We start from the raw sequence: 72,089 nt of genomic DNA, 5'->3' as shown, positions 1-72,089 counted from the left end.
GATTCAAACGGCAACAAAGTAACATCGAAGCAAAAAAACCTGGTGGATGAACAGAGTTTGTGATGATCATGTAAGCAACGGAGGCCGCAATACTAGCACTCCTGGCCAGCCATCCGGGTCCAAATATTGTCAATGCCAGAACACCAATTGCAGCACAGCCTATTTGGGCCATAAACACATTGTACTTCTGCACAATCACATGAGGCTGATTTAGTTCTCAATTAAGAATTAAAATAATGAGAGAGAATTGTAATGCATGAAGATTTGCATAGCAATAGCTAAGATTGTTTTTTGGGTGATTTTATTTTTTTGTCTACCAGTGTTCTCTATATAAAAAAAAGTATTTTTTTATGACCTCAAGCAAACAATCTAAACTTCCATATTATTAGGCCTACCATAGTGGATAAACAAGAAGAGTAAAATAAATTGTTTTTTGAATTGTAATTAACGTTTGTAAGCCTTTATAATACCTGAAAATGTTAGTAGAAAACAAAAATTAGATACTGCATTGAATTGATTATGTTATACCCGGGCAGTAGGAGCTGTGGGTGTGGCAAAGAGGATAGTAGAAACAGCCCCAAATGGCGCAAATGCGATTGAGAGTCCTTTTGGTGCCAATAACTGATCCATCTTTCCCAATATTGCCATTGCCGCAAATGCCCCTGTTCATTTATATAAATACATGTATAGTTAGGATGTACCTAATCTCATTAGGGAGATCCTAACTTATTCGAATTCTAATTTCTAATTCAAAGGGTTGCTCTGCCCCAGGAAAAGAAAAGAAAAAGAGGAGGAAACTAACCAGCAGAGGGCCAAAGAATGTCACTGAGGGAAGGAGTGGAAGGGGCTTTGACAGGTTTCCAATCATCCCATATGGAAGGTGAAGCAACGTTGCTAGATGCCACAATCCCATGTCCTCTTCTCCTTCCTTTATGATTACTATCCAACACCAATCCCTTGTGTTTGATAAAGGTGTTAAAACACAAGGAAGAAAATGGTGGTGGTAGTAATAATGGGACCATATAGTTGGTGCCAATATAACCAACACCAACAATTCCAGATGACATTTGACTCATTTCTCAACTCTTCCTTCAATCGTTGATAATTGATCGCTTAAATTCTCAAAGTCCCTCTATCATATGACGGACAGGGTCAGGAGCCTTTGAAGAGGCCCAAAGGACGCCCATTAAGAACACCCAAGCTACTGCTAATAAACGAGGTTTTCTTTCTCTTTCCTTAATACTTTACTCTAACGACCTATAACTTTTGCATTAAATTTTTTAAACACCCTACTATGTACAAGACAAAATCTTATCTCATCCACCACCACTAGTGTCAACTGATTCTCAAATAATGACTATAAGCCCAAGTTTCAGATTAACTTTTATTCTTGGAAATAAATAGTTTTTATTTTAATTTCTCTCATAAAATAATGTTAATTAGTATTTTTTTTATTCCAAAATAAAAGTGCATTACTAGTAAAAAGTAATTAAATACAAAAAATAAGAATTTAATTTAAATATACTAACAGTATATTTTTTTTGCACTATCGTATAAGCATAACCATAAAATACAATGCATATAATTAAAATATTAACTTTTACAATGATTACTTTTAAAAGTGGTTATGATGATTCAAATTTGATTAACAGTGTAAGTTATTACACTAGCACTATGTGAAAATTAAACTCAATGTTTATTACAATTTTAAAAACAGATACCACGAGATGCTAAGGTACAGCCTTTCAACCAATTTGCCCAAAAATTTAAAGACTCCAATCAAACTTTCCGAGGAAAGTTTTATGAAAGAGAATTTTGTTTCTTTCAGCACAAACTCGGTAGCGGTGTGAAGTGAATTTAATGCAAACAAGACATTTATGAACTCAAGTTCATCTTGATATTCAGAATGGTAGGGATTCAAGTTTGTAGTACTAGGGGTCAATTTTATTAGGCATTTCTTAACCGATAGAAACGATAATAAACTCGCTTTGTGAAGCACCATAAAGTAGTACATGAAAATGAAACTATTCTGGCTCGTTGTTGATTAATGGTATTTCATGAAATTGTTGTCCAATTGAACAAAATCAACAAATAGTTGGAAAAGAAAATGATGAGATTTCATAGCAAGAATGGAGGTCATTCCAATTATCAAAACCCACTGCAAAGTCAAGTTGTCCCTTTACTTCTTGAAGGGGGGGGACAAGTAGTTCAGACAATTGACAAATCTATTCACAAGAGGTTGTAGCACATTTGCTGCAAAAATAATCTACAAAGCCACTCAGAAAGGGTAAGAAACACCAACAAAACAGTTAGGCAGAGTACAAGAGACACATCGTAAATCCCTTGGTTGCAGTGGAACTTGCAATGACATCCAGGATAGGATCATTTTTGTCATTAATGATCTGAATGAGACTCGTAAAACTCGCTGGGGCAAGGAGACATAACCTCCTGTTCCAGCAACTGCAACACCTGGTTCATCGATGGACGATCGTCTGCATTTCCATCGGTGCATCTTGCAGCCAGCTCAAGAATTACTTCAAGAGTTCCTGCATCTGCATCGGTGCATCTTTTGTCAACCACATCCTCTAATCGGTTTTCTCTCAGTAATGTGTTCATCTGCAAATGATTGCCAAAAGTTTAGTACATTATGTTTGAAAAACTTTCATGTGTTACAAAGAGAGATTTGCATTGAATGAGTTAAAAAAGCTTACCCAACCAACCACATTTAACCCTCTTTTTACAAAGGAAGGATCTGTTGGCCTCTTTCCAGTTACAAGTTCCAGCAATAGAACTCCAAAGCTATATACATCCGACTTCTCAGTTGCTCTCCCACTTTGTAGATACTCTGGTTGACATATAAACAATAAAGTAAAACATCAATCATTCAGTTGTTTCCCTTGATATATTATCGAATAATATATTTAGAAAAGCACTTGATATGTACTTTTTCACATAACTAATTAGCATATCATTCTGGCTCTCTTTTAAGCGCATTTGACATAGGTCAGTTGTAACTACCAAGATACCAAGAATGAATGGGATACGGTCACTTTGCACCCAAAATCCCAAAAGTACTAAATAGTAAATACATACCTGGTGCCAAATAACCAAATGTGCCAGCAACCACAGTGGTAACATGGGCCTCTTCATCAACCAAAAGCTTTGCAAGACCAAAATCAGATATATGAGGCTCCATGTTTTCATCAAGGAGGATGTTGCTGGATTTTATGTTACAATGAACAACTTTTGGGCTGCATTCATGGTGCAGGTATGCCAAACCCTGGGCAGAACCAAGAGCTATCTTTAGGCGATCACTCCAATTCAGTAGTTGCCTTTGTCGAGTATTTTCTGAAGAAAGGAATTCCGAACAATTAGAAAAGTGCACAGCTAAAGGACGAATCATCATAAATATATAAAATAGACATAAACCTCCCACCCTTCAAGAATTTTCCCAATAAAGTTGAATTTGTGTGAGCTTTTGGCCGAATAGTTGATCATTTTCTTACACATTTGGGAACACTGATTAATGTTACACTACAAGTGCAAGTTTGAAAGTGAATATTTTTTAAATAAAGAATCACTTATTTTTAAAACCTCTCTTAGGAAGCTAGCAAAATTAAGTAATAAACTGAACCAAACACGCACTAAAGCCTTAATGTAATTGTTGCTCTTAGTACACTTGCTAAGTGTTGCTAATCATTAAATTAATTCTTGCAGGGGTTATGAGGTTGGCTAGGTTATAAAGGGAGAAGGGAGGGGGAAGGGGAACAAATGAGAGTACCCATGAAAGAGAGCCTACCGCCTAAATTTCATTGTACAATGTTCCAAGAAAACAGTTATTCCTAATTCAGTGCATATTAAAATGAATCATACCATGCAAGAGATCATCTAAGCTGCCTATGGCCAAATAGTCATAGATAAGGAGCCTCGAAGAAGGGAGCCTGCAGTAACCACGCAGATTTACTAGATTTATGTGATTGATGCTCCCCAAGATTTCTAGTTCCCTTTCAAACACTTGATCAGACCCTTCACAACTTCGATCAATCTGTTTAACAGCAAATGTACCACAATCATTCATCACCATCCGGTAAACTGTACCAAATCCTCCTGATCCTACTATATCCTCTTCATCAAGAGACTCTAGCTTCTCTATGATCTCAGATGATGTGTATGGCAGATCACCATGGAAGGTAATAAGTTTTGTGCCTGCTAAAGATTATATTAGCAATTTATGAAAAAGAGGAGATTGTCTTTTCTTTTTTCCTTCTAATAGGAGATTGTCAAATTTGAAACACTACTGTTCTTACTTGCTTTTGGATCAGCTTGTTTCTTGACTTCAGTGTATCTCTTTGCTGCTCGTTCCTTCTTTGATAACAAACGAGTCCAGAGGAATGAAAGGATTATGACAAGTGCGAGACCCAAAATTGCCATTGCTCCAATTAGCACCCCCTTCATGTAATGTGAAGGCCTTTTGGTAGGGACTGCATATATTGAAATGTTATTATCTTACATATGTCAACCATGATTCTTAATATGTATATCGGTAATAAATCCAGTAAATCAGATAGCATTAAGAAATCAAATCCAAGTATATGACTTGCCTGCAGCTTCATCACTTTCAGCATGTGGTAGCACCACAGGGAAACCAAGTGATGTTCGACATGGCTTTTGGACTTGTCGCCCACAAAGATCTACATTGCCAACAAACCTATTTACAAGCAATGAATTTGTTAATACAAGTACAAATATAATAAAAAAAAACTTGCAGGTCATGGTGCAAATACATTAACAAAATACCAGAGATGATATAGAAAGTTTGAGAAAATCCAAGATTCTCATTATCCAAGTTGAATCACAACAACTGTTGCTGTCTGTAAAAACTTAACAGTCGCAACATGTAAGAAGTATAGAAAGTAGAAGTCCAGAAAAAAAATAAGATATTGAGTTCAATCTTTGCTCCACATTCTTCACCATTCAATTCGAATAATATACAATTAATCATGCACTATTGTTTGATTCCTATGATTTAAACATAACAGTAATCATTTAAGCTTGCAAATATATTAAATTAGCACCCTATTGCAATGCATAAGAAGTGAAAATTATCAGTCTAAAAGGCTACAATGTATCAGCTAAACTACGAGGCTTTATCTGGAAAGAGTACATACGAGTTCTTGTCAAAGGTGCTTAATACTCCAATGTCGGGAATTTCACCAGAGAAGAAATTGGTAGACAAGTTCCTAAGACAAGGAAGGAGGATCAGCATAAACTGAAAGTTGAAGTTATCAATATCATTATGCCACAGCGGTTTAGGCCAAATTGACTTACATAATTTGCAAATGTGAGAGACGGCCAATAGAGGAAGGTATAGCACCTTTCAATGAGTTGCTTGATAAATCCCTGTATTAATTTCCCAAAGAATAATTAAAATGCAGTTGAGAAACAAAAGCTAGAAACATGTTCAAAACATCAGAAAGGAAAAGTGACAAAAAACAAGGGATTAGGAATTACAGTATATTTAAATATGAAAGGTTTCCAATATTTGATGGTATGCCTCCTTGGAAGTAATTACCCCTCAAGTACCTTTAAATACACAATCAGATGAGACGAGTCAGCCTTCAGCATGACATAAAAGCAGTGAACTAATTAGGAAATTGCTAAGTAGTTCATTAGTAGTGAACCAATTCACTTACAGTGCTCTTAGCTCAGTACAATTGGTAAGTTCATTAGGAATGGTTCCATGCAAGCTGTTCTGATGAAGTGCCCTGATTCATTGAATGGAATGAAAATGACAAAAATCATAGATGCTACTTTACCAATGTTAGGAGGAACATGTTTTCTACTTACAATCTCTGTAGTCTGCTGAGCTTACCAATGCTTGGAGAAATAATCCCTCCAAGTTGCATGTATGGAAGATTTCTGAAGAACAAAATACAAACACAAAGTGCCACACTTAGCTGAGAAAGTGAAAAAAAAAAAAAAACATGTAACAGAATGAAGAGCATGTGTTGTTTGCATACATTGAGCGAACTCTTTGTTCATCACCAGGATGACAAGAGATACCAGTCCATGCACAATGAGACTCATCAAACTGTTGCCAGTTGCTCAGAACATTCTTAGTATCATTCAAAGTGCTTTTGATTTCCAACAAGGTCATACCTAACAGATGAATGAAAATCGCTTAAAGTGTGAAAGTTTACAACTTTAAACTCCATTTCTCATATGAAAAGGCACTTCACACAGAGAGAGAGAGAAAGCAAATTAGGTGAAAGGTGAAAATTTGAAAACTAACCCAGAATGCAAAATGCCCCTCCTCCCCCCCACCCCCCCAAATAAACAAAAAAGTAGGAAAAAAAATTCAACACATCATAGAAGAGGAGTTGAAGCAGAAAAACAAAAAGGGGTTCACAGTTCTAACCATCCAGAGTGAGAGCAAGAGAGGAAGGGCAGAAAACTGTCACGATAATCACCAAGGAAATCCATGCAACAGTCCCCATTTCCATTTTCAAAACTCCTCAATCAGATTTGAACTTTGAAGTTCAATGGGTGGAAATGAAACTAGTCACTGAGAGTGTGTCACTTTAAAAGTGATGATTCAGTAGGAAAAGTGTGGTTACCATGATTTTAAGTTTTAACTTTCAAGTTTGAACTCAAAATAACAGTAATAATGAATGGATTTCAAGCAAGAAGATAACAGAGTGCTTTCATCTTACTCCAATATTTTATATTTTATATTGTTTTTGATAAGAATTGCTTCTTTTTTTAATGAAGATGGTGAAAAAGGACAAGTTTTTTGAAAAAATGGTATCAAAAGTGGTGCAGGTTGGAATAGCCGTTGTTCAGAACGAAATTAAAAAATCAAGCTTTTCAACCAGTCGCGTGTATGGGTTTAATGGATACTCGCCAATAAGTCAATTTTTTTGTGATACGTAAGAACCATGTGGATTACACGTGTAGGATGGACAAAAGGGAGTTTTGTAGAATTAGTCAAACTAGCGCGTAGTTTATATTGTCTGAGATGCGCCAGACATGAAGAAGTCGGGGAGATATTGAATGCTATTTCATTTTTTATTTTTTAACAATAATAAAAGGAGCACACATTTATAAATTCATTGATATATGGCGGGATAACGATGGTTTCTATTTTTCGTGGTTCTGCCCGCTTTCTTTTGAATTGTGCACCCAAGACTGAGTTTCATTTCCTAGAAGGAGAGAGAAAAAAAAATTTGAATTATCACTTTCTTTAAGATCAAACAATTCCATCCCATTAAGTATAATGGTATGTATGATAGTATTTATAATATCAAGAATATTATCAAGAATATCAATGAATCCTATTATTATAATAAAAATAAAAATTTAATGATGGAGTCAATTTTATGATTATAAGTTAATTTCATATCGGACCCAATTAAAATGAGATTGTAAAATAATGATGATAAAAATCTTATATTAATTCTTGAAAACTTTCTTTCATTTCTTCTATTTTCTCCTCTAATTAAACAAAGAGTTCCCTAAACAAATAAACTAAACAGAGAGTTTACAACTCATGCTAAAATTGCGTTTGTGAATAATAATAATAATTTTACTTTTTTCTTCGTGTTTGGTTGTCCTAAAGTTGATTCACAAAGTTGTATGTAATAAACTTTACCAAAATAAAGGTAAAAACATTTTTTAAAGGTCTATTTTTATATTTTGAGATTTTTTTTTCATTTTTGTGGAGGTTTTATATTTTTAAAGTCGGAAAAAAATATTTATAAAGATGATGCCGGTGGTACCCGACAAATACATAAGACATAGATCAAGTTATCGGATTGAAAGCAACCTGGTTAAGAGCACGTTTAGAAATTAGATGGAAAATTATTTTTAAGGTAAAAATAATTTTATAAAACAATCAAAATTCTTACTTTTACTTTCTTTTTATTTTTATCAATTAAATTTACATTAAAATATGTGTCCCAATAATTTTAACTATAAATCAAGTATTTATATAAAAAACACTATAAATTAAACATGCACTAAGCTGAATTAATATCTATAAAGATAAATACTAATTAACCCCTGAGATAACAAAAGTACAAAATAGGACAACAGGAGGCAGCAACCACTAAGGCAAACATCCAAATTATAATTAATAAAATTTTGATTGTTCATAAAAAAATTTATATGTTTTAAAATACATATTTTGTTTTGTATATTTATTACTTTGTACTTATATTTAAAATATTATATATTTTTAATAAAGTTATAAATATAATAATGTTTATTTAATTTTTTTAATAAGCATTATCTTATGCTTTTTTTCATCTTTAGTTTTTCTTCTTTTTTTTATAAATAACTAATGTTAGTCATTTCTTTTCTTCACGATGAAAAGGTAAATTAATAATTATGAAATATTATATAAAATATTTTTAATCATTTATATAGCTAATTAAAATTATGTACATATTTAAATAATATATAATTTTTTTTCTAAAGATAATAGTTTTCTAAACAAAGATTTATATAAATTAGAATGATATAAGACATGTGAATATAAATTTGTATGAAAGTATACATAAATATTCATAATTATTATATACATACATATTTATTTTATGCATTTATATACTTTTATTTATATATATATTAAAAATAATAATAATTGTAATATTATAAGAAGTTATATATTGTAAACCTAACATTCGTGTAGAACACAAGTTGCCTCAGTATTTTTAATACATTAAAGTTAATAATAAAGAATATAGTTTGATTAATTATAATGTTGACACCTCAATTCATACATCACAGAAAACCTCCCTTCAATAATATTGATGAACTAAAACAATTAGGAGGGTCAAACCACACCCAAAAGGCTGAAAACTAAGAGAATCTAAAAAAAAAAAAACTCTTATCTGTACCTGGGGAGTTTTTGTTGAAAAAGATAGTGAATAATCCCACCAAGAATAACCAAAAAAATTTGTACAGAAGTTAGTTTGGTCGCATAAGCGTTTTCTTCCCGATAAATACCAGAGATTTTAAAATTAATCTAGCTAGTGTGTTTTATACAATTCATCCGGGGTGTGTAAAGTGACAAATGAACAGGTTTGGGATGACTAAAAACATGAAGAAGCAATCCATAATCAGTCTCCAACCAAAGATGTTCCCAATTGTAGAAAATGGCCTTTCCAATCTCCAAAACAATTGCCATAGTCTCGGCAAAAAAAGTAGTTGAGACATTGTTTCAGAGATTATGACAATTGTTTTGAAATGAAGGTCACTGTTTATAAAAAAAGAAAAAAAAAACAGTTGCCAGCCATACAGGGGCAGCCATGCGTTGCCCCATCTAATCCAAATAACTCTCGGCTGTCTCCACATGACCTGCTTGATGGACTCTTTTTTCCTTAGATGAGAAAGAATAGCAAAATTCTTAATAATTCCAAAGTCTGACATAGAGTTCGTCATGGTACCAGACGATATGTGCCCTGCTAGGTGAATGCTAGCAGAAATATTAGAGATGATTGACCTGAAATTTGCCTAATAGAGTTTTCGAACCTGATTTTGTTCCTTGTAGACCAAATGTTGACAAAGGAAAAATTCATGGCAGCAAGAACCACATCTGAAGAAGCTTGGGAAATGTGACCACAATTGGAGCAATCAGAGACTATAATTGTAGCACTCAGACCAATCAAACTGAAAAGAAGAGAGATCAAAAGGTTTTATAAGTGTAAGATACTCTATAGTTAAAGATGACTTCAAAAAATTAATTGGTATTATCTATATCAATAAGATGTATATATTTTTTTGTAACTTATTACTTATGATAAATAGTCATTTTTGTCTCTCAATTTGTAGAGTACTAACAAATTCAAACTTAAAAATGAAAATTCTAATTTTAGTCCCCAAAAGTGAAAAAAATGCGACAAACTTATTCATCTCTTAACTTTCGTTTATTACCGTCAACAAAAGAACTTACCTGACACACACACATTCTGGGACAAATTTGTCGGTGTTCTACATATTTAAAGATGAAAATAACTATTTATAAAAAAATATAATGTAATATTCATCATCCTTTTTTTTTAATCGTTGCAAACAAAATATTACAATAAACACTTAAAAAGATAGGAAAACAAAAATAAGTTAAAACAAACGTAATAATAAGTATAATATTGATTAATAAGCACAATCTATCTATTATTCTGAAATTTCTAATATGACAGTACCTTACCCAAAACATGAGACTCAAACAAAATTACACAGTCATTAAATTAATCCTTGTTGATGGATTAACAAATGCACAAATGCGTCTCAAGTAGTAAAGTTAAAATCGAAGTCCGAGTATCGTATCTACAAGAACTTTGTTTGTACTTAGGTAGATGAATATTTTATTAAGAAATTTTTTTGGAAAGGTTGTAGAAAATAATAAATTAAATTGCTGAAAATTAAATCAAACAAGAAAAAAAATAAACATTAATTAAGTAAGTACATAAAAGATAAGAAAATTCAATATTATTGTATAAGAAAATTCAAAAGATGAAAATGTTGGGAACTTAAACTACCAGAGCTAATATTTGATGTAATGTTAATGATTTGTTTCTATTTATAATTATTTCAATTTACACTTATATCTACTAGTATACTCTAACTTTGATCCCCTGCATGAAAGAGCCTGATTTATTTATTTTCTCTCTCAAATCCCTTTCCAGAGCTAAAATAGTAAATTGCATTAAGAATAAAGATATATATAAGGCTAAACAAATATCATCTATCCCTAGTGGTAGATTGATATTCTTTAGAAAATAATGTTTTTTAATGTTATCCTTAAAACTTATCATACAAATGGGTGATCAAGCCACAAACAATAATATTAAGCACAGGAAAAAAAAAGATAATGCAAATGTAATATTCATCATAAATAGATAGGAAGAGAAATTACATCAAGAAGTAGTTGGCTTTCAAGTTCCCAACAAAGTGGGTTTAACCTCTCATTGTCATGGAGGTTTTTTAATTACAAGAGGTGAATATTCAATAAAAGGGGAAAAGACAAGAAAGGAAATGGAGGGAAGGAATGACTCCGGACGCTTATTTCTTCTTCTTTTAGCATTTGTCTTCTATAAAAAATTGTATTCTTTTGGAATTTCTATGTGTCTTTTTCTTTTCTTTTTTTCTTCTTCTTTTATAGGTGCAAAATAGTGAACTTCTTGTACTAAGTCCGCATTTACTTTCCTCAATTAATTATGTTTTCCTTAATTATTCTACTTTTCTTAATTAGCTTTGATTTCTTGTGTTTCATTTTACTCACTAAGCTTCATAAATTCATCACTTTTAATATTCTCTGCACAAAAACTTAAATGATATTAATTTAAGAATTATTTGTTCAAAAAGGAAAAATTAAAAAGAAAAAAATTACAAATTCCTATAATTTAATCCCCAAAATATACTCATAATTAGCAGTTATCAATCCTTACAAAAAAAATAGACCCAAGTTGATTTTGTCACTACCTAATATTGCCACAATAAAAATTCCAGAGCAATAAATAAATTATGCTTATTAATCAACATTATGTTTATTATTATGTTTGTTCTGATTTATGTTTGCTTTCTTATTTTTTTAAGTGTTTATTGTAATGTTATACTTGTAAAGATTAAAAAAATAGAAAAGATGAAAATTAAATTATATGTTAGGTAAACAGTTGTTTTCATCCTTGAATATGCAGAACGTTGACAGATTCATCCATGAATGTGTTACGTGGGCTCTTTTAGTAACAGTAATGGACAAAAGTTAATAGATGAAAAGATTTGTCGCACTTTTTTTACTTTCGAGAATTAAAATTTATTTTTTCATCTTTCAAGAACGAATTTGTCAATAATCTACATATTCAAGGACAAAATTGACTATTTATCCTATTACTTAAAACTTTATATAGTTCAACGTGTTTGACTTGGAGTGATTTCAGGATGATTATCTTTTGGACAGTTTTCTAGAAAACATATGAGTGAGGATAAAAAGACGTTCAAAATTTTTAGATTAATTTGTGAGGACAGTCATTGTTCCTAAAAACAACCGCAACAAATTGTTTAGTCTCAGAAAAGACTACCTATAAAGGATTTTAACCGATAAAGAATCCTAATCAATAAGAATATTAAATAAAATATCATATTGTGAGTTGTGAAAAAGTTGACAATCAAAGATGATGTTACAACAATCTTTTTTACGTGCAAATTCTCGTTAGTTGCGGAGAGCTCTCCCTAGCAAAGCAGTTTTAGACGGAGGAATAGAAGCCTTTCCAAATTTTCTTGACCCAACCAACCTCATTTTGCTTAGGATAAAGAAAAAGATAATTGTCCTTGAGGGACAACTCTCCGGTTTAAGACGTCCTCCAAACTAGGCGATCTTCCTCGCAATAAGAAATAGGATAAAAAAAACATGATGAAAGTTGCAGTAATGAAAAATGGTAAATTCCATTTGCCATCTAGCCAAAAGTCACTAACAGTGGCCTTAAGGTTGGACTAGCGTTCTATCAAAGGAATATTCAAAGAGTCTGCAATAGCATAACCTATCCCACTGTCGCGCCAAAAATTCATGGACCCGTTTCCTAGCAACCAGGTGGTATTGTCCATGACAGAACCCATGGAAGATTTAATTCCAATCCACAAGAAAGTTTAAAAAGTGTGTTAATTCGCTAATATATATACTTTGAAGTTTGAAAGGATTAACATAAAAGCGGCCCTCGTTTAGGAAAGATTTAATCCAAATTTGACCTTTATACTTTTTTAAACTTGGGGTTAATTACTTTATAAAATCTACTTGCATGCATATCATTCTTTTGACCGTATAAAAGAAGAAGAAAATTCACGCTTCTAAAACTCTTGTGCTGGCTCATGACAAAATTGGTACAAGACTGAGAAGATATTTCACAAAAAAAAAATAGGAAAACGGTTAGTAAATTAAAATATCCTAGCTGAATCTACGGGGTTTAGCGACTAATGAAATATCATGCCTTTGTCACTCACCTAACTTAATACTATATGAAAAGCACGTGAACCCATCTCCAAAACTATAGCTTGCATGCAGACACAATCACCTCCATCCATCACAAATCATACGTACGCGCAACAAATCCTAGGTTGTTTGGAGAAGGCACCTAAAAATCTCAATTTTTTGACCGCGTTGAAAGAATCAGCGAGCAATAGTACATAATTCGGAGACGAAAAAGAAATACAAAATTAAAATCTTCTCCGCTTTGCTTGGCCTTATCAAAATGGAATACACATAAAACTAAGTTCCATTTTATATTTTATAGATAACATAATATATGAAGGAGTTGAATGGAGTTATAAACCCAGAACTTAGAAATGGAGAATGTGATGAACACTGATTCACATGGTGCACTAGAGTTAGAACATGAGCGAACACCCGCACCACCCTCTTCTTCTTCTGCTGCTGTTTGTGCTTCCAAGAAAAGCAGGAGGGTGAAGATCCATCAAATATATCATTGGCACGTAATTCCCTCCACATTAATTTTGCAATTTATGTAACAATATTAATAATATATAATTCATTGTTCTAATGAACGTCATTAATTTGATTTGAAAAGGTAATGAGTCTTCCGAGAAATTGAAATCCATGAGTTTGGTATCAAATCTAACAGTGTACCTGCTCACAAATTACAACCAGAGTGGCATATTTGTGGTGAATGTGGTGCAAATTTTGGAATGGATCCTCCAACTTCTTCTCAATAATCGGTGCTTTCATTTCTGATTCTTATCTGGGAAGATTCCGGACCCTCCTCTATGGCTGTTTTGCATCACTTCTGGTAAGGAAATTTACATGCATGTCCCTGTCTTTCTTTCTACCTTGCAATGCCTGAATTAAATGTAACTTCCAAAAAGTATTGAAATTGAAAAACAAATTGAGAAGAAGTGCTCAATTGTTCATTGATTCAATGATGAAGTATCATGATAAAACAAAATGTAGCAAATCATATCCAAATTATCAACAGGCCAGTTAATTAAGCAATATTGGTTGGTTATATTATAGGAAATAAAATGAATCACAGACTACGATTGAGCATTGCACCAAAATTTCAAATCCCTTATTGCTCAAATTACTTTCTTAATTACTAACCTGGTAGAGATCATGTGTGTGTGTGTGTGTGAGTATCACAAGCTTGGATTGTATTTGACAGGGTAGTTTGACCATAACCCTAACAGCAGGTATACATCAACAGAGACCCCATACCTGCCAGGACAAGGAGAGACCTCATTGTCAATTGCCATAAGCCTGGCAGCTAGCTGTCCTCTTTGCAGGCCTTGGACTCTTATCCATAGGAGCTGGTGGCTTTAGGCCATGCAACATTGCTTTTGGTGCTGACCAATTTGACACCAACACAGAGAAAGGAAGGGGACAACTTGAGAGCCTCTTCTATTGGTGGTACTTCACTTTCCCCATTGTACTTGTTGTAGCCCTCACTGTTGTTGTCTATATCCAAACCAACATAAGCTGGACCTTAGGATTTGCAATTCCAACTGCTTGTGTTGCCTTCTCAATCACCATCTTCCTATTCGGCCGCCACACTTACATTTGCAAGGAGCCTCAAGGGAGCATCTTCACAGACATGGCTAAAGTTATTGTGGCCGCGTTTCAAAAACACAACATTCAGGCTTCTGGTAGAGCCATTTACAATCCTGCTCCTGCTTCTACATTGGAGAATGATAGGATTGTTCAGACGGATGGGTTCAAGCTCCTTGACAAGGCTGCTATAATATCTGATCCTAATGAGTTGAATGACCAAGGAATGGCTAGGAATGTTTGGAGGCTTTGTAGTTTGCAACAAGTGTAACACTTCAAGTGCTTGTTGGGAATTCTGCCAGTGTGGGTGGCAGGAATTTGCTGCTTCATTGTGATGGACCAACATAACACTTTTGGAGTGCTTCAAGTTGTTCAAACCATAAGGTCTATTGGACCACACTTCAAGGTCCCACCAGGGTGGATGAACCGTCAATGGTAGCACTCTCAGTATGGATATACATTTATGAGGGTGTCTACATTCCCCTAGTGAAGAAGATCACTAAAAAGCCTCCAAGATTGAGCATGAGGCAAAGAATCAGAATTGGGATCTTGTAGTCCATCCTATGCATGTTGGTGGCAGCAATTGTTGAAAAGAAGTGCCCCGACTCGGCTTTGAAACATGGCTTGTTCATTTCACCATTGAGCTATGCATTGTTGATGCCTCAGTTTGCACTGTCAGGCCTCAATGAGGCCTTTGCTACTGTTGCTATAATGGAATTCTTCAGACCTTGCAAATGCCAGAGAACATGAGAACTGTTGCTGGGGCATTGTTTTTCCTTAGCTTGTCCATTGCAAACTACATAGGGTCCTTGATTGTCAATATTGTCCACAAAGTAACATCAATGAGAGGAAAAAGAGCATGTATAGGGGGTCATGACTTGAATCTCAATAGGCTTGACCTCTACTATTATTTCATTGCCGCACTAGGAGTTTTGAATTTTATCTACTTCAATTTCTTTGCAACCCGTTATATAATTAGTGATGAGGAGGATGAGATCACAGAGGTGCAGCCAGAAAATTCAATTGCTGTGGGAGAATCATCTGAACCAAATGATGAGAAGGTCTTGGATAGAACAGGCACAAGACAAAGGACAACATGATCATATTCTCCTCTTGTTGGAGTTTAAATTAAAAAAAAAAAATCAAATTCTTTAGTGCTATGTATTTATTTGTTGTTAGATTATTATTATTTTCTTTAAAGAAACTTTATGCAATTCAGTTTTTGGTGTGGTATTGCATCTTTTACTATAAATATCCTTCTGTGTCGGACACTATGTGCTAACTAGATAGTAGTAAATAGTAGTTTGAGATTCCACTAATTATTGTACTTTGGTCACATTACATTTACATTTATAGCTTCTTTCTTTGACAGATTTAAAATTCTTCCGATTTTAGTTTACCTTCCATACAAAGTACATTTATCATTAGGCCTTTCCATTTTGTTTTTAATTAAAAACACAAGCCTAGTGGACGAATTATGGTGCCAGATTTTATACCCGACTTCCATCTTAATTTCTTGTTTCATTGTTCTCTGTTTTGTTTGCTATCCATGATTAGTGTGTTTGGAAACCTTCGAAGACGTGCGTAAATCCATGAAATCGAGTCATAAGTAGAAAAAACCACAGATGCTACTAAACATCTTTTGTTTTGACTCGGATAAAGTGCAAGCACAGGAGTACCCACCTTGAGTTTTCTTTTGTTTTAGTACTTGGGTTTGTAAAAAAATTATATTGGAAGGGTAATGTCTATATTTTTAAGTGCATTCACAGTTTTCAATAAAAATTTATTATTGTTTTTGAAAAATATAATTTCATAATAGTAAAAAAAAGTATAAATAAAGGTAATAGATTCAAACACAATATTCTAACATATTTTCTTTAATATACTTGCATTTTGGCACTGTGTGCATGTTGGGTGGTTATGTAGTAATATTATATACTCACTCAACATTTGGTCTTAGATATAAAAAAATATATAACACATTAATTAAAAAAAATAGTTAATCATATTTAATTAAAAAGTATTTTTTAATTTATTTTTCATTGAAACTTGGTATAAAAAATTAGAAAGAGACATTGAAATTAAAACCTTAATTAAATGAATGATATTTTAAAGATAATTACAATAAATAAAATAAATTAAATTAAAATTTTCTTATATATAAAACAAAGAATTATTTTGACCAGGGAGTACTAAGAAGTACTAAGTCATGCGGAATTACTTGTTTTCAGAAAATTACATTAGCATTCAAGTTATCCGACTTTTATTTTTATAGACAAAATAAAGTTTCAGAAAATCTTAATGCTATTACAGTATCTCTTTTGCTTTCTTTTGATTACATACTCCTGCACTTCATTAATATTGCTGCTGCGCTTAATTATCTTATCTTATCTTCTTCATGTATACGTACCCTACTCAAGAGACCTTTGATTCGTTATTTCCTCCGTCCCCACTTCCTTCTTCTCGTTAATCAATTCAACTTATTCCACTTCAGAAGCTGTTGATGATCTCGTAGTCATATATAAAGATCTCTTGGTCAATATCATTAAATATCTACCACTACTTTAATTAGTTATGGCACATTTATAGCTATTATATGACACATTTATATGGCACGTCTCATGGTGTACCAGGAATAATAATGTTAATTGCGATGTTGACTTCTGAGGACTCTGGTGGAGGTGATGCCTTTCACCCCCAAAAAAAAAAATAAAAATACCGACGTAGCAAAAGAGATGTTGCTGTCAAGTGTATATTTCCATCACGGTAGTTCTGCAATGAAACATAGTGGTGAGACCCGGTCTCATCATTAATCTGTTCGACTTAATGAGTTAATAGGTCACTAATTTAATTGTTGGGTTAGTAATTGATTTAGTTTAACTTAGCATATATTAAAAATTTAAAAATTATATATATTATATAAGTATTAATTGGAGTAAGAAAAATTTATTCATACTTCAAAATCTAAAATAACAATTGATAATAATGAAATATTAAAATGATATTATAAAAATAATTTATTATTTTTTTTATAAAAACAACTAGATCTGACCGATCTAACTGAGATCTGATACCTAACTGATCAGATCATCTCGAATCAATTACATGACTGATTCAATAGTAAAATCGGTCTGGTTAAACCACCAGATCTTAATTAGACCGGTTTGACACAGAATCGAATTTTACAACTATGCTATGAAGTTAACAAGCTAAAAAAATATTTCTCATATATTAAATGGGATATAGTTGACATTTAATAATTTCAAATAAATTTAAATTACTTTTTTAAAATATTTTTAACTACTATTTATTTATCTTCTAGTCACTAGTGTACATAGGTCTTTTTAGGTTAGATTTGATCAGACATGTGACTCAATCCACTCCAATTAAATCTAAATGAGTTGGTTTGAGTCGATTTTTTAAGAAACAAAAATAAAACTTAAATTAAATCAATTTATTTATAAACGATTTGGATTGTATTAGATTAATAGATTAAAATATTTAAATTTATATGTTATTTTTTTAAAACTAAATTTTTATTAATTGGAATAGCAAATAGATTACTTATAATTGTTACAAATTTATAAGTCAACAGGTCTAATCAATAATAATAATAATTTAATATAAATTAAGGATTTAATAGACCTTACCAATGAATCAATGCGTCCTGATATTTAAAATCCATTATCTAATAAAAAAACTTAACTACTTTGATTGGTATAATTTGGATCTAATTAGAACACATATAAATTACCAAATTCAAACTACTTAAATTGATTTGAATGTATTCAGATTTGCAAGTCACGTATACTCATAAACATCCTACTACAAGTGCACCATTTGATTGCATGGTCCACCGTAGAATCGTCCATACAATTTGATTCCTTCGTACAGAAATTGATCAATGATTGATAGTGTTACTGCACGACCAGTACACCAATCACTTCTTCAACCCTACCTATGTGCAAACGTCCAACACATTACACATGCAACTCTTAAATTAAAAAAAAGTTGTGTGGAACACGCGTTTACGCGCACAAGCCCATACAAAATTGAAAATTCAATGGATTATAACCCTAAAGCAATGGATACAGCATCAAGCAAGCCCTCTTTTCTTGGTCAAGGTATAGTGAGAGTGATTTCTAAGGAAAGGAATTGAAGTTTAAAAAATTGTTGTCATCTTTAAGTCTAGCGTTGATTTTAAACGTTGTATACCATAAAAAAATCATCAACATTTAATTTAATTTAGTTTAATAAATATTTATGTTATTTTTTTCAAAAAAAAAAAGCACATCTATCTACATACTATATATGTAAAAATTAAGATGACTTAACTTAGTTGGTTGAGCATGTGAGTGTTATAAATTTCTACTTATAAAAAATATATATTATATATAAAAGAAGGTTGTAACTTTTATAATCCTTGATTGAAAATTTAATTTAATAACAACCTTTGAATAATATATTTTATATACCATAATGATTTATAATTAAAATAATATATTTTATTATTAATGAAAAGTATATTATAATATATGTTTATAAATGATTTTACAAATATGTAATTATATTTCAAATAATCCATAAATAAAGCTACGCATTTTTTAAGTAACTAATATATATCTTTTAAAAAACAAGTACTCTTACATTTAATTTCTTAAAACTGATGGATAAATTTATTTTCCTAGGAATTTATGTCTCCATACATCTAATTAATAAATTCAAAGATACGATATGTAAATTTTATAATAATGTTTTCTTTTACTGAACAATAATGCTTTTTATTGTCCAAAATTTACGACAAAAGTTTAGGTCTCCTTATAAATAATTCAATAGTAGCACATAAATACTTAAAATCAAATTTTATGTAATCATTTCAAATTGTATGAGACGTGAACATGGTAGAAAAATAAATAAATTACATGGTACGTGTTTTTTTTTTTAGAAAGTGGTACGTGTAATTTACTAAGTCATTTGTTAATTAATCAATTTTTTTTTTTACAGAAGGTGAAGTTTAATATATTTAATTACTATTTATTTAATAATATTAAAATAAAGAATGAAACTATTTTGAAAGTCAATAGTATGTATAACTATTAATTGATATTATACTATATTGTCGTTTCTAATTGTGGGTCATTGAATATTTAAATTGGTGAATTGTATTCTTTATATAACCTTAGAGCTTTTTTCTGATTTATCTTTGTCTTTTTACTCCAGACTAACCAAATAAAGTCTAAATAATGAGTGACCGACTTTGAGAAGGTGAAAGTATTGATTGTTAAATTTAGTGTATCAATTTGTTATAATTAGTAAAATAAAATAGAAGTTTGACTGTTATAGTATTGAATTTGTTAGGACTTTGTATTTAGATTGATATAAATCAAATTTTTAAGTCATTGATAAAAAAGATAAGGAATTGTAACAATAATTTGAATGTGAAAAATGAATTTATAATATAAATGTGTTGATGCTTAGCATATCAAAACTACTTGTAATGTAATGTTAATAATTTTTTTTCTATTTAATATTATTTCAGTTTTTATCCACATATATTATGATTCTCTATCTTTGATTCGCCAAATGAACAACTTAATTTATCTATTTTTTTTTTCAAATTCATTTACAAAGATGAAATATTAAATTATATTAATATTAAATATGCATGAAATAGACTAGACAAATATCACTCTATTTTTTTCTCCAAAACACTTGAATTTCTTTCTTTTGAATCTTGATGATCAAATATTAAAATAATATTAAAATTCTTATTATTCCATTTAAAACAACAATAAAATAAAAAAATCCTAATTATTTTTAATCAAAATTGACAAGCAATTAAACTTAAATTTTACTATGATTGATCAATAACAAAAAGTGGAGTTGAATAATCAAATGGAGTGTAGGCATGTTCGTTAGTGTTGGTTTAATTTATTTTCGTATGACAATTTAGGTTTATGTCATTTCATTTTATTTGATGATAGTTAGTCATAGAAAAAAGAAAAAGAAAAAAATCACTAAATTGTATGACTCATGTCAATCATATTACTAGTGATTTCTCTCTATGTTTCATACTTCGAGTGTTTTACTTTTACCTATCATTATCTCTTTGTATTTTTTTTAAAGTATTTTGAGCTTTTTATTTAATTACTATTAATTTACCTCATATTAATTACCGTATATCCTAATATTATATTCCCTGATTTTTATCAGTGCGATTCACGGATTAACAGTTTGTATATGTATAGAGTGATTGTTATATAATTTTGTTATATAAAAAAGAATCATCCTAAAAAATGTGTAATTTTTTAATTTTAGTTTTTTTATCACATTAATGTTTAAAATTTATATTTTTCATAATAACTTTAATTGTTGAATCATCTTATTTAAAATAAATATGATTGTCTTATCATAAATTTATCATTTTAAACTCTAAATAAATTTTTATATACATTTAGTGTACAATTTTTATTTTTAATATAATTAAAATCATATTGCATAATCATAATTTTCCTCTCTAAAATATAAAAAATAAAATTATAATTTATGCTTTTTATACATATACTCACTATTATAGATATTACTTTTTTGCTATATATGATTGTGAAATAAGAATCTTCTAGTATAATATTCCAAATTAGTAAAATGATTTATAATTTTTTATTGTTAATTCTGAATTCAATCTAACACTAAGATTTATCTTAATGAAAAAATTAATATAACATTTCACATTCTAAATTCATGTATTTCTTAAAATAAATTTTGCAAATATTTATATTTTAATTAAATGATACAATTTTGTTAAATATGATTTAATGATACGAGTTAATAAACATCAAATATAAATTTAATGTTACAATTTAAATTGTATGAAACAAATAAGAACTGATCCAAATTAAAAATTTATATTAATTTCTGCTAATTACAATTAAGTCAAAATTAATTTATGATAAGAAAATGAATTAAAATGTTTTTAAATATTAAATTGAATATGAATAAAATAATTTTATGAATTAAAATTTTTCGTTTCTATTGCTAAATTTTTTTAAAGTTTCTATTCTAACAAATTAAAAATAAAGGACTGTCTCTCTAAGACATTAATTTATTCTTTAAAATATTTTTTATAATTTTTTTATTATTTATTTTGTAGGAAAATTAGAAATTTCATTATTTAAAAAAAAATTATGTATTGAGTTGGTGTCTATTAAATTTTCACATAAAAGAAAATGATAAGTATTATAAATTATGCTACATTTATATGCATTAGTTGACGTGAAATAAGGTTAAAATTTAACAATCAATAAAAAATTAGAAACGTTTATGCCTACTGCATTTATAAAATAAATTTAAAAGCTGAATATTTTTTTATCAAATAATCATTTTATCCAAAAAATTTAAAATAAAATATACAATATGCATATTTTTTAAATTACCTTATTTGGATAAATTTTGATCTTTGCAATTCTGTAAACATTTGTAGAAACAAAAAAACGTCAGATAATGCCATATAAAATGAGAATGAGATAAGACAACTCTTTAGTGTCCATGTTAAAAATTTGCATATCAAACGAATTTTCACCAACATAATTAAACATAAAAATATAATAATGATGAAGCTAATAAAAACTTTGTCATTTCGAATCCGCCATATTAAAATACAGGATTATCCAAGCTTAACGCAAACTCTAATACCAATACATATTAGGATCCATACTATATGCTTTCCTAGTCAAAAGAATTTTGTGCTACAAAATAAAATAAATTTATTATAATACTGATTTATATATTTACATGACCAAAATATTATCTTTATAGATTAAAAATTAGACCAAAAAATTTATGCATGCTAACCTTAGAGGGATCAACTTTGGCACAAAAAGTATTGAATCACTTAGTAAACTTCTAATCGAAAGGAATTTCCTAAACCAAGTGGCTCACTGTAACCGAAGCTAGCTTATAGTGTAGTTACTAACATTTTAATAAATAGTAGTAGCAGCCGCAGACAAAATCTCACTGTAACCGAAGCTGTTTAATTTATTTATTTTTTTACAGAAGGGAGTGTTTAATTTATTATTACATAATTAAAATTTATATCTTAAAATATAATTAGAATAATGGAAAACTATATCTATTAAATAAAAAACGTAATATCTAAAAAATTAAATTTAATAAATTTTAAACACAGATACATTTAAAAATTATTAAATGCAAACAAGCAAAAATCAAGTAGATGTTAACATAATATCCATAATAATAAAAATGAGCACTAACATGTAAAGAATATTATATTCATATTATTATAATAATTACATTTTTTAAATTTATCAATTTTATAAATATTGCATGACTGTTATTACTTGGGAAAACAAAAATCATAACAAAATTTTAATACACTTAATACTTTTTTAGACAATAATTTTTTTAATTAAAATAATAATTAGTTGTTAACTGTATTTCTTAATTTTAACGTAATTTTATCTAACATACTATAAATATTTTAAAAAGTATTAATACAAATATTTATGCATATATATATATATATATATATTAAAAAAAATAAAAAAATACAAATTATAAATAAAAATAAATATATAAGTTAAATAAACTCATGCTTGGTTTAAAATCTAATACTCTTATATGATGAAATTCGACAAATCTATTCAAGTAAGGATAATTTAAGAAAATAAACTTCAAAATGATAAAATATAGCACTAGGGTGGTGGTTTTGAAACCGATACAGGCAATGGCCTCACACTGCACAATGCACATGATACTTTCTCGAACTTCCTTATTCAACTTGCTCTTTTCTACTTGAAATACATCCAAACAAATCCAAATGTGAGTCAGAGTTAGTAGAGTGCTTAGCTTGTTTTTCTTTTTGGTCAATCCTTCAAACCATCACGTTATTTTGACTAACATCCCATAATTCAAATCGTTAGGACATGTTTATTTTGAGAGAATATTTTTCTCATTTTCCTGTTTTCATATTTAATTACAAAACTATTCATTAACTTGTTCTTGATATATTTTTTACTAAATGTCACTTTTGGTATATCAAAATTTTAAACATTCACGGAACATTAACGCTTTTAATGAAAAACGAAAAAAATTAAAATAAAACTTTTAAAATTTAATTTATACATAATGGACGAAAAATAACATTTAATCTATATTTTTTGTTTTTAAATGTTTATACAAGAAATAGTGATTTTTTGTTTCGTTTTCTCCGTGCGTTGTACAAATCTTGAAAACAAGAATCAAAATTAAAAATAAAAAACAATTTTATAATTAAAAATGAAACCAGAAAAAAAAAACAGAAAACATTTTCTCAAAATAAATGGATTGAAACTAAACCATTAATTGAATTTTTTTTCAGTCAATGATAAAAAAAATTTAAAAATTATCCAAATAATAGAACTCAAAAATTATTTACATAAATGATACAAATCACTATTAAAGTCACTATTAAAGATGAGAAATTGATTCCCCAAACCGATTTCTTACTTTTGTTTTTTTTTCAAGTGTTATTTTTTATGTATGGTACATGACAAAGGAGGTTGATAAGTTAAGCAAAATACCTATATTACATTATAAAAGAAAAAAAACTATTTATTTTATTAAAAAATACTTTTAAAAACATAAATATCTTTTTCATTTATATGTATTTTGTTAATATTATAAAATATAAGTACAAAATCAACACTATATTATAGTTATAAAGTTTACAATAAAATATAATCATATAGTGAAAGGTTAAATAATAACTTAAACGGTTGTAATTTATTTGTAATTTTTATGCGTCAGTTTACCTAACGTTAAATTGAGTAAAAATATGTTTATAAATTTAATCATTAAACATATATTTAGTATCAGCTTTGATCGACACTAACTAAAAAAATTATGTAAAAATGAAAAAAAAACAAAGGTGATAAATCAATTTGGGGAAAATTGATTTCTTCTCTTAAATAATAATTTATATTATTTGTGTAAATAATTTTTGAATTGTATTATTTGATTAATTATTTCTTTTTATTGGAATAAAAAATTCTTAATTGAACCGCACTAAAGTATAAATCTTTCTATTGTTGGGGAAGGTGTACCCTATCTTTAATATCCGTCACGTGGAACCTTGGAGAGTGACCCTATGCGGTTAGTCAACGCCATGACAAAATTGTTTTTGTTTGGTCAGGACTGGTAGGTGTTAGAACTAGTGGCTTTTGAGATATTGGTTTTGTCACATTGAATCCTAATTCTAAGAGGAAACCGAAAATTTGAAGCCTTAATTGCAATGCCAGCTCGTAAATTTTCTGTTCAAAAAACAAGCTGAGTGTGACTCTCATTTACATTTAGGTCGACATTTTTGTTTGTTAATTACACATGCAGCTGTTTAACAGAACTAAAAAACAACAAACGCATACAATTGAAATTGACGTTGATGTCATTTGCTGCTGCTGCTGCATTAACAATTTAATTTTAAAAGATCTTTATTTGAATTTTACTTTAATCATATATACATACTTAGGGGCTTAGGGCCCACCCTTTGGGAAAATGCAAGCAACAATTTTTGTTATACTCCTATAATAATACTGTTTATCGTGATATCTTTTACTCGACATACATATAAATAAAAAAAATATATATAAATTGAAATTAACTAAAATAATTTTATTCAATTAATATAAAGAAGTTCACGTGAGTAAAAATGTTATATTCTTTTTTATTATTATCAGATCATTGTGTCTTAGAGTTCTTTAGCACGAGGTTCTTTAAAGTCATCTATCTAGTTATCTGCTTTCAAGATCTAAACACAAACAAGACACATGAAGTGAGTTATCACATTTACAAAGATAAACAAAGACATAATCAATATAAATTATAGAAACATTTATAACATAATTCAATTTAATACAATCCACATTATTTCACCACTTTATCATTTAAAATTCATTTTAGAAATCATCAATCACATTATGTATGAATCACACACTCGAGTCAAGACGTAACAACACTCATCAATTTCATAATAAAAAATTCATAGACGTTATGCAACATTTATATTAAGACTCAAACTTATATGCAATATGGTATCATGTTAGTGAAAAACCACAATGAGGCGCTTAGGAGTACATAACAAGACACACAACACAATGAATATGTCAAGTCACTCTCATCAAGTAAAATTATAAGGTGACTAATCATGGTCACTCTGTTTTGTGAGAATGTTCCAATCATATGTGATCAACATAGACTTAAAGGAACACTCAAACCGAGTGTCTTTATCTCCAAGGCCTAGACTCTGAAAAATTCGTTAAGGTTTCACCTTCTTGATTCAAGTCCAACCCCAAAAATAATTTTTGCACGTAGGCATTACTCATGAGTTATACAATACCCACAACCTCACACGCGTGTTTCAAACACGTTTAACACATTACGCTACAATTTAACACTTTAGGTTCCTAACTAGGAATCTTACATTTTTCCTTTAACACTGCGCACAAACATTTTTCTCAAGGTAAATACCAATCGGATTATTGTATAATTTACAGCTCACAACACAAGTATTGTCACATCAAGTGTTAACCACACACTTATATACAACCAAATTTCATGTCCACAATTTTGACATATCACAACATCACAATCCACCATCACATGTTTACGTATATCTCACAAATCAACGCATGATCAACTTTACACTTATACTCAATCTCAATAACAATGTTATGATCTCAAAGCAACATGTTATCTCATAATTCATCACATATTTAATTTATCACTTACACACAATTTTAATAACAATTTTATGATCTCAATATTACAATCTCGTAATTATAATCATACATGAAGAATTATAATACAACAAACATTCCAAAATAAACTCAAATTTGATCCCCTAAGGATTCCTACACATGTTCATTCTAACCCCAATTGCAATAAACCCATCCCTTACCTCTAAGCGAACTCACGTTTGTAGTTAGACAATGATAGCGACGTCTCTAGCAGTTCCCTAAGATTCCTCAAGCTTTTCTTTTGTTTGTTCTGTTAGGATTTTCAATCGTTTAGAGAAGGAGAAGATATTGGAGCCTCGAGTTCACTTTCTGTGTGCGATGATAATTTCTCCCTCCACATACATTACTTTGAAAATTCCAACGGTAGAGATGTGCATAAATGAATTTTGAACATGATGTCCAAATTTTACGACGATCTAACAGTTAATGAGTCTGAGATAGTAGTTTTATTATGATAGGTTTGGGTGTATGTGGAAAAAACAAAGAGCTACGCGTGAGAGACATTCCCCTTACCACAAACATTATTTCGAAATTCCAATGGTGGATATGTTCAAAAATAAGTTATGAACATGGTGTTCAAATTTCACAATGATCCAACGGTTAGCGAGTTCAAGATCCATTTTACTGAGACAGGTTTAAGTGTATGCGAGAGAAAGAGAGAATTAGGTGAAGAAGTAGGAAAAAACAAAATTGAGAGAAAGAGAAAACGTAAAGACATATTATTATTGTAAAAACTAACTTAACATGCTTCTATTTATAACTAAGATACATAGGATCTATTATTTACTTTTTTTTCTTCATTTTATCATTTTATAAAAAGAAACTCTATTTTACTCCCTACCAAATGAATAAATAAAATATTTTTTTTAAGGATATATATTTATTTTATTTATCTTAAAACTATTATTTTAATTAATAAAATTATTTCTCTTTATTTATTTAATTATAAAAACTTCATTATTTTTCTAATTTTTTTATTTATTTTTAAATAACATTCTTTTTAATATATTTTACGAAAAATAGAATGCTACATAATATATTAAACTTGCCAAAAAAGAAAAAGAGAGGGTAGATCAAAATTATTAATTTGATTTACGTGAAATAAAACGTAATATATAATAATAAAAATGCATTAAAAAGAACGTAAAATAATGTAATGTCACATTCTTTGATTATAATATTTTATCTGGACTTTTCATAACTAAAATCTACGAACCACAGCTATAGTGAAATTGGAACTTAAGACATGATGTGGTTTTGACTAAAATTAAATCTAAAGAGACAGCTATCTACGGTGAAATGGGATAAGTAAGCGAGTGCCTGAGTGGTGTATAGAATTTAATTACGCGTGATTGACATAAGTATAATTGAGATTCAATCATTATCCAGTAAGCAATATAGTACTGTCACTCTTTAAAGCAATTATTATCAAGTGGGCAATATAACTCCAAAAAAAATGGCCATGAAGCGTGCGAGATTATTAGTGAATTATCGGTCCCAAAAATGTAACGTTTTAACCACTCATTTCGTTTGACTCTAAGCCACTAAGTTGAAAATATTTGCCCAGCCTCACTTTAAATTCAGAAGTACCCCAAGGGTAGGGAATACAAATTAACCGTGCCACAAAACCATTTAGGTTGTGGCAAATGTTTAGAGTGGCGTTCAGAAAATCTTAACAATTATTTGTTCCCTCTCTCTACTTGCAGTTCTTTCCTCGTTATTTCTTAGCTAAAGTAGCAACTCGAATATTCATCAGAAACCTTATCATTGGGAAAAGAATGACAGGCGTAGAGACAATGGGAAAAAATGAGAATCAAAGTGTGGAAAAAAATGAGAAAAGTGTCATAGATGAGGAGCCAAAGATTAACTACAGAGGATGGAAAGTCATGCCCTTTATCATTGGTAAGCAAAAGAAAGCTTGTACATGATGCATATTATTATATATATGATTCCTTGTCACTATGCCTCACTCAACTCATCATCTACATATCATGCAGGGAATGAAACTTTTGAGAAGCTAGGAACCATTGGAACCTTAGCCAACCTCTTGGTCTATCTCACAACCGTCTTCAACTTGAGCAGTCTTACAGCTACAAATATTATTAACATCTTCACTGGCAGCGCCAGTTTATCTACCTTGCTTGGGGCTTTTCTTTGTGACACTTATTTTGGCCGCTACAAGACACTGGGATTCTGCACAATTGCTTCTTTTCTGGTCTCAATCTCTGTCTGGAAACTATATATGACTCCAAGCATTAATGGCTTGAAAATACTTTAATTATAGTTCAACCGACTTTAGGAATACTTTGATTATAGTTCAACTGTCTTTAATTAGACAAATAATAATTAGCACTTTTTCTTACCAACTTTTAGAGAGCTTTAGAAAAAGTATTTTTCCAAATTTAAGTATTATCAAACATGAAAGTAATCAACTCATTAGAATCAATCTAGTAAGAGAGTTTTTGACTTTTACAGTTTACATGAGATCATAGGTTCAAATGTGTCATGTTATATCAAAACATGAAAATAATCAACTCACTTTGATAGTCCTAGTAAGGGAGTTTGGAGTTTTCACGCAGTTTGTATGAAGTCATAGGTTCAAATCTTGTCATTCTCATGTTACACCAAAACATATACGAAAGTAATCAATAGAATAAAAATTTTCCAGAATAATTTGGAAACAGTTAATTATTAAACTTTTAGTTGAGTCATGAATCTAATAAGTGTATCTCCTTGTTTATATTGAACAGGGGTTGCTTGTTATACAACTAACAGCATGGATTAAGAAAATGCATCCACCTCACTGTGGAAGTGAGAGCATCACATGCACAGGCCCAACCACAGGGCAAATGACATTTCTGCTTGCTGGATTTGGACTTCTAATTGTGGGAGCTGCAGGGATCAGACCTTGTAACTTAGCATTTGGAGTTGATCAGTTCAACCCCAACACTGAGTCTGGAAAAAAGGGAATCAACAGCTTCTTCAATTGGTACTTCTTTACCTACACATTTGCTCAAATGGTGTCTTTGTCACTAATTGTCTACATACAGTCAAACGTTAGCTGGGCAATAGGGTTGGGAATTCCTGCGGCTTTGATGCTAATCTCTTGCACACTCTACTACACGGGAAGCAATTATTACGTGAAAGTTAAAGCAACTGGTCCAGCTCCACTAACAAGTTTAGCTCAAGCTGTAGTTGTGGCTATAAAGAAAAGAAGACTGAATCTATCAGAATATCCACTGGATTCTTCGCTCTTTGCCTATGTTTCTCCCCAGTCTATTAACTCCAAGCTTCTTCACACGTCTCAGTTCAGGTAACCATCGATCACCATTTATTTAGAGGGTTTTATTTTTTGGTACATATTTATGTAGAAGCTCTTTTTAATTATAAGCATATGAAAGTATCATGGCGTTCTTATAATTTATAAGCTCTTTCAGTAAGCTTTATAAAACTTGTCAAAACAAGCTTCTTTAATTTAAGCTTCACTATTCAACTTATGTTAAAGCTCTCACGTACTCGACAAGCTTATTAAATAACTACATAATTAAGCTTGTTAGCCGAAACGCTCTTTTAGTGTTTCTAACTTATATTTTATTATTGATTAAAATTTATTAAAAAAATACAAATCATCGATAATGAAACTAGCTGGTTAAATAAGGAGGGGGCATAATTTTTGGTGATTTTCAATTAACTAAAATCAATAATAGAGAGTATTTTAAAAAAACAACTTATAAAGTATGTAAAAAAAGAATCTCCCAGTTAGGATTTTTTTCCTGAAACATTATATATATATATATATTTTGAAAAATTATTATATGAAACATTATATATATATTTTTTGAAAATATGTTGAATGTTGATATTCACAGGTTCCTAGACAAAGCTGCAATTATAACCCCACAAGACGGCATAAACCCAGACGGGTCTGCATCAGATCCTTGGAGTCTTTGCAGCATGCAACAAGTGGAAGAGCTAAAATGCTTGCTGAGAGTGATCCCCATTTGGTTCGCAGGAATTTTCTTCTACATTGCAATAGTCCAACAGAACACAATGCTGGTCTTCCAAGCCCTTCAATCCGACAGACGCATTCTCAGCACCAACTTCAAGATCCTAGCAGCCTCCTACACCATCTTCCAGATGCTGAGCCTAACCATATGGCTACCCATCTACGACCGAATCCTCGTGCCGTCGCTCCAAAGGGTCACCAAAAAAGAGGGTGGCATCACAGTTCTTCAAAGAATAGGCTTTGGCATGTTCCTCTCTATACTATGCACAATGGTGTCTGGTGTAGTGGAAGAAAGAAGAAGGACATTGGCTTTGACCAATCCTATTGGATTAGAGCCAAGAAAAGGTGCCATTTCTTCAATGTCAGGTCTATGGTTGGTTCCTCAGCTAACACTGGCAGGGTTATCTGATGCATTCGCGATTGTGGGACAAGTTGAGTTTTTCTACAAACAGTTTCCAGAGAACATGAAAAGCCTTGCAGCGTCTCTATTTTTCTGTGGCCTCGCGGGATCAAGTTATTTGAGTAGTTTGCTGATTTCTATTATCCATAGGGCGACAGCTAAATCTTCAACTGGGAATTGGTTACCTCAGGATCTCAATAAGGGGAGATTGGATTATTTTTATTACATTATAACTGCTCTAGAAGTCGTTAATTTCGGTTACTTTATATTGTGTGCCAAGTGGTATAAATACAAAGGGACTGGTTCTAGCAGCAGTGGTGACCTTCAACTCGATCAAGTATCCAAACCATCCGAAAGAACTGTTAACACTGTCTAGTGGTTCTCATTTAAACCTGTGGTTATATTAAGTACTTAGCTTTAAGTTTTGTGGTTTATAATGATGTTATTTTACTGATCGTCTTTCATACAGAATGTCTGTAATCTTAAACCTAAAAAAATGGTTGAGCTTACGGTTCATAATGTTTCTTTAGAAAGAACAAATAAGGTAGTCTTTCTTTATTTTTAGGATTGGATTGGGGAAATAGTTTTATTGTAAACCTTCTTGTTTTTTTTAGTATTGATAGCTTGCCTTTAGTGAAACCAAAAAAATATATGAATTTATTGAAATGTACTTTGATTTAGACGCTGTAGCAGTATTGGAAGGAGACAGATGTTCAAGGAATGAGATGCACTCAAAATATTTTATTTATGTCAGAAAACTCTTGATTATAAGATTGATCCAACTAATAAGAAATAAACTTATATTTCAAAATAAGGTGGTTTAATAAGGTGGTTTAATATATGAGAATCTTTGATAAATAATCTGGAAATACTTTTATAAATATTTTTTAAATTTTGAAATTTATCTTGATAAATTAATAGGACTTAATTCATCTAAATTTATGCAAGAAAAAAAAATTGCTTTAGACTCTATAGACTCTAAAGTATTTATTGGTTTTCCTAGAAGATTTCGAGTTTGTTTTAATGTATTAAAAATGATTATGGCAAAGACAATTTAAAATGTAACATAAATATTTTTAGAAATTATTAATTATAAAGAATATAAAATGTTTATATTTTTTATAAGAATAAGATACACAATTTACAGCAACACATTTTTTTGTGTGAATATTTACCGCAGTAACGCATTAAATATACATTAGTATTTTTTTTATGCTTAATACACATTGTCATTTTAGCAAAAGACAAACTGAATATGACTTAGAGATGGAACTTGGAAGGTTTCATATCACAAGTTTTTAAGTTTTAATATTCGGAAATTGGGATCATTAACGAAAAATGAAAGGAAAAAATAATGAGAATGCATGCAAAAAACACAAGCAAACTAACTAAAATGAAAAAAAAAATTGTATAAGTTATTTTCAACCTCCAATTACCTAGCTACCAAATTCAAAGATAAGTTTTAATTTTATAGTACTATTATAAATTATTTATCTATCAAATATCACTAGTGAGATTATCACAAGCTACCTATAAATATGAAATATATTTATAAAAATAATATTTCTTCAACACAAACGTTGATATACACTACAACAACAACAACAATATATATATATATATATATATATATATATATATATATATATATATATATTTGTTATAAAATTATAAAGTTTTTAAAAAATATTAACAATATAAAAATTAAAAATTTCATACTTATAGGCTATAAGACACGAGTTATTTCCCGAATAATATATATTTTATCACAATAAGATGTTGCTATTGCCTATTGTCAAAATTATGTTTAAGAAGAACATTTATTTATAATTAAAATACTGCATTGATCGTGAATGAAAATGAATTTCAACCGAAGCATGGATATTTTATAATTCAAAAATCCAAAATCAAATCAAATTTTCAACTCTTGAAGGCTGAAGCATTATACACATTGTACTTTCTCTCTCTGACAATAAGTCATTGAGTTGAGTTTGAAGCCTCCGTCCATGTTCTTCCTTCCGAAGGGGCATCAATTAACATCTCTCGTGTCAGGTATTTCCATCATCCATTTTTATTGCTTTACGGTTTCTCTTTGAATTTTTATGTTGCTCCATTCCTGGGTATATCCATTAGTTTATGCTTTTTCGTTGCTTTTATTTGGAGATATCATCTTAACTTAAGATGTAAAAAGTCGACCTGTTGTCATATAAATTTCGATTTTTTTTTCTGGGTTTGATTAAGATTTGAATTAAGGTTTTGTGCCTTTTGGGAAATTTCCCTCAGACTTAAAATTAGGACAGAAAGATGAGAGTTAGCGTATAGGATGAATTTTGCAGCGTACTGTACAATGTATGTCTATGTGGGCAGATTAAAACCTCAACAAACTTCTGAGATTTTGTATTGTGATCTTCTTGCTTAGGTTTTGGTTTTTACTTTTTGGGTACAACAAAATATTTTTTGTTTGGTAAAGAGTTTTTGGTCGCCAATGAAGATCTACTTGTTTCAAGCAAACCGCAAAAAAAAAGAAGATAACTTAGACATTCAATCAGAACAAAAAAAAATAGGGGGAAAGTGTAAATAAAGATATAATCTTGGACAAAAATTTGCCCAGGACTGAATACTAGATCTGTAAATCAGCAAGATAGTGAATTTGTTGGTACTTTGTAGGTAGGTGTGATGATAATACTTGGTGTGGTTTTGAAGTTCCTCTCTCATGATCCCTCCTCTCACTGGTCCTTCTTGCCCTCCTTTCCTTCCTCTAGGTAGCACTTGGAACGTATCATCATGAACACAGTTGGAGAAAGAATGACAAAGAGAGAGACTTCGGAGAATGATGAGGAGGAAAGTTTATTGAAGAATGAGAATAGCGGAACAGATAATGAATCTAAGATTAACTACAGAGGGTGGAAGGTCATGCCCTTCATTATAGGTGAGCAAGACTACAAGAGGGGAGGGTTTTGTGTTTCTATATGATTTGTTTACTTGTTAGTTTTTGTCCTTAAATCTTAAGTGATTCATATGTGTAATTACTAATTGGCAGGAAATGAGATTTTTGAGAAGCTAGGAGCCATTGGCACTTTATCCAATCTCTTGGTCTATCTCACTACTGTATTCAACTTGGAAAACATCACGGCTACAAATATTATCAACATCTTTAATGGCAGCACCAACTTTGCTACATTGCTAGGCGCTTTTCTCTCTGATGCCTTTTTCGGTCGCTACAAGATACTGGCATTCTGCACAGTGGCTTCCTTTGTGGTAAATTTCTGCTGCCTTCAGCACTCAATTCCATTCTATTTGTTTATGAAAAACACAACAAAGTTAGGCATATCTGAATTTATAAGAAAAATAAAACAATGACATTGAGAAGTATGAAATATAATTTAAGATCTTCCCATATAGAAATAATTCCATCATGGTTATCAAAATCGCATTCTAAATCGTAGAATCGTACGATTCCACAAAGCCTCAACGAGTTAAAACGGGAGCAGAATCGAAATCGGAGTGGACTCGGCCGAGTCAGTGCAGACTCGGGCGAGTTAAGGTAGACTCGTGAGTCTGTGGATTTACGAAAAACCCAAAACGGCGTCATTTAATTTCGTTTGCGCTTCATTTTCTCTTCCTCATTCGAGGGTTCATGCTTCGTGCTGCCTGCAGTTGCTTAATCGTGTTTCTTCCTCCTCGCGTCGCATTCGTTGTCAGAGTGCGACGGTAAAGTCCGATGGTGAAGGGATCCTCCGCGAGACCACGACGGTGAAGTTCGAGTGCCACTGTGCCGTCTGTGCGAGTTCAAGACTAGGTTGTTTTCGATCCCTTCATGGCTTCACTACCTGACCATTGTCTGTTTCTGTGACTGTGATTGTGATTTTGTTTCTGTGATTGTGATTGTGATAAATTACCAAATAGAAGCATAGTGTTAGTGGGTTTGTGAAGTTGATACTTGATATAACATGAACATCTAATCCCTCCTTCACAGTGCCATTTTACCTTACTTTATTAATGTCTATAACTTGTTGTGCCTTGGTGACTTGTTGGTCATGGGTTCGAATCCGGAAACAGCCTCTTTGCATATGCAAGGGTAAGGCTGCGTACAATATCCCTCCCCCATACCTTCGCATAGCGAAGAGCCTCTGGGCAATGGGGTACGAAGTTTTTATAACTTGTTATACTTTCTGCTAATTCACGCCACACTAGCTAGACCCTTATGTTGTTTCTTTGAAGAAAAAAACTTAACAAACCAAAACCCAGACAACACAACACCTCAAATCTTAAGTTGTGGCCAGTAACTTTGACAAATCTTAAGTGTAATGCTTTAAGTGGCATTGAGGTGATTGTTTTTGTTTAATCCCTATGGTAATTCTCGTTGGTAATGTTTTGGTTTGAATTATGCTACTATGCAAGTGCCAACAATATCTATAAGGAGGAAAATACAAAAAAAAAAATAGTGCTATTTTTAGCTACATTATTTTACTAGCTTTGTGTAAGCATTGGGTTTTTTTAGGATTCTCTTTTACTCTAACTACATTATTTATGTTTCATAGGGTGTGGATTGTGGACTATGTTAGTTTATTGAATTATTGTTAAAGTTTGTTATTTTCATTTATTTTAGGGTTGAAATATTTACTCATGATTTTATATATAGGAATATTAATATATTTTTTTTAATTGAGTAAACTCTTCCGAGTTTACGTTTCGATTTTAGGAGTCGAGTTTACGAAGCCTCTATGAGTATACGTAGAATCACGAGTTTAATAACCTTGAATTCCATTTTAAAATGCTTACAAAGAAAGCTAACAATCTTGTACTTTGACAAGATAGGCTCATTTAAGTTGTGTGTCTGATTCCTTGATTTGCCTGCTTCATACAGGGTTTGTTTGCAATACAACTGACAGCGGCAATTGAGAAGCTGCATCCACCTCACTGTGAAGAGTCTGCCATATGCCAGGGACCAACAGAGGGGCAGATGACATTTCTAAAGACCGGTTTAGGTTTATTGATGGTAGGAGCTGCAGGGATCCGCCCATGTAACTTAGCATTTGGTGCTGATCAGTTTAATCCTAACACAGATTCTGGAAAAAAGGGGATCACTAGCTTCTTCAATTGGTACTTTTTCACTTTCACTGTTGCTCAGATGATATCCTTAACAATTATTGTCTATATACAGTCAAATGTAAGTTGGGCAGTGGGTCTGGGAATTCCTTCTGCTTTGATGTTTGTATCTTCTATAATCTTCTTCATGGGCTCCAAACTGTATGTGAAAGTTAAACCAAGTGGTAGCCCTATAACTAGTATAGTGCAAGTTATAGTGGTTGCAACAAAGAAAAGGAGGCTGAAGCTTCCTGAATATCAATATCCTTCCCTCTTCAACTATGTAGCTCCCAAGTCAGTGAATTCTAAGCTTCCCTATACATATCAATTCAGGTAAACAACGCCAAGCAGTTAGTATTTGGTGCTTGTTATGATATATTTTTAAAAGTGTTCACCAGATGGTTTATCTTAACAGGTTCCTTGACAAAGCAGCAATCGTGACTCCCCAAGATCAAATAAATCCCAATGGATCTGTTACTGATCCCTGGAATCTTTGCAGTATGCAGCAAGTGGAAGAGGTTAAATGCTTGTTGAGAGTGTTACCCATATGGGTTTCAGGCATTTTGTACTTTGTTGTTATCGTCCAACAACACACCATTTTAGTGTTCCAAGCCCTTCTATCTGACAGGCGTATTGGGCAAAGCGAGTTCTTGATCCCAGGAGCATCCTACTACGTCTTTCTCATGATTAGTGTGGCAATTTGGTTACCCATGTACGACCGAAAAGTCATGCCTTTACTCCAAAGGCTCACCGGAAAAGAGGGTGGCATCACACTCCTTCAGAGGATGGGTATTGGCATATTTTTCTCTATACTCAGCATGCTAGTCTCTGCTAAGGTTGAAAAACACCGTAGAACTCTGGCTCTGATTAATCCTCTAGGAGTGGAAACCAGAAAAGGTGCAATCTCATCAATGTCAGGCCTGTGGCTGATTCCTCAGCTGTCATTAGCTGGACTTGCCGAAGCATTCATGTCTGTTGCCCAAGTTGAGTTTTACTACAAACAATTTCCTGAGAACATGAGAAGCATTGCAGGTTCTCTTTACTACTGTGGCCATGCAGGGTCAAGTTATTTGAGTAGTGTGCTTATTTCAGTTATCCACCAAATCACTGCCAAATCTGAAACTGGAAATTGGTTACCGGAGGATCTGAACAAGGGGAGATTGGATAACTTCTATTCCCTCATTGCTGCTCTAGAAATTATTAATTTAGGCTACTTTGTGTTATGTGCAAGGTGGTTTAGGTACAAAGGCACGGGCAGCAGTTCCATTGAACTCGAAAAAGCTACAAAACAATCGGAAAGAAGTGCTACTAATTGTGTTAATGATTCAAATCTATAGCTATTACATAGAAATGGGCTACTACAATTTTTCATCAAGTCGGAGCCACAACTAGCAAAGGTTAAAAATCAAATTAAGTATAGCAACAAAAACACAGTCTGTGCCTTTTCCATTAGATAGATATTTCTTCATGCGTAGATGTATGATGACAGATGAGATGCATTATTCTTAGGATAGGATGCCTGCATCCAAAATGTTTGTCTTAAAGCACCTAATGATAGTGAAAGAAAAATTATAGATTGACATGACGATTAAATTTTCCACAATCTGCTTCCTACAGATGAAGATAAATGAGCTTAAGTGGGTCACAGTTTGGTGTTCTTTCAGCTCATGTTACATGCTAACAAGAAACATGAAAAGATTATGTGAGAAAGAAAAATAAGAACATGATTATAGGACTTATCGGTGTTTTTGTAAAATTTATTAATTTTACTTTTGTTTCTATATTTTCGCACATTATTAAGTAATACCAATTGGACGGTTGTCCAGTCAGTCATATTGTATGATCCAATTTCCGCCTTTGAACATCAGAAGATTTTTATGATCGATTTGAATAACCTCACTTGATACAAAAGTTGAATTCTATGATTTTTTTTTTTTATCATCATACTTTTTTCCATGATTTCTAAACCTATGGAATCTGTTTTGCTTATTCACCCCTGGTTATTGTTCCCTGCAAATTCTGTAATCAATCCGGAACAAAATGTAAAATTCCGTTTCAGATTGATTACAGAATTTGGTTTCTGAAATGATATCTGAAAAGTAAAAGAAAAGACATTCGAAAAACAGCCCTCACCCCTTACCCCCACCCCAAACTGAACTTGCCGTCCAATAGCAAAGGACCCTGGTTCACAAAAAATTAAAAAATGAACTATGCATTTTTCTCCCGCTTATGGCCTTATTATTCAGTAATTCCAACAAATGTTTTACGCATTCAAATAATTATAGAAAAGGAAGAGTTTCTTTGATCATGTTTCTCAAAACCTTTTTAGACAATGCCAAAAATTTGATGGTTTTCTACTTGATTTTTATCTCCTTTCAAACTTGGGCATGCATCTACATTAGACACGGAACCATGTTCTATTCCTAGATATATAAGATGACACTAATATTCCAATAATTGTTGTTCACTTGTATGAACACAACTCAGAAATAGGAACATCGACGAAAGATGGATGGCATTGTTGCTGCCTCATAGTTTTGATAAGATCCCGAGTATTCTCGTAACTACACGAGTTTTCACACTCCCACGTTCACATTGAAAGCTACCAGCCTACATGTGAGACGAAAATAGACTTCTTGGAATCTTATGGCCTATGATTAGATTCAGTTAACCATTCGGGTCCACGTGAGAGAGTCAATTAGAATCTGTAGTAACGATTAAGCAAATGCTAGTGCTTAAAGAAATAAATATACAGAATTTTTATTAAAAGATTCTTTTTATAAAACCTCCATTAGAAACAAACCTGCTTGAACTAAGTATGATTATTATGAGTGATAAAAAAATTTCTTCAAATATTTAATGTAATCGTAGGTTTGAATCTGAGACATCTGATTAATTAAAACAACTTCACACAATTATTAGCATGCTCAGTGATAAAACATTTATTATTATATTATAAACACAAAAGTGACTTGATATTTATTTATTAAAGTTATTAGAAACATTTAATAGGACCCCTTAACCCAGGACTCTAATAATAATAGTCTCTTTTTCATTTTTATAAACTTGTAGTATTCCTCTATTCCTATTATACTGCTAATACTTTTCTCCTGGATCATTTATCAAACTTTTACTTGCTGCAGTTTTTGAGCACCGGTCGATGATCTGACTTTTGTCAAATCGATCCTTCTTTAATGGTATCACCAACTTCTTAGAAACCTGTGGCTGTGCCTTACTTGACTTTTGTGCATGTGAAACTGTGTACCACATGGTTGGTGGCTATATTCAATTTATATCTTTAAACTTTTTCATTAGAAACTATTCACCAGAGACGGATTTAGGAGGGGGCAAGCAGGGCCTCTGCCCCCTACCCCAAGATGCTTTATTTATTTGTTAAGTATGAAATATAATTGTGTAACTTGATATAGTTTTGCTTCTTAAAATTGTATATTACCTTGCGACACTTCTAGAATTTCTGGATTTCAATCAATTGCCTACAATAACTCAAAAATAACTGCATAAAATATTAACCATCAAATACTATAACAATCATAAAATTTAGAACAGAAATTAATATCCTCATGTATGTTTTTCTTATCTAGAAATGTTAAGGATTCAAAGCTCTCGTGATAAAACTTTTTTATTTCTGGTTTTGGTGAAAATAAGTTATCTTTGCTATATATATAAAATAAATATATTTCATATAGATATCATATTATTATTATGTATCATTGTTATAGGATTTGATTTCAATTATTAGTATATAAAATGATTTTGAGATCATGTGAGTTTTATTTATTGTTATTGAGTATAAGAGAATCCAACTCAAGTAATTGAATAATGTGCATGAGTTATAAACTTAATGATACTTGAATTTTATTTCTAAGAATAAAAAAAATTGTTTGTTATTATGTTCATAAGATCATAGTCTTCCAAAATTTGAAATAAGAAATTAGTAAAATCTTTAGTGAGCAATATTTAAATAATTGTAAAATAACAAAAAAGAAATTCAACCCCTTCAATAGACTTGTGGATCCATCCCTGCTATTCACGCTAGACTTCAAAATTTTCAAGATGCAAGTGAAGAGTACAAGACACACATAAACATATTTTCTACAATTGTGATTACATGAAAATGCAATCTCATGCAGTGCAGTAATAACTGTTTGTTTAGAACCTAGCCCCATGTTAGACTTAATGAGTGGATCAAATAATTGAAGGTGTGCTGGAAAAGACGGTTAAGAATAACTATCACACAAAAAAGCAGTTGTTGTGCCTTATAAATCATAATTATGCATTGATTTTATGCAGGTAACGTGCTATATGTGTGCCAATAAGATTTTTTAAGGTCAGACATTTGCCTCATCTATGCCCTAATGAGGAAATTCAACTATTTAATCAAACGTGGATCCAAACCGAACAATATTTTCGGGTACTGAGAGCATGTCTAATTTGGCAGTGAATTGAAACAAACCCAAAACTATGGTCGTGTTCTGTTAATCATCATTATGTCATTATCTGCTTTAAAAAAGTGCTTAATAAAATATCGAGGCTTGAATTGATTGAGATTATTTTGGTTTGATTGGGATTTTCAATCAAACATGGGGTTAACCAAAACAGAAAATTGCACGTAATCAAGTCAATAACTACAATGGTATAGTACTTTGCTGAAGAAAAAAATGTTGTAATTTTTTGTGTACATTAATAATGATATTGAAATTTACAATTAAAAGTTTATGCTAACTACCCAAATCTCGTATAGGCCAATCCTAACCAGTTGTCGTGTTTATTACATAGTGAGACTTCGTATGCTAAAGTAAGGAAAACTCATAGTCCCCCACTCCAAAAGAAAACGTTGGCATGGCAATAAATTTAAAAATAAAATATAAAAAAAACTACACTGCATGATATATATGAGTATTATATTGTTCTTCTTTTACGTTAAAATGTACACTTTATTTATATTTAATTTGACCTCGTTAATATAAATTACACTATCTATTAAGAGATACAAGTATTGTATTACATTTCTTTCTTCTCATATTCAAATATATGGTTTAATTTATATATAATTTAACACCGTTAAAGAAAATTCTTTAAAATATTGTAAAATATATTTTTAATTAATATTCCCACACTATATAGGAGTTATTCTTCCCTGAAATCGTCTTTAAGATTTTTTCTTTAAAAAAACGATTTTAGGCAGGGAATTTAACCAATTATCTCTGGTAATATACTTTTTTAGTCTTTATTTGTATATTAAATTTTGATATTTAAAAAAAATCATCAATAACTAAAAATATAATATTTGTGTTAAAAAATTAATACTGATCATAGGTATTCTTTAATTATGAAACATCTTCGCCTTCTTCCAAAATGTTGTATTGGGTTGACTAAAATGAAAACTTACGTAACAAGGAGTCTGACCGCCCTGTTTACAGTGTGTTACAGTATCAGTTCTGCAATGCGGTGAAGGTGATGCAGCACCACAGCATTATTATTATTATTATTGAAAACGATGTAGCAACATTAATTAGTGCTACAGCATTTCAATTTTGAAGCCTGTTCAAGGGCCACCGTTCAATATTCCTTGCAGGAAACATGCATTATGTTTTTTAGGTACGAAGGAAACATACATTGTGTTCTAGTATCTATTGGTTTTCTCCTATAGACGTAGCTGCATTGTTGGTTGCTTAACTTGCCACTTTTTGCTGTGGAGTAGCTTACCGGTTTTGGATATTTGTTTAAAACCATTATATATTTACACCTCATTTTATTTGATAATTGGAGAAAGAAAAAGATAAAAAAAAAAATTATAGCTACGTAATAAATACTAATGTGTTAAGAAAAATAAATAGATGTGTTATAGTATTAAGATGTACATATAACATTGTTGATTTGACAAGTGCCATTAGAGACACGAAACAAAATAAATAAAGAGGTGAAAGAGAAAGCCTTGGGCAAATGATATGAGGGAGCGTTGGGGTGAGTGCCTAAGAATTTAAGGAAATAATACTAAATTATAAATTTAGCTTTTTTTTATCTTATTTTTTAATTTAGTTTCATTCTTTATCTTTTTAAAAAAATTAATTTAGTCTTAATGGGTAGGCTTGGTTCGTTAAAAATATTGTATTGGACAGGACAAAAGAACTATACATGAAAAAAAATAGAAATTACAGGATAATTTTTTTTTATACTTCATTTGATGAATAATGAATAACACAAATAAAATAATATAAAATTTACTAAAATACTTAATATTAATTATCTTAATATAATTTATATCAAATTTAAAGAGTTTATCAAAATAAAAGACAGAGATTAGAATAAAAAATTAAGTGTTTTTATTTTAAAATGATTATGTTGGTTAATTACTATTTTTTATTGTTAAAAAAATGAAAATAGGAATATATGTTTCATTATAATACTTTATATCTGGACAGAAATTGCCCAAGGATTTTCTGAATAACAAAAATTAAAGATTTGTTTTATTGTTTTTACATGATTTATTTTATTTCTTAATATTTTTCAAATCAAACATAAAATAAAATATTTATCATATCTAGTATCATATTTTTAAACAAATCAAATAAATTCTGTTTTTTTAAATATATTGTCATTTAATCATAAAATATCATTTATAAAGATTTTTGACTAATTAATAATGTAAAAAAATCTATATCCAATTGATAGAAAATAATAAATGAATCTATTTTCTTACTTTTATTTTAGATTTTGACATAGATGAATGAAAAATTGTAAACTCCCACCTCATTTTGGGTTGAAGGTAGAAGAGAGATAGAAAGCGAAAAAAAAAAGTATAAAGATAAATGATAAATGTAACATATTATATGATAGAAAAATGTAAAGAGATAGAAATGAAAATAAATTATAAAAGATTGAAATGTCTGATAATATAATAACTCTGGATAAAGTGATAAAATCTCTATAAGGCCTATTTTATTAACGAGATTTATCACTTCCTTAGCTACATTAATGGCTCGATCCGTTTCTCAAGAATGCTAATTATTCTATTTTCTAATAATGTTAACAATTTCTAGTATAAAACATAATTTCTTGTCAAAATATTTTACTTTTTATTTATCACGTAGGAATTAGAATCATTCCTATATATCTACTTTTATCCATGTGCAAGTGAAAAGAAGCGTTCCGACATGTTAAATTATTGTTGGTGTTTTTTTTTTTTAAATCTTAATCCTCATGTTTATTAAGAGAAGAATTCGGAATAATCTAGAATTCAGTCGTGAGACTCTTAATTCAACATATTAATTATTTATATTTGATTACTTAATTATTACATTATTGTTTTAAATATTTTTTAAATCCCAAACAAGTATTGTATTCTATTGGTTATATTTCATGTGAAAATGAGCTCAATTAAATAAAGAAATCAAAATTTTTAGGTTGAAATGTAATTTTTTTTCTATGTTCTTAAATATGTTATTTTAGTCTTTCTATTTTTAATTCAGACATTTTATTTCTCACTTTTAAAAAAATTGTGATTTTAGTCTCTTATTTTTTAATTGAGATATTTTGTTTTCTAAAATTCATAATTTTAATTCTAGTAGTCAATTTCAAATGTTGATCTATATACTCAGTCAAACGTTGACCCACATGTATCTATTTATTATTCACACGATAAATGTTTTTTTTTAATTATTTAATTGCTAACAAACTTAATTTATAAAAAAGAGAATAAAAAAAAATACATAATCAAGTCTGAAATTTAAAAAGGAATCTGAAATCATTGATTTTTTTAAAAATGAAAATGAAATGTATCAATTAAAAATAAGGAGACTAAAATTGAAGATTTTTAAAAGTAAAAAATAAAATATCTCAATTAAAAAATAAAAAGATTAAAATCATGAATTTTAAAAAATAGAAGTACGAAAGTTATATTTTAATCAAATTTTTATATAGATAATATAGACTTCTCATTTATATAAATAATTTAAAATATATTTCTTATGTATTTTTTTTTTATAATCATATCATCGGTACGATGTATTGAACGATTTTGATGATAATTAATCTTTATCTATAAGGCTAAACACGAGACCTTATTTAAGGAGAGAGTCTAATATTATTAAAACCAACACCTTATTAATATATCTCTTATGTATCAAATATATTTTAAAATAATTTAGAATAATATTTATTATCGTTACTTATATATCCATATAAGGTATCCGTGAGTGTTTAATATAAACTCACCTGGTATGAATTTGGCTCTTTTATTTAATAAAATAAATCAACTTAGATTTTTTTTTTTTTTATAATCAGGGGGAAACAAATCAACTCAATCGAACCTTTGACAAATCAAAAATAAGTATTTCACCCATTGTCCTTACTAATTTTCTTGTTTTTTTCACAGTTAACTACAGTATTAAATTATTAAATGTGACCCCACAGAGACAGACTAATTTTAAGTGAAACTGAAATTTCACTTTTCAAAAGAAAAAAGAAAATGAGTTAAACCTCAGTCAGTCACTGATTTATATATTAACTTCACACTACTTTCCTTCCCTTGTCTAGTTCAACTTTCACCTACTCAATCACGTTTCTTCCTCCCTCCATTGAGGGGAGCAACAGAGGTCATATATCACCAACTGTACTGGCAATGGAGAAAGGAGTATGGAGAACAATGAGAAACATGTGACAGAGAATGATCCTAAGATTGACTACAGAGGATGGAAGGCCATGCCCTTTATCATAGGTAAGGAATGAAAAACTTGTACATCTCTGTGTGTGTGTGTTGTGCTTACTTTTTAATCTTATCTTTTAAATGACTTACTTGTCTATCTAATTGGTAGGAAATGAAACTTTTGAGAAATTGGGAGCCATTGGCACCTTAGCCAATCTCTTAGTCTATCTCACTACTGTATTCAACCTGAAGAACATCACAGCCACAAATATAATCAACATCTTCAACGGCAGCACCAACTTTGCTACCTTCATAGGTGCCTTCTTATCAGACACCTACTTTGGCCGCTACAAGACAATAGGATTCTGCACATTCACTTCATTTCTGGTACTAATTCAAGGCTCATGCCATATATCACACCATTCCTCACACAAATTTCATTAAATTTCATGACCAAAGGCCTAAAAGACTAAGTAACAAAAAAAATCCTTACATAATTTAGCTTGTGGTCATGGGTTAATTTAGCTTGATGAAAAACATAATAGTGATTTAATAGACATCATTCAGCTTCAGCCTTAAGCCAAGTGATACAAAAAATTGAGCCTTGTAATTGCATACAAACAGGGATTGCTAGTGATACAACTTACAGCAGTATTTAAGAATCTGCATCCACCTCACTGTGGAAAGGAGATGAAAACATGCAAAGGACCAACTGCAGGGCAAATGGCTTTTCTAGTGAGTGGATTTGGTTTGCTGCTGATTGGTGCTGCTGGAGTCAGACCATGTAACTTGGCTTTTGGAGCTGATCAATTCAATCCCAATACAGATTCAGGAAAAAAAGGGATCAACAGTTTCTTCAATTGGTATTTTTTTACCTTCACTTTTGCTCAGATGGTGTCTTTGACACTGATTGTGTATGTACAGTCAAATGTGAGCTGGGCAATAGGGTTGGGAATTCCTGCTGCTTTGATGCTCATATCTTGTGTGGTGTATTTCATGGGCTCCAAAATCTATGTCAAAGTTGAACCTAGTGGTAGTCCCATAGCTGGTATTGTGCAAGTTTTTGTGGTTGCAGTAAAAAAAAGGAGTCTAAAACTACCTGCAGAGCATCCAATGCTTTCCCTCTTCAACTACGTGCCGCCTATGAGTGTTAACTCTAAGCTTCCTTACACGTTTCAATTCAGGTAACTATGTCAAGCTTTTCACTTTTTACTTCAGCAATTTTCTGTGGCAATCAAGAAGTGACAAATTATGGCTTTCATTATTCACCAATTTGACCCATTTTTTGCGTCTATAATATGTATCCAAAACATGCTAAAAAATAATGTAATGGTTTTGTATTATTTATGTAAATAAGAAATAAAACTAAAATATATATTTTTAGAATAAAGATGGACACCTCTACTCTATTTGACTTTTGAGAGATAAAGGGAGAGAAAGGCAAGAAGTGAATTAATAAGAAGAGAGAGAGAAAATAGTAAATGTTAACAAAGTGTTTGAACTTTGAAGTGATAAAATGTTCGCATATAGTACTCACTTTTTATATTAAATAAACAAGTCCTAAGTATCTAACTGATCAGATGAGTGTTACATGAATAGGTTATTGGACAAAGCAGCCATTGTGACCCCAAAAGATAAAATAAAACCAGATGGATCTGCAGCAGATCCATGGAATCTTTGCAGCATACAGCAAGTGGAGGAGGCAAAATGTGTGGTGAGAGTATTGCCAATATGGTTTGCAGCCATAGTGTACCACTTAGTCATTGTCCAAATGCACACCCTTCTAGTGTTCCAAGCCCTTCAATCCGATAGGCGTCTTGGAAGCAGCAACTTCAAGATCCCTGGTGCATCCTTTAATGTGTTCTTGATGTTGAGCATGACCTTGTGGCTACCAATCTATGACAGAATAGTGGTCCCTTTTCTCTGTCGAATCACCGGAAAAGAGGGTGGCATCACACTCCTTCAGAGGATGGGAATTGGCATTTTTATCTCTGCATTGTGCATGATAGTAGCCGGTGTAGTTGAAGAGCATAGAAGAAGTTTGGCTCTGACAAATCCTATTGGAGTGCAACCAAGAAAAGGTGCTATTTCATCAATGTCAGGTCTATGGTTAATTCCTCAGTTAAGTCTAGCCGGTCTATCTGAATCTTTCACTGCTGTTGGACAAGTTGAATTTTACTATAAGCAATTCCCTGAGAACATGAGAAGCATTGCAGGGTCACTATTCTACTGTGGCATGGCAGGGTCTAGTTATTTGAGCACTCTTCTGATTTCAATTGTTCACAATACTAGTGAGAAATCTGCGACTGGGAATTGGTTACCAGAAGATCTTAATAAGGGGAGATTGGATTTCTTTTATTACATGATTGCTGCTCTAGAAATCATGAATTTGGGGTACTTTCTGTTGTGTTCAAAATGGTACAAGTATAAGGAAATTGGCAGCAGTGACCTTGAACTCAACCAAGTACCCAAACAATCTGAAACATCCACCATTGGTGTTTAAAAAAAAAAACTAAGTTAATGTATGGAACTATAAAGTAGTGAAACAATTTAGACAAAAGTATTGTAACATGGATTAGGAAACTTTTGGTGTAATATTCTTAATTAGAAAGACTGGAACAAGGGTTACTATGCATGTTTCTTTAACGAGTTTTAAGTTTTGCTCATTCTTTTTCCATTATGATTAACGTGCCATTTTTTTATTTTTTATTTTGTTTCATGAGTATTTTATTTAGAAAAAAATTATGTATGGAACACTATTAAATACTAGAATTTGAATTTATCGTGCCATATTTGATTTGCAATGTTTTTTATAGGACTGAATATCCTAATTTTTATAATTGAAAGGATCAATCACCCAGTCATTCTCTTAAAAAAAATCACTCAGTCATTAATAAAAATGAATGGTATTTTCTTTTTACTGCAAAAAAAAAAAAGAGAAGAAAAGTGAATGGTATAATAAAAAAATACATACACTAGATTACTAGTAAATGTTTACGCGACCCTTTGCAAAATAAATCATCTTAAATTCTTAATCCATCATGGACTTTAATATATTTAAATATGACATTTATTATATTAAATAAATCATTTTATATTTATTACACTTTTATTGAGAAACTGTTTAATAGTCAGAATAAATCATATATTTAAATCGTTTTATATTAATTTATATATAATATTAATATGTAATAACATATATTACATATAAGATTTGTATTTAACATATTGTCTTATATATATTTTTAAAATTTTGGACATTATCATATTATACTTTGACTGTCAAACGAATCCAACACAATTTAAATATATGAAACTCGATAAGATATCAACTCAATGGAATGTTATGTCACGTGTGTAGATTATTAGTCTATGTTAGGATTAAACTTTGTAAACTGAGTTTGTTAAAAAAGTATCTTAAGTTTAATTCTCCAAAACTCAGATTTTAGGCAAAAACTTACTCTTAAACATACTTTTTTCATTTTAAAAAACAAACTTTTTTTAAGCCTCTTAACACATGTTTTTAAATAACTAAATATGATTTCAAATTTATTTTATTCTCAAACATATTTTTAAAACACACCGAAAATTTTCAAACATACAGTCATGTTAATAAGTTGTTTAGAACCTGATTGTAAAAGCTTAATTATTTGAGAAATCAATATTGTACCTTAATTATAATTAACAAAACTGTAATTTATTTTTAATTCAAGCAGTCTGATTCACATAGATTTTGACCTTTTTATCATTGCATAGACTTTGACTTATACTCTGTTTGAATTAGAATTGAGATAGAAAAAAATAATACGAAAGCAAAATAATAAGGAAAACAGTTTATTTAAGTGAGTGAAAAAAGAGAATGAAAAAATAAATTATAGAAAATATTATACTAATTAAAAATTATTTTTTACTATGTTATTTTTAAAATAAAATTATTTATCATTTTTAAAAAATGTTACAAAAATATTTAATTTTGAGAAATTAAAAAACAAAATAGAAAAATAATTTCCCTCCCATTTTATACCAAGTTAGATATAAAAAAAAAATCTAATGAGTCCCTGTTATCTCTCCTCTCAATAGAAATTTAACATTTTCATCGTATCTTTCTTATTTCTATTTCTTTCCACTATATTTCAATCCTATCATGCATATAATATTTGAGTCAATGGAGAGTAGATGAACGCAAGTTTTGTAGTTAGTATTATTTTGAAACAGAGTAAAGTAGAAGAGAAGTAGGAATGACTTTTTACCAACGGTTGAATTATTTTTTGTACAATGAATGAATAAAACAATAGGAATATAAAAAGAATACCATAAAATGTATTATAAAAAATATACTATTATATAAATAATACAACTTTAAAAAAAAATCCGACTAGCTACAATAGGAAAGTGACTCTGTTGTAAGTCTCTTGGTTGTGGTGTGCCAATACCTTCGACCAGAAATGAAGAATGCACTAACTAAAGTTCGGTTTGCGGAAGAAAAGGAGCAATACAATACAATTTCTCAGTGTCTTCAATGATGAGAGATGAAATATAATAGTTAAAGTTACGCCTTACGTACGCGTAAAGGTCTAAAGTTTTCTAGAAGAAAAAGAAGCATAAATTGACTCCTTGACTTCATTTAAATTTGCAGTTATGAACCATCGTTATCTCGTTTGTATCGAAGTATTTATTTGAAATAAATACTACTATTTTTTTTCGGGCAAATGATATTTTGTTGATTTATTAGAAATATCAGTTAAAATATATTTTAATATAATCCAGTGATTTTTTTTCGTTCTCTTCTCTTTTCATTCTTCTCTAGCCATCATTAGATGAAATATCTCTAAAAAAAATTATTATATAATAGTAGTAGTTATAATTATTAACAATTAATCGAATATATACGTTTACGATAATTTACAAAATTCATTTAAATTTCTTTATATGTTTTGATTTATAAAAAAAAATTTGTTACATTTTAAAAAATAAATAATTTTATTAATTACTATTGTAATAACATTAGTTGTTAGTGGGAGAGATTTTTGAATCCAAAACTTTTCTTTATCCTTTTAGTCAACAAGCTAACCTTATAACTCCTAACACTAGAAATATTATTTTTAGAATGAACTTTTTATTTTTAAGAATTGCATTTTCCTTTAAAAAAATAATCGGCAGAGAGAGAAGCCAAAAGGATCCTTTCGTGATTGAGGAGTATACTAGATAGAAAATTATTTATGCAACTGTGCTTACATTTGAAGTTTTTGTATAAATTATTGTATGTTAAGTTATTTATATTTAAGATAAAATGGAAAACTAAATACAGTATAAAGTAAAAAAAAAATATTTTGCAGGGTTAGGAGTTTTTATCTACTCAAGAGAAAATGAGAAAGAATTTTTTTATTGAAATAACAAATTTATCCATTTAAAAATTTATTTAATATTTTATCAAAATAGTATCAAAATAATTTAATAATATAGTTATATTTTTCAAATGATTTTTATTTTTAATTAAATATAATTTTCCTAATCTCTCATTCAAATAACAACAAATTATTTATTCTTTATTTTGTTTTTTCTCACCTTTTTCTGTCAGCATCAAAACAAAGCTGTAGTGATGTGGTTGATTTATGGAAAAGAAGAATTTTCTCAATATTCACATTATGTTTTTATTTATAAAATGAATCATTTTGTCATTATTATTTATATGAAATTCTACAATGCCCTGGATCCTAAAACATTGGTTTGTATAGCAGTGATGTCACCGTATATTTATACTAGATAGTACGACAAAATGGTGTTTATATAGTCAACTATTAGGTCCGTATCAAATATCAAATGCGCCATAAAATAAGGCCTGACAACCTTTTAACTGCTCATTTGTGTGCGTACAGTAATCATTCTTTTATAACTTCTCCACCTAATCTCACCAATTAAAATATATCCACAACACACAAAAATTGTTTAGTCTTACTTTTGGGTAGGTAAATAGAGGAGAGAAATTGAAGGAAATTTTTTACTAATGTCATATTTATATTTTTTTATTTTAATTTTAATATTTTTATTGTTTTTTTTCCGCTTCATCAAACTTATTCTTAGACTATCTATCTAGAATGTATCCTGTGTTTGGTTAATAGTCGGTTTCTTCCGACAAAAAGAAAATAAGTTAAGGAAAGAGGAAAAGAATTGAAATTTTGTCTTTAGAAGTTAAGCTTTTTTTCCCTCACTTTTTCTTCAATTAAACAGAAAAAATATTTTATCATCCGTATACTTTTTTCTTTTTATTTTATTTGTTTTCACTTATTCTCCAACCAAACTACCATAAGAGAAAAGAAAATGAGGAAGTAGAGAAATGTTTAAAATTTAAATTACAGAAAAACTTAAAGGATTTTTTTAATCTCTCTTCTTAAAATAATTTTTTAGATTGATTCTAGGGTGACTGAGATGTTATTTTTTTATGAAGAGGAGTTAAAAAATATTTTTTAAATTGAGAGATTAAAAAAATATTTTTAATTTGAGAAACATAAATAAAGCAACCTAAATTTATAGGAAAAAAATATGTAAAACAAAAAAAAAATCAATATCTTAAGTATTGTTTCTGCTTTATTTTTCCATTTGTACAAAAACATAATTGTTTCTATTTCAGGCCGTTGCATCAAGTACATATGCCTGCAAGCTTCCAAGGCTCTGATCCGCATCACTTGGATCCCAATGAAATTTTCTATTCATAAGCTATAAATAAAGTGTACCTGCTGTATCAAGAAATGCCAACATCACACATTATTGATATAATTTTTTTCTAATAATTATTTTTATCTTCAGTTAAAAAAAATACGAGACCCTTTAAATATTCCTACTCTTGATTTTTTAAGTTTTAGATAATGCTTTTTATTCAGTAGTTTTAGATAAATTCTAACTATTAATAAAAAAATATATATTAAAGTGTACTACTTAAAAAAGTAGTTTACTAATATTTTTCATAAGTAGTTAAATACATTATCAAATTAATGAGAGGATATGATTTATGGCAAGAAATTTATTAAACATGCTGGAATTTTCTCTTCTTATATTGCAAATTAATTCAAAAATGAAAAGCTTAAAAATTTGTTTACTTTGAGAAACATTTTTTTTTATAATTTATCTCTAAATGCATCAAAATATGCCTATTTTTCATATAAATCTTAAAAATAAAAAAAAATATAATATGAAACTAATGATATATTTTTATAGTTTCTTACAAAAATATTAAATAAAAATGTGAAATATTTATCAAACCTAACTTGCCATAATTTATATTTTTGCAAAATAGTGCATCTTACTTCAAAAAATAGAGATTCCTCATAAAAAGGGTTGGCACAGCCTGTGGTTGGAATGTGATTCATCCTTGCTGGTGCAGTCATTTAAGAACTCAAATATAGGGCCTTGAAAATTGAATAACAAATGGTCTAATTGTATAAATTTAACCAGTAGGATAAGATATTTGGTTGGTCACACTTTCAAGGAGAAAAATACTTATGCAGACATTTTGGCCGATAAAGCTCACTCTTTCGGTAGATTTTACTGATGGAGCTCTCTCCCTCAATTCTTAGTTGTTGATTTCAATAGGAGTAAATATGGTTATACAAATTACAGACTCAAATAGTTTTTTTTTTTTAATGGGTTTGATCTATGTCTCCCATGTCTTTTGTTCCTCTCTTTTATGGTTTAATGATATTTTCTGGCTTGTTGTATGTAGAATCTTGTAAGAGGTGTCAACCTAATTAGGATTTCTTATGCTTTCATTTGCAACAGTCAACCTTTCTTTATTAAAAAAAACTTCAAAAAGTGAAGACATCACACGAAATTTGGTTTATCAAAAAAAATTGTGCAATAAAAATTTGTTCGTAGTAATTGGCATATCACTACAAATAGGAGAGAACGAGTTCGTTTTATGTCACCTTGTGCTTAAGTTAACTAATGAAGATCGGAACTCAACTGTAACAATCTCACGAGCGGCTATTTGTAAATATCAAAATCTTTTTTTCTATTTTCCCTCTCTAATACTTGCTAATTCCTCCTTTTAAGCAAATAGTTTACTAGTTTCTTGATCAATGAAATTGAAGTCCTTCATTAACATCATTTTTGGATTTGCATTGTTTATGCATTTTACATCATTTTTTCTTACGTCACATTCACTGTAAATGCATAAGCTATTGAGAATTGCTTCTCATTTGACTTGGGTTTTCACTTCCGATAGTTTAAATCAAACATATTATATTTTGTAACAATATTCAATTAGCATCGATCACTTCCATGCAGCCATTGGCAACAATCTACCTCCAGTATCTAGGACATGCTTCTCTAACCTAATTTTTTTTTCTTATATATAAAAAAGTCTTAGTATGTTAGGTTCTGAGTACTCACCAAGATCAACATAAACTCAAAAAGTGTTTAGTAAAGTATTTATATATTAACAAGATCTTCTTCGTATCTACAACCAAAATCAAATTCATATTATTTGTGAAATATGAGTTCACTCGTTACCAACAGTTGAATGAACTTCTGTTGGTGGTAACTTAGAAAATCTTTACAGGAAGCTTACACTTTATGAAAGAATGGTGTAAAAATTATAGGTCGTGTCCCTCAGTTTTGAAGATGGTGATTGGTCCTAAAAGTGTCAGTTGGAAAAGTTTTTGTGATGGTCTCTTTATAACATCACAAAATTGCCTATAACCTCCTTGCTAATGCTAACCATGCATATTTCAGGAAGTGGCGTACGTGGTCCTAAGAATCTCAAAAGAGCTTGTAACGGCAAATGCATACTTGTAATATACCATCATTGCACTAGCATGTTATCCGCCATTAACCCTTTGGCTTCTAGGATATGGATGCTCATTGCTCCAAAGCACATTCCTTTCTTTCTATCATGGATTGGGGGCTAAAAAAATATCAAATGTTAGTTATTATTAGGACCACAAATAGATGATATATTATCCCAGTTTCCTGGTGCAAAGTATTCTAATTGGAGAAACCGTGGGTGAGGGAAGGACACTTTTGTGCAAATGAGGCCAAATATAGCGATGCATTCACTCTTCATTTTCATCCCGTGGTGTCAAAGTTACTCAACTCCACTGAGCTACACACACACACATATAAAATCTCGCCTTGGTTACATGAGTTAATTTGCCTAAATTAAATAAATAAGAAAAATTAGAAAGAAATAAAAAAAATATAATAAAATATTACTATTAAATCTAAATATTACAGATCATTTAGAAATTACAATTTTAATAACCTAATTTTTTAAAAAAATTAATTGAGTGATTAAAATAAGAATTTAATGGTGATACATTGATAGTTTAAAATAATTCCACACTACTATTGAATCAAAAGTCATTCTACACTACTATTGAATCAAAAGTCATTCTACACTACTATTGAATCAAAAGTCATTATCGATATGACTTTTAAGATTATTTTACGAAAGTTAATAAATTTATTATAAATGATGATTTTTAATTAGATAATAGTGTAGAAATATTTCACAATATCTTTTTTCTCTTAAAATAATAACAAAAGGTTAGCCGACTTTGAGGTCGCTTTGATCCACTATTGAGCCGAATTAGGCCCAATTAGTTAAAGAGCCGCAACTCACATTGACACCTCTATTTTCATCAAATGTTACAACAATGCACTTTATTGTTAAAACACACTCCTCACCACGGAATATCCACATTCACTCTTATTAATAAGGTACTTATCTCCGTGACATATATGCTTATAAACAAACCAAACGCAAACGTACCGTAACTTCACGCTCTTCTGCCAATTCACTTCAAACTTTATAATTAATTTCCAAAGATGAAAGAAATTGAGGTACATAGATAGAAAATGAAATCAGAAGCATAAGATACAAGGGTGAATATGAATTTCTCTTCGTTCATGGCATCATGAAATTGTGGAGAATGTGTGACAGATAGAGTGATAACAAGAAACAAGATGACATAAAGTGACCTCACAAAAGCACTCCTTTAAGTGCTCAAAACAGACGGCAGAGTAAAAAGGACATTAAAGTTGAAGTGTGTGATCATATTACATTATATGGTTCTTCAGCAACATCAGAATGTAACTCTTTACAGTATAAGTATGCAAATATATATAAGCATCTTTAGACTGTGTATGCTTGCTGAATTGTGTCTATGTCAAGCCCCTTCAATCTCACAACTGATTCTACGTGACCTTTTAGTGTATGCAGTTCTCTCAACCTGAAAATAAATAAATAAATGGGGTCTATAGGACATTAGGAAACAACTTAATTTAACTACGAAATATATGTTACCCTCGCGAAAGACACAGAATTGAAAAGTCTGATCTCATTTTTTAGGAGAATTAATAGAAGTTGTTTTAGTTATTGTCTAATTGTTGTTCCATACTCTTCAAAACATTGTAGTCATGAATGCAATATTTTGATGTATATCCCCATCTTAATTCCTTGTCAAATAAAACAACGGGTATGGCTAACCAGTACTCAGGGTTAAAGAATTCAAAGCGGGAAGTATTTATGATAAAAATCATAAGAAAACATAAAAAAAATTATGGACACTGTAATTTTATGCATCCCAATAAAAAATAGTTCTTTTAATTTCTTAACCAATGTCCTAAGGACACTGATTAACATTTGCCTAAAACAATTACCTTGCAATTTCAGCTCTCCTTTTAGCTTCTTCGGCCATTTGATTGAGTTCATTGACATGTGTACGCTCATTGAACTTGGTGTCAGCTGGTTGTAATCCATGCAATGTTCTTTGCGCATGTGCCCATTGTAGTTCACGTTGTTCCTTTCCAAAGTCCTTTTGCCTTGTGAATGCAATCTACAACATAATGAAATCCATAATAAGCATAGAACAAAAACTAAAACCAGCTTTGGAGTAATCAAACTCAAGAAAAAAAGCTCTACTCACCCTTTGCTCAATGACAAGGTCCCAAGCCCTACCACTCAGAGCATAGCGAATTAAAAATTTAATGATATCAAGTGGGATGTAGAATATGATGTTATATAACCATATAACACCAGCCCAACCCCAACCTATTCCTTCAATTGAGCAAAAGCTCCAGTTTCCATATACTGCAATCAAGGTGGCAATCTGCACACAACAAATTCATCATCAAAGTTGATGTAATGAAGGGAAGAAAGAAAAAACACAACAGGATTAAAAGGTTATGTAGCTTACCAGTTGAGCAACAATAAAAGCAAACACCAGCAATAAACCAGGACGCTCAACATAAGACCAACCTCGAGATCGAGTTACAAATATAAGAGCCTGACTAATAGTGCTCACTTGAAGATAGATTGCAGAGGCAAGTTTCCGGTAATCATCATGAGCAGTTTTTTCAAGAGTTGGGACTCCAAACACTCGCTGAAAACATAGCAGAGAAGAACAAGATAAATCAATCGGGCATCCAAAGAAATCAAAAGCCAAAAGCAGAATCCATGAAAGGAATAAATTGACATTGATTCACATTTCACATAAATAGGAAACAGTAATGAGTCTCCCAGTATTGCTGCCATTAAGGGATGAACATGCACAGATGTCACAATAAATTTAGATTTGGATTAGAAATCACAGAAGTCATACCGGGAAAAAGTTAGTTTTGTATGCCGCCCAAAAGAATATAACTGTCATCATTGCCAGGTAACTTCCAAGCACAACTCCAGTAGTAAATATCTCTGCTAGCTTCCAGCTATCTGGCAGAGGAGATGGTTTTACACGATCTTTTGAAATTGTCATAATAGTACCTACAACGCCAAAGTAATATTAGCCACCAATAAGCTCAGAATCACATAGAAGCATGCTGCAGAATACAAGCAAGAGGAAACAATGACAGTATGTCACAGAAGAAACAACAAACCATCATTTAGGATAGCGATAATAAGCACCATAAAGGGTGGAAAGTCAAACTTCCAAATGAGAGCCAGCAACATGAAACCAAGCTGTAAGGATGTCAAACATGTAGAAAACAGAAAAAAAATTAGACCCATCTAATAAGTACATTGTTCAAAACACCATGTCAGGTAGAAAATAAATCCAGAGTTGCATAACAATTTAATTACCACAATACGTATTGTAATTGATACTGCATAAATCTGCATGAAAGAGGAAATCTATTAGTCAAATGATATCCCAAGTGGAGATCGCCAGGACAAAACAAAAATTTCCCAAAACCTAATGAATGGTGTGGAGTATCATAACAGCTGAAGTAACACGATATAGATGATTAAGTGGGAAATTTTTTTTGAAAAGATATTAACAATAATTCATTAGCTTACTGTATAATTTTTCATTCTCTGGAAGATTGCTCGGCTTGTCAAAACAGCACTAATAATAACACTAAGTCCAGGTTCTGTTAGAACAATATCAGATGCACTGCGAGCTGCATCAGTAGCATCAGCAACAGCTATACCAATGTCTGCTTTCTTGAGGGCAGGTGCATCGTTCACTCCATCACCAGTCATTCCACAAATATGTTTCCTAGCTTGCAAGCGTTTCACGATCTCATACTTGTGCTCTGACCAAATATATAAACCGACATACATCAGCAAAGAATCATATAATACTAAATAACTACAGTTAGTTATTCCATCTTCTACATGTCAAACAATAAGCAAAACAATACATTGCAATTACAACACCAAAGCATACCAGGAAATACACCAGCAAATCCATCAGCCTTTTCTATTAGTTCATCAATTGGCAAGGCAACAATGGATTCATCCTTGTCCTGCCCAAGTAAAGCTGATGAAGGATACATGTTGGTACCCATTCCCAAGCGACGACCTGTTTCCTTTCCTATAGCAAGCTGATCCCCTGATAAAAAAAATAAAGGAAGATACATAGTTGAAAATTGGGAGGAGGATATGGAGTTGACTATTTCAAACATGCATTATATTGTTGGCCATTTTGAAAAACAAATCCTTTACTCTAAATGCATAAGTTAATTTCCAATGTTACCATGGATCACATAAATTCTTTCCTTACAGTACGACAATGATACTCAGATTGTGAAGTTGTAAACCCATCTAAAGCAAAAGCCTTCACCTACCAGTCTGTAAATTTAAATTCAATCGTAGGTAAAACAAGTTTGGTGAATAAACATTTGCTAAATCCCAGAATAACAAGCAAGATAAATCAGATGTTGCAGGACTAGTGAACTACCAACATTCACAGGACTCCAATCACATCAGTTTCTTATATAATAAAACCGCTTACTTATAATCCTTATTAAAGTCATTAACTATAAAGAACAATGAATTCAATATCGTAATACAAGCAAAACAAAGGTGTTTACTAACTTATATAATAGACCTGTAATCATTTTGACATTTACTCCAAGGTTTAGTGCCCTTCGTATTGTTTCTGCACTATCATGCCTAGGTGGGTCAAAGAGAGACAAAAGGCCAATAAATTGCCACGGGCCTCCAGCACTCTCTTTCCTTCCATCAGGAACTTCCTGTATAAAATGGAGACGCCCCAATTAACATTTCCAGCGTAAAACATAGGTATACAAATGCACCAATTGATTAAGCAATAAATTAATTACTTGGTATGCTACAGCAAGAGATCGTAAACCACGCTCTGCAAACTTGTCTATCACTGAATGAACTCTACGTTCAATGTCTGCCTTATTGTGTGCAAGATTCAGGATCTAACAATCATAATAAAAAGGACATCACAATGACAATACACAAGAGCAAATATTAACATAAAATTAAGCAAACAATGTTGTCAAATTACCTGTTCTGGTGCACCTTTGCTTACTCTATGCATTTTGCCATCTTGATCAAGATAAGTCAATGCTGTCCGCTTATCGGTAGGATTGAAAGGAAGAAAATGTACTTCTTGTATGCCAGCACGTGCCTTCAGTAGCAGTAAGTTAAAAAAGTAAAAAGCCAGATCAAATTGAATTTACAAAAATGTAAGTAAATGTTCAGATTATAGTTGCTGGCTTGAAGCTAAAAAATATGCCTCAAGAAGAATACCAGCGAACAATAAATCTATGACTATGACTAACCTCCTTTGGATCAGCCAACATCCCAACTATGGCTGTATCAATTGCATCTTGATTCTCAAGCCTTGAAGCTCGGGCCGCCATCAAAATAACAGTATCTGGATCCACTCCTTTTGCAAAAACCTTAATGTTAAAATAAGAAATTTATCACAACGAGTGCATATAAAATAAAATACAAAGAAAACAAGCAAACAACACCATTCAGCAAACACCATTCAGCAACCAACCTCAACAAGATTTTTGTCAACAGTAAGCTTATTCAATGTCAGAGTCCCAGTTTTATCACTGCAAAGCACATCCATGCCTGCCATCTCTTCAATGGCTGTCATCCTCTTGGTGATGGCCCCCTGCAGACATTATCACTATTAGTTCTTATATGTCCACCCAAATCCAAGGTGCTCGACCAAAAGAAACTAACTGACCTGCTGAGCTAGCCTGTGAGAACCAATGGCCATGGTCACAGACAAAACTGTGGGCATGGCAATTGGAATTCCTCCAATGAGAAGTACAAGGAGGTTATCAATTCCAGAACGATATGGCCGATCTTGGATGGGATACATAACAATAATTTCAATAACCATCCCCAATGCAATTGAACATATGCAGAAGTTCCCAATTGCAGTCAAGACCTGAAAAAGATGGCAAAAAAATACAACAAAAATGAAATCTGAAATTCTGAACTATGAATATTAATTGAACAGCAAGGGGGGGAGAAAGTTAAATTCTCTCTTATGTTACCTTTTGAAAGTGACCGACTTGATTGGTAGTATCCACAAGATGAGCAGCTTTCCCAAAGAAAGTATGAACACCAGTAGCAATGACCACAGCTTCAATCTCTCCTTGTTTGCATGTAGAACCAGAATATACTCCATCACCAGGACCCTTTGTCACTGGCAGTGACTCACCGGTAAGTGCAGACTGAAAAGTACGAAGTACCAAGGAAAAAGAGGATAATTTGACCAATTAGGCATGTGGAGGATTCAAAGAGAAAGTATTATATGAAAGATATATAAACAAATAATAAACAAATAACCCACTTGATCAATTTTCAAAGGATCCCCTTCAAGAAGCCGGGCATCTGCAGGAATAATATCTCCAAGTTTGATGCTGATTATGTCACCGGGAACCAGGACCGCAGCATCTTGCTCATTCCACCTACCATCTCGAAGAACCTTCACAAACACACCCATGAGAAATGAAACTATAAAGGGAAAAAAAGAAAGAAAAGATTCCTTCCAGATGCAAACTGAACCAATAAGAATATGGAATCCACACAGTTCTGAGATAAAACAAAAAGAAAGACACTGAGTTCGACACCTTTGCTTTCGGAGCGAGCCGAGCCATGAGAGCTGCTGCAGCATTACCAGCATTGTTCTCCTCAATGAAACTGATAGTTGAATTGATGAGAAGCAAGGTAATGATACCCACAAAGTCTTGCCAATCAGGAGCCTTCCCCTGCAAAAAAAAAAAATAATAATTAAGAAACAAGTCCAAATAATCAAACTTACAAACTCACACCTTCATTGCCAATATAAACTCTCAAAAACTAAGTGCACTCACCCCTCCATTTGCAAGAGCAATAGCCATTATAGCAGCAGCCTCCATAACCCATGACAGAGGATTCCACATAAATCCCAAGAACTTCAAAAATTTGCTCTCCTGAACAACACCACAGAAGATAAATTCATCATAAAAATTCAATTTTTTTTTAAGTGGGATTTAATCAAAATGAGTAAAAAAGAAGAGAGAGTAGTACTTTCTTCTCTTCTAGCTTGTTGTGACCAAAAATGGTGAGCCTCTCCTCAGCAGCTTCACTGCTGAGCCCTTCTCTGCCACATCTCAGATTCTCAAGAACCTCCTCAATGGGTATGTTCTCCTGCATTCACAAATTCATTAAAGAAAAAAAAACCATTAGTGAAAAAAAAACAAGACACAAGAAGGAACGACATAAGGATGAAGTGATTCAGATCTATCTATGTTAATGTTACCAAATCAACAGTTTCCTTCAAAACAGCCTCCAAAACTTGGGACTTGTCCCCCATCTTGTTATTCTTCTCTATGTCTCTCTAGAGCTACCAACTTTGGCTCTCACACTACAAAAACCGTTCAGAAATTAGAGAGTTAGCGTGCTTGCCTGAAGTGCACCAACCGAAAGAGTTAGCACTAAGTACAAGTAAATAAAAAAAAAAAAGTGTGCAAAGTAGAAAGGGTGTATGGTATGGTTATGGGTAGGAGTAGTAGTCAACCTAATCGAGGATTGATTGAAACGATGTACAACAACAACAACCACTACTACTCTTCACAGCACAGAAAAGCACAAACACAAACTCCTTTGGATCGTGAAGGAAACCATCATGTTAGAGTATAGTAACTACTAAGTAGATACATATACCATACTTGAGCCACTTGCTCAGTAATAGTCGCATCTTTATTTATCAACTTTGCTTATCCTTTTCTTCTCCTTATTTATTTCTCAGGCACTTTTTATTTTATCCTTAAATTTTCCTTTTTTAAAAATAAATAAAAATATAAAGTTGTCATAATTTCACGTTTTATTATGGACATAAGCGTACTTTATCAGCATGTTATAAGCTGTCCGTAGTTAAATTGGAAATACACTAGACTCTTACTAGTTACAACAACACAACAGTTTATACAAGTTAATGTTTTATGTCTCCATCTCTATATCACATAATTTTTTATTTTATTTATTGCATCTCATACCTTTTTTCTAGTTAAAATTTTGTACGATTTGTTATATAAATAATATTTCTCAATTTGGAAATGTGAATAATACAAGATAAAATATAAAATAAAATGACAAAACTTAGGACCAAAATTGTTTTATATATGTGGAAATTTAGGGAAGGAGATAATGTCTTCGATCAAGACAGATTTAAACCTATGATCTATTAGGGTTTTTTTTGTGAACAATGATCTGTTAGGTATGAAAATTATATTTGTATATTTATGTTAGTAAATTATTTGTTTAAATGATATTCATTTGTATATTTTACTTCGAATAAGAAATACTTTTCACTAAATATGTGTTATGAAATTTTAATTTAATGTCCATATATCATTATTTAATTGAATTTTTAATAGTAAAAATATAATATATATATATATATATATATATATATTAAATTTTTGTTCCATATAAAATAAGTTAAATTACATTTTTGTCTTTCTTTAATTCTTGATTTGTAATTTAATTCCCTTTATTTTTTTTACATTTTAAAAAATCTTCAATAGTCTAATCATTGATTATGTATACATTTATTTCTTTTATATTATTTTTTATGTTAATGAATTTGAAATAGTGATATATAATTAAATTATTAATTTTTATAATAATTATTTTGAAATTATATTTAGAATTATTTATTGACAATTAGTAATATGAAAATCTTATATTGTCCACTGTATTAACATCTTTCATAAAAAATAAAAAAAGAAATCAGTGTATTAAACTCTTCTATCTTATTGGACCTCGAAAGGGGCATCTTCTCTATTTATTAACGGTGATATTGAAGATGTTTGTTGAAAAGTTTCGAAATTACATTATAAAAAAAATCTACATTATGATCGTCTTTGTATAATTTTTTCAATAAGTATTTATAAAAAAATAAAATAAATTTATTTTATAATTTTAAATTAGTTTATATATAAGATAAAATTATTTTTAAAGTTAAATGATTTAAATTATACTGAAAATTTAATTTGAATTTATGCATGAACTGATTTTAGTTGTGTAAGAAACATATTTCAATTTTTTTTCAAAACAGGGAATCTATTTAATTTTTTTACTGGTCTTTTTTGTTATGCTCCTTTAATAATATATTTTAATTTTACATTAAGAGCTTTCTTCTATTATAAAATTAATAAAAAAAAAAAGGTACATGGTTTTGTTGAAAGGATATTAGTCTTTCTTCTTTAAATTTTATTATTTTACATTTTAACTAAATTAAGTTTTTTTTCTAATAAAAAGAAAACCGTCTTCTTAGCCGAGGATGAACGTTACTTCTTCTCTGTTAACTTAAAAACGTTATATTTTTCATAATATTTTTAATTAACCTTTTTAATATTTAATAAAAAATTCCTTAAATGTCTTTAAAACACAAAAGTATTTAATATATTTTTACTTAATAAGCAAAAAAATATTAAAAAATACGTTATAAAAAAATATAATTTTTTTAAAGAAAAAAATTATAATTAGTCTAACAAAAGTTAGTATTGATGCCCGGCAGTTTATCAATTACTTCGGCAAGTGTTAAACATATCTCAAATAATTACTTAATATATCTCATTTTCCTATTCTTTATTGAATTTACTTAAATATCCTCGTCTCTTACCTATCATTTTTTTTTTCACACACCTCTCCAAAATGAAGGGGGTGGCTTCAAGTCCTTCTTCGCCTAGAAGTATGAGCTCGTCCTTGTAGTCCTCCTATAATTTTACATACATAAGCCTCTCCCTTTGGTAATACATCACCACATAAATTTATATCTTCTTAAGTTATTTATGTAAGAATAAAGAATATTACAAAGAAGGTTAATTTGAAAAAAGTAGTTATTAAGTTCTTTCCGTTATTTTATTTGTGCTTGTTAGCATCTTTCCTGAATGATACAATTAGCAGTCAAATATTGTTCACCAAATTCCAGTTGAAGTATAGTACGGCAGAAAAATTAAATTCCAGTTGACTTGTAGGGGGGAAAAAATAGAGATGCAAAATCGATACAATAAGAGAAGGGAAAACTAATAATGTAAGAACTGGGTACTTTTTGCTTGTTTGCAATGTTAGTAACTTATAAGAATAAATTATTTATTAGTTTTTGCCTATAACCCATTTTTGTTAGAGAATCTAACCAACTACTTTATTTTAACTTACAATTTTGTTCATCTATAAAGCATAAACCTAACATTATGTTTAAACCTAACATTGTGTTTAAGAAATCCAAACTTAATTGTATCCTAAGAAATTTAATATTAGTTATTATAATTAATTATTATCACTTATATTACTTTAAACTTTATCAAATAGTTGGTCTAATCCCTTAAATAAAATCTTGGATGGTAGATAAAAAAATATGATTAAAAGAGAAAAAAATTACTATAAATTATTAGTTAAATTTTCTAAAAAAAAATTAATCATTAACAACGTCAATCAATATTTTATACAGAATATTATTTAAGCTTTCAAAGAGGTACGTTATAAATTAGTGTTTTTCCTATAAATAGCCTTTTTCTAAAATAAAGTACGATGGAAATGGGTGTGGCGCGGTGCGGCGCGGAAGAGAAGGTGGAGGCTGGACCATTAGCCATTAAGTCGATGCCAGCAGCCGCACATGCAAGCACTTACGATCTAAAGGCATCTTTCTCTCTCTCATTTCTCCTTCTATGATGTTCTTTTTATTTTTTTGTTTTTTGTTAAATAAACTTTTTGGATAATTTTTTCATCATCACAATTTATCTGATTTTTCTTTTTTCTATTGAGATAGGGAATTTTTTGTGGGACAAATACATTGAGTTGATACAAATAGTACAGAAAAGGGAATAATAACAACATCACATGATGATATGCTAGAAAGAAACATAATAAAGAGTAAAATAACACTTTTATAATAATAATAATAATAATAATAATAATAATAATAATAATAATAATAATAATAATAATAATAATAACACTCTTGAGAGAGATGTCGTCTTAAGCCGTTTAATTAGTGCGTGATGAAGAGATTATTAATTAGTTGAATCAATTGCTCACATCTCCTGTCTTTTGTGTGAATTATGTTTTATATATATATTTCCATTATCTGACGTTACTTATAAGTGTACTTTTGCTGTAACACAGTTTACCATTAATTAAGGGGTATCCATTATTTAACATTACTTTTATTTTTTTTATCATTTTTATTACTATTTTAAAGGTTATAAATAATTACATTTATAAGATTTTATTAGCATTCTCTTTATATGAATTTGATTACAGATTATTTGATAATAACATTTGTAATAGAGTAAACTTAATTAACTACATACACTATAAATATTCTCTCTTTCCAAATATTTTTTTTTATATTTTTTCTTTCTTTGTTTATTTCAACATTATTAATGTAGGAATCCAAACACATTACTGAATAAATCTTTAAAAACGAACTAAATATTAAGTTGTACTGTAAGCCTGAACCATTGTATTGACATAACATTATTATTATTATTCCAATTTTCTTCAAAATGTGATTAATGTAAACACTAGCTTTTATCATAAATTCATAAAATATTTGTGACATGTTGATGATTGAATTTTGTAATCTCGTGTCTTTAAAAATGTTTAGTTTGTTTTTTTTAAATATCTATTCTCTTAATATCATAATAAATTATTGATATAATTAATATTTTACACCATATGAATATTTCATATGAAATTTGATATGCATATCTTAGTTTTCATATTGAAGGTGGGTTTGCTCCTATTGTGAAGCATAATTTGCTAAAAATACAGGAAGTCAGGAAGTGCACGGGTGCAATTTACTCTATTTAATTTGGTGAGAATGATTCTTATTTTTTATATTTAGTTCTTCATTTTAAATGTCAATAGATTATTGAGTGTTTAATTACTGTGAAACAAAATTATGAATGATATCATTTTTAACAAATGCCTTTGGTGTTGAATTTCTCTATGAAGTTTTTGAATGTTTGATAATTTACTAATTTTGAACTAGATTTGAACAAAAAATTATTTAAAAAAATTATTTATGAAACGGTCAAATAAATTTTTTATCTAATAAAAAAATAAAAGTTACTTAAAATATTTTGTCAAACAAATTTTGTGTGACCTGGATTTGGGTTGAAAGACCACTTAGGAGAGAGAAGAAGGGCCAGCATATCACTTGGTTAATAAGGAATAAGATTTAATTAATATATTTTATATAATATAATTTATAAATATATTTCATATATGTTTTAAAACAATATATAAATAGATATTAAAATATGTAAATACTAACCTATTTAAATAATTTATTTAATATTTTATATAATATAATTTACAAAATACATTTCCAAAATATATTAAAAATATACTATATATTTTTGTTATAGTTAGTTGGTTATGTATTTTATTTTTATATACCAAAATAATAAGATAAATTATATTTTTTTATTATTTAACATATCTTTATAAAATTAATTTTTTTCATAGAAAATTATATATTTTGTTATTAGAATGAATAATTTAAAGCTAATAAATGAATAATATTTTTTCTTTATATTTTAATATTTTTCATTTTTTTATTAGCTGTATCTTCGAGGTGTTACACAAGAATATCTTTAGGATGAGAGAAATAATAAAAAAATAACTTTTATACTTTTAATTCACATTTTTTACATTCTATTTTCATTTAAAAAAAAAACATTTTTCCCTTTATTTTTATTCTTTAAATCAAAGAGAACCTTAAATACAAAAAGAAAAAAGAAAGTAGTAAGAAAGAAAAAAGTTTTTTTGGAAAACTTTTGTCCAATTTGCAGTGCAAGATGGGATTCCTTTGAAGTCTGATTGAATTCAACTAAAAACGAATAAATAAAAAAATAAGTTACGAGAGTGAGTGACAGTGACCATACCCCTTTCGCTTTCCCATCCCTATCTTTTCAATAATTCATTCTTTCATCTCTATCCCCGTGCACATGCCATATCAAGTTATCCACTAGGGACACTACATAATTTAAGTGAGGAAGTAATTTTTAAAAATAAAATAACTACTCTATCCTTCCCTTTTTTTATATTTTAAATTAAACTTAAATATATTTTAATTCCTCAAATTTAATTCATTGTTTATTTTTTTATTTTTATTTCCTAAATTTAAACTTAACTTTTTAATTCTTCAAGTTTAAAAAATGCTTTATTTTAGTTTGTAAGCAGTCAAAAATTGTTATAAACTATGTCTCTAAACCTTCAAAAACTAATCAGGAGAGATTAAAATAAATAAATTTAAATTTTAAAAATTAAAAATAAGTGTGATTTAAAATTTGAGAAATAAAAATATATTTAAATTATTACATGTTGACTATGAAATATTTAATAAAGCTAAAATATCGTTATATTTAGACTAAAATATCATTATTTAATATCTTAATCTTTGATGTCTATATCATTAATAGTGAATATTAAATATGAATATATCTTAAAAATATTAATTTGATTTTAAAATTCTTAAACTTTTTCCATAAAAATAAAAATAAAACCTTAAACGTTAATTATTGTGAAAAAACCAACAAAAGGCTAAAATATCAAAAAGAAATGAAAAGAATGTATTTTTTTTTCTTAAAAAATAGATACAATAACTAACTTTAGTTATTAATGAAAAAAATGATTGGTATTATATTCACATAATAAAAATTAAAAAGTAATCATTTCTATTTTTTTTTATAACGTACACTTTTTTTATTAACATATTAGTATAAAACATTTATGGTGAGACATGCCATTAATCTATTTCAATGTTTATAAACACATATCATACAAGTATTTTTCTCCTTTTAATATGATTTATTTTATATTTAAATTTAATATTCAAACTTTAAACTATTTAATTAAGAAATACAAATTATTATCACTTATATTAATTAATGTTGGTCTTATAACATATAAGAGGGGATATTTAGAGGGGATATTTGGTTGTGAAGAGAGAAGAGAAAATAAGGTAAATAAGTAAGAAATAAGAGAAAATAAAGTGATTTGATTGAAGAAAAATAAATGAGAATATAATAAAAAATTTGAATTAAAATGAGTTAGTAAGTAATAAATAATGTAAAAAAATATTTGAGTTGAATAAATGATCATTTTCATTTTTTTAAAATAAGATTTTTAAATAACCATTAAGAGGACAAGATGATAAAAACAATTGCGAGTAAATTTTTTCTTCAATCTCTTCATATGAGAGAGGAAAAAAATGTAAAGGTCCCCCATATTTTTTCAAAAAATTCTATGCACATTAGTTCAACCATACCACCGTGATACGCGTCTTTCCTTTCTCTTCTGTTCCTTTCCTTCTTTTTCTCCGTTATTTATCCGCAACCAAACGAGGCCTTAATATCTCATGATCGATTTTCTCTGCTAACTTATAACTGAGCCTAACTATAAAAGCAGGGCCAGAGAGAATAGAAGAAGGGCTAAGAGTAGAGTACTACTATTTGTTATTTGATTTGTTTATAAAACAAACTACTTTTTAAGGGAATCAATTATCAAAGCAAACATCCAAAAAAAATTCCGACCATTTTGTTTTCCTCCTCATATGAGTCTGTGAAAGCGATTTATAAAATATTTCTAAAATCTTATACCACATGAATAATTCATTTTGGAAGGAAATTCATGTTTTTTTTTAAGGGAAGGAAATTTATGTTATTGTTAAGTTTCTTACAGTATTTTTATCATCAAACTTTTCAGTTAAACAGTGGCATGTCTATACATTCACATTCTTTGAAGTTAAACAAAATTTCACTCGATCTGTCTTTTATTTTTTACTTTACACAAACTCCCTTTAATTTGTATAAAAACACAACACTTGTATCATTCTCATTAGCATGAATGTCTCTAATCTTTTATGCAATTATATATATTAGAGGATAACAAAATAATGTCAAAAAAGATAAAATAATGGATGTAATTTTATTAAATCGTGAGTAATATGAGTGTAATCTTTCTTTATTTATAATATTAAATATTTACAGTATGTGAACCACTAGGGTGAGCTTAATTGATAGGGAAGAGTTTGGATAGCTCGTACAATATCCTAGACTGCTTTGGGAGTATGTTTCATTAAACATTTTAAATTATTTAAACAGTAATGTTAACAATACTTTTAATGTAACTTTTTATTGCTTTTTTTTTTTTATCACGGATTAAAATTTCAAATGCATGCAAAATTCATTCAATGCTGTAATTAACAGAGAAAACAAAAATTCATCAAATACGATACTCTTATTAATATACTATATCCATTCCACTTTAGATGACATTTGAAAAAATTTAAGTTGTCATTTAAATAATTGGTGAATAATTAATTTTTTTTACATAAAGTATCCTTAATGAAAGGCTTTACTGTTGTGTAGTAAATGATAAGTAATTAATTAGAAAGATAATTAATATATTAAGGAGTTACATAATAATATTAGTGTCAAAATATTAATTGTATTTTTTAATGTTAAATAATTTATTTGATCTTTTATTTTTTATTTTTTTATTCAGTTTAGTATCTTATCTTTAAAGAATTCATTTTAATAATTTATGTTAATTAAAAAATTCAAAATAATCCTTATATCAACATAAATTTAACCGCAGTTAATAATATAAAATTACTTATGATTGAAAACTACTAGAAAAAACAATTTTCTCTCTAAACATTTCTATTCTGTAAACACACAACAAATCACAACCCATATAGAAAATCAAGAACCCCCAAATCATAACCTGAAATCTCAAATCCATCCGATTCCGGTTTGGTCTTCAAGTAGTTGGTTTAAATTGTTGCGGTTGGGAGGGTGGTCGAAGCCTATGAGTTTGTCCGGGGGTGAGGGTGGTGATGCAATAGAAATCTTATTGGGATCTATTTTGGGGCCTGCAGAAATCATGGCTACTTAGTATTGGAAAAAGTTATTTCTGAATATCATGTTTAGCTCTCAAATATCTATGCAGAGGAAGAAGGAGAGTGGAAAAATGTTGATAGAGTGAGAAATCAGACGAAGAAAAAAGGTTTGCAAAAGGAAATGGAATGTGATAATTGGGTTGAGATTGTTGGGTGTGTGAACTTCTTTTTATCCAGATATGAGAAGTACCCTCAAAGTGATTTTAATTTTGGAATCTAGTAACTAGAGAAAGAGGAGAAAGGAGAAGGGAGAAGGAGGAAGATGAAAAAGTTTTTTTTTTTTTCAATTTTGTAACAGTTTTTAATCATCAATAACTTCAGTTTATCAATAACATTAACTTTAGATAAATAAAATGATCATCTTTGACTAATTTAAAAAGATAAAAATTTAAAATAATATTTTAAAAATAAATAAATTAATTAAAAAAATACTAAATAGGTCATTTGGTCTATTTCTTAATCCTATTTGGCCTATTTCTTATTAGTGGAATGATCATTTGTTAATTTTGATATGTAATTTATTAATTAATTATTCTAAGTACCAAAAACAATAAATAATGTTTAATATCATATATTAGTAAAAAAAGAGAGAGAGTATATTTTCAAGTATTTTAATATATATATATATATATATATATATATATATATATATATATAACATGAAAAAAATATCTTTAATTGATGAGCAAGATAAAAATTATAAATGAAAATTTTGTAAGAAAAGAGAACATAAATCAAATGAACATTCTCTTAGTATAAGTTGGCATGAGTTTCTCTTCACAATAATTAATAATTGAAAGAATTATAATTTTAATCTATAAGTAAAGTAAATTAAAAAAGATAATTGTTTTTTAATATAAAATTAACAAATATTTATAAATTTAAAATATTTTATGAAAATATTTATTTATAAATAATATTTACTCGTGTATAGCACGAGTCATGTACTCTAGTAATACTATATAAGAAAAAAAAAATCTGAGAAAAGCATAAAAAATATAGGAATGTCTATATAGTAAAGTATAAATAAAATGTATAAAATTACAAGTTTAAAAAATGATCGTTTCTCTCAAAAGAAAAAAAAATGATTGTATAATCTAGTTGTTTCAAATTAAAAAAAAAAACATTTAGCAAGAAGTGAATCGGTTGTAATTAATTTGATTTGACTTCAAAGTAAAATTAAAAAAATTATCAATAATGTCACTAAAATGATATGAATTTAATTAATTTGATTTTTATTGAGATTTTAATGGTTATGTGATCATAGTATTAAATAATTTTATATTATTATCCGGTCATAAATTATCATTTTTATAAATTTTAAATATAATTATTATAAAATTCAATAAACATATGATAAGTCATTTTTTTTTACTCATTTTATAACCATTGTTAGTGCACCCATATATTTTTTGTACAGAACCCGTGCGTTTTGTTAAAATATTTGCATCTAATTTTTCTTTTTTATACTATTAAAGTTCATGTGATCAACTTTTCTTTAGTTGGTGACTGACTATATGACATAAAATTGTTTTAGATTTGTATCGCCATATTCAACATTACTAATATGTTAGATTTACTTAATTTTAAAATTCATATATATATACATGTATTTTTTATCCGAATAATCTTATTTGATAAAATTATTATAAACAAAAGAATTATCTCTATAAAAATTTAATATAATTGTATATCTAGATCTAGAACTTGAACTTAAAATCATTTTTCAAATTAAAATAATCTTGAATCAATTGATTAATGTTCTCAATGATAAACTAATGTAGAAGTCTAATTACATTTGTTATTTTTTTAATTTGAATTATGTATGATGATGTCCTATTAAATTTTTTGAGTCATTTTTTAAATTAACCAAATTTAATCGCCCATCATAATTTTCTAATTGAAATTATTAAATGTTGATTTTTCTATCAAATTTTTTAAGAGAATTGGCTCCGCATGCAGTATATGTGGATGTATGAATAGAGACAATAAATGTGACCCAAAAGGGCCCCCAAAGACATGTGTAACAGGCTTAATTGGGCAATGAAAAAATTTAAAGCCAGATCTACAACACCATGGTGGCCAGCCCAACATCCACCGAAATATGATCACATCACATGATATGTGGCATCACAACAAGGTACGTTCCGTACTGTGTCGTATCGTGTCAGAGCTTTTGGGTACCCTATGTCTTTCCTGTGTTTCACACAGTAATTTTTTATTGGGATAATCTCATGGCCCTCGTACAAGCATAATTCAAAAAATGGATGTAATTATTAATTGATTCGCATAATTTAGTTTATAATAAAAAAATTAAAAATTTTATATCAGTCTTAAAATATAAAAATTCTAAATTTTATATCTGTCTTAAAATATAATTTTTTTTATCAAGATAACAAATATATCGGCCTACTTTTCCTCTAATAGAAATGATGTATTATAACTTCTGTTATAATTTCAGTTATTATATACATGTAGAATTTCACCATTTAATTATAATAATATTATTCTTGTTCATATAACAAAAGTTTGAAAAAAAAACACATGATTTGAAGTATATTTTTTTATTAAGTTTCATAGTTCATATGAATTTTTGGGATTTTATAAACCTCAAAAGAGAAAGAAATTTGATATTTGACATGATGAGAGGAAGGAAGAAGAGGTTGATGAGTGGAGTGGCAAAGTAGAGCCGAACTATGAGAGGAAGGATAGGATTTGTAAGATTAAAATGGCTTAAAATCAAAATGATATCGTTTTAAGCTAAAATTAGAAAAAAAAGGATAAATGACCCGATTTGGATTGACGAGATCATCAGTTTAGTTTTACTGTAAACTTAACCGCATTACTTTGAGATGAAAGCACACTAGATCAAACATAAAACTCAACTCGGATCAGCCACCGGGTCGCCATTCA

At 29.8% G+C, this 72,089-nt stretch overlaps 6 protein-coding genes and 1 pseudogene across 9 annotated transcripts in view; 4 read left to right on the top strand and 3 right to left on the bottom strand.

Moving 5' to 3' along the window:
* The window catches only part of LOC114394143, a 3,673-nt gene extending 2,424 nt beyond the window's left edge, over nucleotides 1-1,249 (bottom strand). For both annotated transcript variants that reach the window (XR_003662647.1, XM_028355746.1), the window contains exons 1-3: nucleotides 803-1,249; nucleotides 529-662; nucleotides 40-187 (exon numbers count right to left, since the gene is read on the bottom strand). Coding sequence is in view for 1 of the 2 variants with exons in the window: in XM_028355746.1 (XP_028211547.1) it covers nucleotides 40-187; nucleotides 529-662; nucleotides 803-1,076 (556 nt within the window). In the remaining variant the exon portion in view is untranslated. The remainder of the gene's footprint in view (nucleotides 1-39; nucleotides 188-528; nucleotides 663-802) is intronic.
* An 867-nt stretch (nucleotides 1,250-2,116) lies between these two features.
* LOC114392498 (LRR receptor-like serine/threonine-protein kinase FEI 1) lies at nucleotides 2,117-6,705 on the bottom strand. Of its 2 annotated transcripts, none has more exons than XM_028353657.1 (13): nucleotides 6,419-6,705; nucleotides 6,021-6,159; nucleotides 5,848-5,919; nucleotides 5,694-5,765; nucleotides 5,512-5,583; nucleotides 5,329-5,400; nucleotides 5,169-5,240; nucleotides 4,602-4,708; nucleotides 4,308-4,481; nucleotides 3,874-4,209; nucleotides 3,094-3,348; nucleotides 2,712-2,845; nucleotides 2,117-2,616 (listed from the first exon to the last, which is right to left on the bottom strand). In XM_028353657.1, the coding sequence occupies exons 1-13, from the start codon at nucleotides 6,501-6,503 to the stop codon at nucleotides 2,395-2,397; spliced, it is 1,812 nt and encodes a 603-aa protein (XP_028209458.1). In that variant the 5' UTR covers nucleotides 6,504-6,705; the 3' UTR covers nucleotides 2,117-2,394. The 2 variants fall into 2 exon arrangements, with proteins under 2 accessions (XP_028209458.1, XP_028209459.1); XM_028353658.1 differs by having other exon boundaries at nucleotides 3,874-4,206; nucleotides 6,419-6,704.
* Nucleotides 6,706-13,338: 6,633 nt separating this feature from the next.
* LOC114393528 lies at nucleotides 13,339-15,654 on the top strand (annotated as a pseudogene).
* A 12,285-nt stretch (nucleotides 15,655-27,939) lies between these two features.
* On the top strand, nucleotides 27,940-31,497 carry LOC114394160 (protein NRT1/ PTR FAMILY 2.9-like). Its single transcript, XM_028355779.1, has 4 exons — nucleotides 27,940-28,245; nucleotides 28,341-28,558; nucleotides 29,094-29,656; nucleotides 30,213-31,497. The coding sequence occupies exons 1-4, from the start codon at nucleotides 28,122-28,124 to the stop codon at nucleotides 31,123-31,125; spliced, it is 1,818 nt and encodes a 605-aa protein (XP_028211580.1). The 5' UTR covers nucleotides 27,940-28,121; the 3' UTR covers nucleotides 31,126-31,497.
* Nucleotides 31,498-32,661: 1,164 nt separating this feature from the next.
* On the top strand, nucleotides 32,662-37,670 carry LOC114391802 (protein NRT1/ PTR FAMILY 2.9-like). Of its 2 annotated transcripts, none has more exons than XM_028352775.1 (5): nucleotides 32,662-32,801; nucleotides 33,512-33,678; nucleotides 33,790-34,007; nucleotides 35,617-36,170; nucleotides 36,253-37,670. In XM_028352775.1, the coding sequence occupies exons 2-5, from the start codon at nucleotides 33,534-33,536 to the stop codon at nucleotides 37,172-37,174; spliced, it is 1,839 nt and encodes a 612-aa protein (XP_028208576.1). In that variant the 5' UTR covers nucleotides 32,662-32,801; nucleotides 33,512-33,533; the 3' UTR covers nucleotides 37,175-37,670. The 2 variants fall into 2 exon arrangements, with proteins under 2 accessions (XP_028208576.1, XP_028208577.1); XM_028352776.1 differs by having other exon boundaries at nucleotides 33,417-33,678.
* A 6,704-nt stretch (nucleotides 37,671-44,374) lies between these two features.
* Nucleotides 44,375-47,182, top strand: LOC114392281 (protein NRT1/ PTR FAMILY 2.11-like). The gene is made up of 4 exons (XM_028353348.1): nucleotides 44,375-44,574; nucleotides 44,672-44,889; nucleotides 45,127-45,686; nucleotides 46,102-47,182. The coding sequence occupies exons 1-4, from the start codon at nucleotides 44,493-44,495 to the stop codon at nucleotides 47,003-47,005; spliced, it is 1,764 nt and encodes a 587-aa protein (XP_028209149.1). The 5' UTR covers nucleotides 44,375-44,492; the 3' UTR covers nucleotides 47,006-47,182.
* A 7,143-nt stretch (nucleotides 47,183-54,325) lies between these two features.
* LOC114392569 (ATPase 11, plasma membrane-type-like) lies at nucleotides 54,326-60,935 on the bottom strand. The gene is made up of 22 exons (XM_028353753.1): nucleotides 60,777-60,935; nucleotides 60,519-60,623; nucleotides 60,287-60,406; nucleotides 60,091-60,189; nucleotides 59,848-59,985; nucleotides 59,568-59,702; nucleotides 59,269-59,448; nucleotides 58,953-59,159; nucleotides 58,758-58,877; nucleotides 58,534-58,653; nucleotides 58,257-58,379; nucleotides 58,063-58,167; nucleotides 57,828-57,972; nucleotides 57,165-57,329; nucleotides 56,792-57,030; nucleotides 56,576-56,608; nucleotides 56,374-56,455; nucleotides 56,100-56,260; nucleotides 55,695-55,880; nucleotides 55,425-55,607; nucleotides 55,159-55,334; nucleotides 54,326-54,728 (listed from the first exon to the last, which is right to left on the bottom strand). Exons 2-22 carry the CDS (start codon nucleotides 60,570-60,572, stop codon nucleotides 54,632-54,634), a joined length of 2,868 nt encoding a protein of 955 aa, XP_028209554.1. The 5' UTR covers nucleotides 60,573-60,623; nucleotides 60,777-60,935; the 3' UTR covers nucleotides 54,326-54,631.
* Between the last annotated feature and the right edge of the window lie 11,154 nt (nucleotides 60,936-72,089).

Source organism: Glycine soja, chromosome 17, assembly GCF_004193775.1.
Source record: "Glycine soja cultivar W05 chromosome 17, ASM419377v2, whole genome shotgun sequence".
In the NCBI taxonomy this organism is placed as follows: Eukaryota; Viridiplantae; Streptophyta; class Magnoliopsida; order Fabales; family Fabaceae; genus Glycine; species Glycine soja.
Note: the sequence above shows the minus strand (reverse complement) of the source record. Positions and strands in the feature narration are given on the sequence as shown.

Excerpts from the sequence above, each read along its gene's own strand:
- LOC114392498 (XM_028353657.1), bottom strand. The coding sequence starts at position 6,503 with ATGGAAATGGGGACTGTTGCATGGATTTCCTTGGTGATTATCGTGACA. Across the intron at positions 5,766-5,847 it reads CTCAGCAGACTACAGAGATT|GGCACTTCATCAGAACAGCT; the intron begins GTAAGTAGAAAA and ends TCAATGAATCAG. Across the intron at positions 5,401-5,511 it reads CTTTCATATTTAAATATACT|GGATTTATCAAGCAACTCAT; the intron begins GTAATTCCTAAT and ends AAATTAATACAG.
- LOC114394160 (XM_028355779.1), top strand. The coding sequence starts at position 28,122 with ATGACAGGCGTAGAGACAATGGGAAAAAATGAGAATCAAAGTGTGGAA. Across the intron at positions 28,246-28,340 it reads AGTCATGCCCTTTATCATTG|GGAATGAAACTTTTGAGAAG; the intron begins GTAAGCAAAAGA and ends CATATCATGCAG. Across the intron at positions 28,559-29,093 it reads GCACAATTGCTTCTTTTCTG|GGGTTGCTTGTTATACAACT; the intron begins GTCTCAATCTCT and ends TATATTGAACAG.
- LOC114391802 (XM_028352775.1), top strand. The coding sequence starts at position 33,534 with ATGAACACAGTTGGAGAAAGAATGACAAAGAGAGAGACTTCGGAGAAT. Across the intron at positions 33,679-33,789 it reads GGTCATGCCCTTCATTATAG|GAAATGAGATTTTTGAGAAG; the intron begins GTGAGCAAGACT and ends ACTAATTGGCAG. Across the intron at positions 34,008-35,616 it reads GCACAGTGGCTTCCTTTGTG|GGTTTGTTTGCAATACAACT; the intron begins GTAAATTTCTGC and ends TGCTTCATACAG.
- LOC114392281 (XM_028353348.1), top strand. The coding sequence starts at position 44,493 with ATGGAGAACAATGAGAAACATGTGACAGAGAATGATCCTAAGATTGAC. Across the intron at positions 44,575-44,671 it reads GGCCATGCCCTTTATCATAG|GAAATGAAACTTTTGAGAAA; the intron begins GTAAGGAATGAA and ends TCTAATTGGTAG. Across the intron at positions 44,890-45,126 it reads GCACATTCACTTCATTTCTG|GGATTGCTAGTGATACAACT; the intron begins GTACTAATTCAA and ends GCATACAAACAG.
- LOC114392569 (XM_028353753.1), bottom strand. The coding sequence starts at position 60,572 with ATGGGGGACAAGTCCCAAGTTTTGGAGGCTGTTTTGAAGGAAACTGTT. Across the intron at positions 59,449-59,567 it reads ATCCTTTGAAAATTGATCAA|TCTGCACTTACCGGTGAGTC; the intron begins GTGGGTTATTTG and ends CGTACTTTTCAG. Across the intron at positions 58,168-58,256 it reads GCAAAGGTGCACCAGAACAG|ATCCTGAATCTTGCACACAA; the intron begins GTAATTTGACAA and ends TATGATTGTTAG.